This window comes from Pseudoliparis swirei, chromosome 9, assembly GCF_029220125.1.
Source record: "Pseudoliparis swirei isolate HS2019 ecotype Mariana Trench chromosome 9, NWPU_hadal_v1, whole genome shotgun sequence".
Taxonomy (NCBI): domain Eukaryota; kingdom Metazoa; phylum Chordata; class Actinopteri; order Perciformes; family Liparidae; genus Pseudoliparis; species Pseudoliparis swirei.
Window position 1 is genome coordinate 17,475,158 of NC_079396.1, and position 71,516 is coordinate 17,546,673.

At 40.9% G+C, this 71,516-nt stretch overlaps 4 protein-coding genes across 9 annotated transcripts; 2 read left to right on the forward strand and 2 right to left on the reverse strand.

Annotated features, from left to right (window-relative positions):
* The first annotated feature begins 303 nt into the window (after nucleotides 1-303).
* On the forward strand, nucleotides 304-3,488 carry slc48a1a (solute carrier family 48 member 1a). Its single transcript, XM_056423052.1, has 3 exons — nucleotides 304-1,019; nucleotides 1,615-1,782; nucleotides 2,222-3,488. The coding sequence occupies exons 1-3, from the start codon at nucleotides 890-892 to the stop codon at nucleotides 2,356-2,358; spliced, it is 435 nt and encodes a 144-aa protein (XP_056279027.1). The 5' UTR covers nucleotides 304-889; the 3' UTR covers nucleotides 2,359-3,488.
* A 1,863-nt stretch (nucleotides 3,489-5,351) lies between these two features.
* Nucleotides 5,352-15,175, reverse strand: LOC130199985 (uncharacterized). 5 transcript variants are annotated; one of them, XM_056423879.1, is made up of 2 exons: nucleotides 14,520-15,175; nucleotides 5,352-8,427 (listed from the first exon to the last, which is right to left on the reverse strand). In XM_056423879.1, exon 2 carries the CDS (start codon nucleotides 7,964-7,966, stop codon nucleotides 5,498-5,500), a length of 2,469 nt encoding a protein of 822 aa, XP_056279854.1. In that variant the 5' UTR covers nucleotides 7,967-8,427; nucleotides 14,520-15,175; the 3' UTR covers nucleotides 5,352-5,497. The 5 variants fall into 5 exon arrangements, with proteins under 5 accessions (XP_056279854.1, XP_056279856.1, XP_056279857.1 ...); XM_056423881.1 differs by lacking the exon at nucleotides 14,520-15,175 and adding an exon at nucleotides 12,278-12,357; XM_056423882.1 differs by lacking the exon at nucleotides 14,520-15,175 and adding an exon at nucleotides 12,027-12,086.
* Nucleotides 15,176-15,308: 133 nt separating this feature from the next.
* Nucleotides 15,309-22,430, forward strand: LOC130199984 (solute carrier family 26 member 9-like). Of its 2 annotated transcripts, XM_056423878.1 has the most exons (21): nucleotides 15,309-15,395; nucleotides 16,236-16,362; nucleotides 16,478-16,617; nucleotides 16,749-16,859; nucleotides 16,995-17,170; nucleotides 17,272-17,436; nucleotides 17,528-17,680; nucleotides 17,822-17,904; nucleotides 18,021-18,168; nucleotides 18,252-18,365; nucleotides 18,892-18,969; nucleotides 19,081-19,176; nucleotides 19,273-19,379; nucleotides 19,460-19,529; nucleotides 19,650-19,742; nucleotides 19,845-19,985; nucleotides 20,087-20,329; nucleotides 20,690-20,744; nucleotides 21,103-21,239; nucleotides 22,111-22,170; nucleotides 22,280-22,430. In XM_056423878.1, the coding sequence occupies exons 2-21, from the start codon at nucleotides 16,238-16,240 to the stop codon at nucleotides 22,289-22,291; spliced, it is 2,307 nt and encodes a 768-aa protein (XP_056279853.1). In that variant the 5' UTR covers nucleotides 15,309-15,395; nucleotides 16,236-16,237; the 3' UTR covers nucleotides 22,292-22,430. The 2 variants fall into 2 exon arrangements, with proteins under 2 accessions (XP_056279853.1, XP_056279852.1); XM_056423877.1 differs by lacking the exon at nucleotides 15,309-15,395 and having other exon boundaries at nucleotides 15,404-16,362.
* A 10,699-nt stretch (nucleotides 22,431-33,129) lies between these two features.
* Nucleotides 33,130-39,459, reverse strand: LOC130199726 (transmembrane and death domain protein 1-like). The gene is made up of 5 exons (XM_056423451.1): nucleotides 38,290-39,459; nucleotides 37,731-37,922; nucleotides 35,634-35,753; nucleotides 34,644-34,793; nucleotides 33,130-33,503 (listed from the first exon to the last, which is right to left on the reverse strand). Exons 1-5 carry the CDS (start codon nucleotides 38,354-38,356, stop codon nucleotides 33,310-33,312), a joined length of 723 nt encoding a protein of 240 aa, XP_056279426.1. The 5' UTR covers nucleotides 38,357-39,459; the 3' UTR covers nucleotides 33,130-33,309.
* Between the last annotated feature and the right edge of the window lie 32,057 nt (nucleotides 39,460-71,516).

Consider the following 71,516-nt stretch of genomic DNA (forward strand, 5'->3'; position numbering starts at 1 on the left):
GTTGAGTCACGGAATGTAATGTTAGGATGTTTTGTTTATTTTACTGTAAAAAATAATTTACAGTGAATAATTAGAGTAAACTCAGGAGCAAGAACAGCTGATGTGGTGACGTCATCAAGTCAGCTGCTGTCCCAATCGCAGAAAGACCGTCCTCCGGAGTCTGGACTCCCAAGACCAGACTCCCAAGTCCAGACTCCAAAAGGACACAAGTCTGTACTCGTGTACTTTGAATTGAGAAACGCCGCAAGTCGCTAAATGATCATAACAGTTTGACGTCAGAGGTCTAAACTGCTGTTCTGGTTTTCTCCACTAGGGGCGGGCTCGCGAGTTGGGGGTTTCCTCAGTGCAAAGATATTTTAATGTTCAGGTGATAGACGACTTTTCGGTAAATTGCCGACAAGGCACCGAAACAAACTGGATTTTTTCCCACAAATCAACACCAACATTAGTGTATTTCGAGTGTTTAACAGTGACGTTTACGTACAAACCAGTCAAACCGAGGACATTAATCCCGTATCGATATCTTGCGCTGTATCGACTGAAGACGAGGATCTACGGCGTGCTTACTTTCAGTCACAGTTTGTCATCTTTGATATGTACCTCAGATAAACACTTGTGTTGCTACTTTTTTTCCTGCCTGTTAGCTCGAAAGCAAATGTGTGTAATTGGAGTTCGTGTGTCGCGCAATGCACACAAACCGACTGGTATTTAATGTTAGCTTTTCCTGACGCCTGAAGCTAAGCATCGATAGGCGTCGTGCTGTTGCCGTTTACCAACGCTATTAGTTACATGATGTGGCTGTGGTAAGCTGTGGCGTAACACCCGTCTATTGAGATAAAACAGGCCTGTAACTAATACAATATTTGGGTGGCGATAGTTTGATTTTAAAATGGGAGTGAGCAAGATTTACATTAGCATCGGATATGCTACCTTTGGTACCCTGGTGGGACTTTCGGCTTTCTTCGTCTGGAACATAGCGTACCGACAGCCATGGACGGCGGCTATGGGAGGCCTGTCGGGTATGTAACTACACGCCGAAGTTATTGTCGTGTCGAATCTCTCCGTCATCTCCTTATTCACAGAACATTGGAGCGTTTAACTCTGGCTGCCTAACCCTCTCCCGGAAGGCCCGAGCAGCCGCGCATCACACCGCCACCATGTTGTAACAGTGTCTGTTGTATTGACTTAAACTGACATGTTGATGCATCGTTTTCTGTCTGTTTGTTGACGTGAATATTTGCTTGTTTGTTAGCCAGCTCAATGTCTTTTAAAAAGAAGTACATCACACTTGTGCATATGACCATATTCGTCGCTTATCCTCAGCCTCATCACTGTTGACCTTTCTCTGGCATAAACAATACCAGTTCTAGTGAATGTCTCTTTCAGCAGGCGCACCTCCAATAAACTGACCTGATGTTGGCTTTTTCTTTTTTAAGGCTTTTGACATTTGGTGTTTAAACATTTCACAATGTTTGAAAAAGAAAATGCACGATTAACACCAGTCTGGACGTTGATACAGTTCCCTCAGATACTTTTTTGTGTTCATGTCATGGGGATTATCTAATATCTTCTAACAATAACAAATAACAGATGTTTCAACTTGTCTTCCAACAGGAGTGTTGGCGCTCTGGTCTCTTGTCACACACATCATGTACCTGCAGGACTTCTGGCGCACTTGGCTCAAAGGCCTCAAGTTCTTCATCACTGTCGGTGTGCTTTTCTCCGTCTTGGCAGTGGCTGCCTTCATCACCTTCCTAACACTCGCCATCACACAGAAGCAATGTAATGCTCTCTCTACGGTTCCTAGTTTCTAATGAGAATTTGAAGAACACATTTATTATGAAGTTTCATATGATTATAGGTGTGATTACCTTCGCATTGAAAATGCGGAAGGTTATGTTTTGATCGCAGTGTGTTTATTTATTTGTATGCGTGTTACTCGCATAACCAAAAAAGTATTAAACCGAATCGCATGAAATTTGGTGGAATGATTGGTTATTATCCGGGGACCATTTGATTAGATTTTTGGATCGATCGGGTCAAGGTCAAAATCTTCTTTTTACCATAGCACGGTACATTTTTATCCAATTGGCATTTAACTAATGCCAAAATGTTCATAATTCAATGCCCAATCTTGTGATATGCGAAGGTATGCGCTCTACCGAGTGCCCATTCTAGTTTCCTAATGCAATTCATTCTGTGATCTTTTTCTGTCCCACAGCTCCTACTGACCCGAGGAGTCTTTACCTCTCCTGTGTGTGGAGCTTCCTGACGCTCAAATGGTCCTTCCTCCTGGCTTTATACTCCCACAGATATCGCCAGGAGTTTGCAGACATCAGCATTCTCAGCGACTTCTAGTCGGCACCGATTTTAAAGACTGCGATGGACTTCGAGAGGTTTTACGCAGCCGGCAGGAGCTGGCCAAAGAGCGTTTGTAACAAAGGAGGAAGAGCAGACATGGCTAGATTAAGAAGTCACCTGACTTTTACCATAAGGAGTTGCACTTGTTGTACTTTCTCTGTATTTGTATCGTCACCTGATCTCCTACTTTTGTTGACCCACATATATTCCTGTAAGTAGTCATACATCTGACCTTCAGAAGATTGAAGCTGCTTTTTAATGAATTGCTTGAGGCTTTGTATGGAGTGACATGCTGTGTTTGTAAGATTTTATCTTGTGGTGGTTCAATCTTAAAACCGCTAATACGTATAAGGAAATCTCCACGGCAACATGCTTTTAATCTCATGATAAATGATGAAAGCTAAAATCCTCATAACCAAAACTAAAGCTCCTACCTGAAGCTGCTCTGCTAATTGCTCGTTGACTGTTTGTGTCCAAATGAGCTTTTTCATAGTTAACAGCTGAGAACAACAGAATGCTCCCATCATTACAGTCCCTCTTAGTGTCTGCAAAGTCAGTCTCTCTGCTCCCTTCAATGTCCCAATTTAAGAACATTTTTCTTTAACATGAAATGTAATCACTGATATGAATAGTTTCTATTTTTTAAATTGTTTTGAAGAGGGTAGTTAATGTACTTTATTTATCCCTTCTTACTCCAAAGTTACGTTTAGATGAACTGAAAAAAAGACTTTCCTGTGGAATGTGTTCTTTGTTTCTAAGAGCCCCTAGAACATCATGACATTCCTCTGAAGAGAAAACAAATTGGTTTGATGAATAATTGCACTTTAGTCTTTGATATTGATGCCATTGTTTTGCACACAGATCCTAATACGATGGAAATAATTATGTTTTACGAAGTCATCTCTCACCATTTCAAATGTTTAAATACACTTTGTATGTAATTATTTTACAGTGTCTTGTGCAAGTCAAACTAGGCGTTGTGTGTGGATTATTTCCAGATGTTGCTCATGTTGTTACCTTCTACCATCAAAACACATTACATGTATTTTTGTTTGTGAAAGAATGATTGTGAGGATGCTACATGTAAATATTTACTGAACCCATTAAAGTTGCATTTGTTAATTATATTATGTTGTTTCTGTGGTCAAAGTCAAAAGTCAAAGTCAGTTTTATTTGTCAATTTTCCATATGTGCAAACATAAAGTGAATTGTGCAACATAGTGCAAAAATAGTAAAAAACATGTGAACATATAGACAACATAAAGTGCATAGACAACATAAAGTGCAAAAATAGTAAGAAACATGTAAACATATAGACAACATAAATTGTGCTAGCAGCATTCAGACATGTGAGTCTGAAAGAGGACGGAGTGGGAGGATGGGGAGAGAGTTCAGCTTCCTGACCGCCTGGTGGATGAAGCTGTTGGACAGCCTGGCGGTGTGAGCCCGGAGGCTCGCTATCTCCTCCCAGAGGGCAGGAGGCTGAAGAGACCGTGTGAGGGTGGCAGGGTCACTCACAATCGAGGTCGCTTTGCGGGTGAGGCGGGTGTTGTATATGTCCTGCAAGGATGGGAGGGGGGGGAGTGAGGCACCCATGATCCTTCCAGCTGCCTTCACTATGCGCTGCAGGGCGTTCCTGCTGTGGTCTGTGCAGCTTCCGCCGCACACAGTGATGCAGTTGGTCAGGATGCTCTCGATGGTGCCGCGGTAGAAGGTGCACATGATGGATGGGGGGCTCCCTGCTTTCCTCAGTTTCCGGAGGAAGTAGAGGCGCCTCTGTGCTTTCTTTGCCAGCGATGTAGTGTTGGCTGTCCACGAGAGGTCCTCACTGATTTCCACCCCCAGGAATTTGGTGCTGCTGACCTGCTCAATGTCCGCACCGTTGATGGTCAGTGGTGGGTGATGGGTGTGGCCTTTCCGGAAGTCAACAACGATCTCTTTGGTCTTGCTGTTGTTGAGCAGGAGGTTGTTGGCTCTGCACCACGTGGTCAGAAGGTTGACCTCCCTCCTGTAGAGGGTCTCGTCATCCTTGGTGATGAGACCTATCAATGTTGTGTCGTCTGCAAACTTGACCATGTGATTGGTGCTGTAGCTGGTTTTGCAGTCGTGAGTCAGCAAGGTGAAGAGCAGGGGACTGAGCACACAGCCCTGAGGGGCCCCTGTGCTGAGTGTGATGCTGCTCGAGGTGTTGTTGCCAACACGTACTGCTTGTGGCCTCTCACTCAGGAAGTCCAGCAGCCAGTTACACAGCGAGGTGTTGAGCCCCAGCTGGTCAAGTTTGCAGATTAGTTGTTGTGGGATGATTGTGTTGAATGCTGAGCTAAAGTCTATGAACAGCATTCTTACATAGGAGTCTTTTTTGTCCAGGTGGGTGAGGGCTGGGTGGAGAGCAGAGCAGATTGCATCCTCCGTGGACCGTTTGGCCCGGTATGCAAACTGTGGTGGAATAAATGTTCCGATGCCTTGTGAGAAATCAAAAGTATTCTAAGCACGGTGGTCTTATCACACTTTATTATATAGTAACGAGTTCACAAATGATCAGAATGTGAGCCAGGTACAAACAAGTGGACAAGTGATTCAACTAGACAAATAAGTCATGGAACAAATAAGTAATCACATCAAACAAGTCATGGAAACACCCAGCTGAGTGGAGCAAAGTCTGAACCCTCCTTATGAGAAGTCTCTGACTTAATGCTGCCTTCTTCGTCGACTCGTCTCTTCTTATACACATCGCCGAGACGTGCACATTCCAGAGGACTCTGTTCCCCCTCGATAAGTAATAGGAGACCCCTGAAGGTTTGTTTATTCTGCCTAGTTCAAGCTCGGAAAAGTCATTACCTCAAGACCTCTTGGTTGTGACCTTTTCCCATGACCCCTATGAATGATTTAGCTTTCTCCCTCATAGACCTTTGGGAGAGATAATTGTTAACACATTTTCTACTCCAACAATCCCCTCTTTTTGTCATTTTTGACAATTTAAACTGAAAAATAGTAACAAAATGTTAAAACATTCTTAGAGCATACATCCGTGGTGTAGATTCACAAAGATTTCAAAACATCACATCATCAACCTCAAAGAAGTACATACAAAATTGATTATAGTTTGCTAAATCTACTGTGTAAATACATTGCTTGCTTAAACATTGTCCTCAAGCTCATTATCACTATCAGAGCTGTCAAGATACTGTGGAATCCTTTTTCGGACTGGGAGTTCTACCGGTGTGGTCATGTGCTGACCTGATGCGTGAGTTGTAACTATCTTCCGGACACAAATCTTAGAAGCGGTTGTGATTAGGGTGATAGTAATTATAACAAGAATGATGACTGCTATTATCCATACCAATCCCTTGAGAAGAGAAGCTCCCCATGATCCTAACCATGCCTGCATCCCCCCAAAGGGATTCCAGCCATGGTCTTTATGCAACTCCTCAATTCCTTGTTCCGTGTCTGTTATCACATCGTGAACCGCAGAACTTGCATCTGAAATGTAAGTGCAACATTCAGTATTAATGACTTTACATACTCCTCCCTGTGCGGCCAGAACAAGATCTAGAGCCATTCTATTTTGGAGTGCCATGTGTTTGATCTCATCTATTTCTTTTTGCATGGCAGTGAGTGCTATTGATGTTTTGTTCATGTGCCTCTCTAATATTGTTGAGAGTGTTGCAATTTCCTCTTGACTCCTATAGGTGCCATATGCTGGTAATATCACGCTTAATATCCTTGAACCTAAGGAAATTGCTCGTTTCTGACGTACGTGAGATGGAGCGAGTTCCTTGGAGTCAGCTCGTCTAATCAAAGGTATAAGATAGGCTAAGTAGCATTTCCCCTCCAGCGACCTCTTATGGACGTCTCCTATTACTGGGACACAGCTATAGGCGATGTTTCCACACACTAGATAAGCTTGTTCAGGTAATGACAACTCTTTATTTTCACTAACGTATCTAACCGAATCGTTAGTGCAGTCACTTGCTCCCAAGAAATAGCCCCCAAATGCATAGAAATTAATGCAGCGGCTGACCTTGGTCAGGGGATGTACTGGAATGGGTGGTTGTAGGTTAGTGCAATTTCTATTCCTAGGTCTAATCGGAATTAGAGGTTGAGTACAATTATGTCTTGTCCAAGACATATGTGTGACTTTTAGTGTATTAGCCCAAGGTATGCTCTGTACACCTATTTCTAATCGAATAGATGCTGTGTTTGGCTGAAGAGTACACATTGAACTTATCTCCTTACTTCCTACTGTGCAATTAGTTTCAGCAAGAGTCATTTGCATTTGATATCTTAGCCCTTGTTGGACGTATCTTTTGTAATAGCTTAGTCTAAACAATGCTACTTGATTAGTACCTTCAGTTCTATTTTTATCATTAAATGTTTTCACTGCAAATTGTATAACTTTTCCTTTTTCACCATTATTTCTAACAATGTTCTCTGTGTTAGTGGAAGTGTCTATTGTCGGAGTGTAACAGTGTTCATCATTGCTCACGAATTGACGAGCTATGTCAGGCCATCCCATAACGCTCCAGTCGGCTTCCGTGAAGGGAACTGGAATCAGCATAGGAGACCTGGATGAAATGGGCATATGCTGACATATCCAACAATTAGAGACATTACTTTCACCAGCAAACTCTGTCATGATAGTTAGTGCAACGTTGCCATGTTCCTGAGGTGGTGTGCGTGTTGGAAGTTTCTTCAACTCTAAACCTATTTCGCAAGCATATCTCCAATCGATTCGGGTGTAGCTGGCTGGTTCTGTGACGCAGTTGGTAGGTTGACGGCACCAGTATGGTATTTCCCACGTATCATCGTATTCAGCACTTAACTTAACTGAACATGTGTCCTTTGTTTTACACTGAGTCCTAACGTGTTTTGTGCTCAGGGCTGACCAGTAACCTGCAAATGGCCTTTTGAGCTGTAGTATGTATACTGTGCAACTTCCATCTACACATTCCTCTCTTGGACATTTGAAGGTGATTGTCCCTGGCCTCCATGTTCCCTGGTCGGGAAGCGGGGTCGGCTTGACTGAAATCAAGGGTTGTGGTTTAATTGTATCGTACAGGTGTTCAACTGGTGCTGTATTTGGCTGTGCTTTACTGACCTGCTGGTTAGCCCCTTCACACAACTCCCTCCAGTCACTCGTGCCCCTGTAGGCCGGTTTCTCCTGACACGACCTTGGTTTACTGCACCACAACGGAAAAACTGTGGAATCATACTCTTTATGCATCCATACAGTACAGACTCTGTCTCTTCGTACCCTCCCATCACATACTATTAGGCGAAGTTGATTCTCTACATTAACCCAAGTATCATTCTCTATTGAGGAGAGTGAACAATTGTTCGCATCACATTGTTCAGCTGGGCAGTGGAAAACTTTTTTCCCTTCCTGCCACTTCCTGGAGAGATGGAAAGGGCTAGTATCTTTGCCGTCTATGTTATGTGATTGCAATTTATAGATAAGGAACAAGATAATTGCTATTGTGGTTAGAAAGAGTAGTGAGTGGATGCTTTTGCTCTGGCTGCACCCATGCTTCTTAAAGGGGGGCCGTGATGCTGGAGATCTTTCTTCCATCGCTGCTGCTTCTTGGGTGGCTACACCTTCGCACATGATTTCGCCTCCTACCACACTGATTTATATATGACAGCTTTGCGGTTTGAGAAACTATGGGCTTGCTCCCCTCCTCTCTCTTCCCAGCCACATAAAATGAGTGAGGTGCTTGGTTACGTCACTGCTAATGGTGCGCTTGTCGGTAGCTTGGCACACTACTTGATGGAGGAAGGCGCTCGCTTTTCTCACCCTTCCCCTTTAGTCCGGACCCGTAGCAGCTGCTCCTTCTCCTTCTGGGTTTGGGATGCGTTTGCAGTGGCTAGCGTGGACCCACGTTGCTTTTCCTTCCACTTTCACCGCCGTCTCTGTGGTCAGGAGTACTTGGAAGGGACCCGTGTAGCGTCTCTGCTTCCAATGCTTTCTCCTGTGATCCTTGATGAGCACCCAGTCTCCTGGTTTCAGGTGATGCTGGATCGCAGTGGCTGGTGAGGGAAGTGCAGCTTTCACCTGTGTGTGAAGTGCTGAGAGTGAGGATGAGAGATTAGCACAATATCTTAGCATGCTGTCTTCATTATGATCAGTCGTCAAAGCGTGTCTTACTGGACCCAGTCCAGTGCAAGGGGGTCTCCCGAGCACTATCTCAAAAGGGCTGAGGCCATGTTTGTTCCTGATTCGCATGCGCATGTGAAAAAGCACCAGCGGAAGTGCTTTCACCCAAGATAGGCCTGTCTCTTCACAACACTTCGCCAGTTTAGATTTAATGGTACCATTTTCTCGTTCAACCGCACCAGCTGACTGAGGATGATAAGAACAATGATGTCTGATGTTAAAACCTAAATACTGTGAGATTTCCTGCAGGGCCTGGTTAGCAAATCCAGGACCATTGTCACTACTAATGACTTGAGGTATTCCCCACCGGGGAATGATCTCTCTCAGTAGGATCTTTGCCACTGTCCCTGCGTCTTGTTTTGATGTGGGGAAAACTTCAACCCACTTGCTGAACATGCATACTATCACAAGACAGTATTTCTTTCCCTCCGATGGAGTTAACTCAATAAAATCCATCATTAAATGTTCAAAGGTTGTGTATGCAGGAGGGTGACCTTGCTGTGGTATTTTTATTGCCCCAGAGGCATTATTTGCTGCACAGATGACACATTTCCTGCAAAAATCTGCCGCAAAGGTTGAAAACCCTCTGGTGTACCAACTTGCATTTAACGCACTGCACATCCCTCCTTTGCCCACGTGGTCTTTTCCGTGAGACAATTTAGCATAACTGTGGAAGAGAGCGCGTGGCAAACAAGGTTTGCTGTCTGGCCCTGTCCAAACTCCGCCCTTTTGGGTGGCACCAGAGCGTTTCCACAGGGAGCGCTCCTGGGCACTGGCGAGATTGAAGTGTGGGAAGATCGGCATAAGGACTGGAATCAGTCTGCGTGGAGAGCAGTTGAGTCGCGGGAAAAGGCGCCTGATGATGCTGCCGCCGCTGTCAGATCTGCTGCTCTGTTTCCTACGGACACAGGGTCAAGAGAAGAGGTGTGAGCTTCACACTTAATCACTGAAACAGCTTTGGGTAACAAAATCGCATCCAGAAGAGCTGCAACAAGGGTGTGGTGTGCAATAGGTTTGCCTGCTGATGTTAAAAACCCCCGATGTCTCCACAGGGATCCAAAATCATGTACCACTCCAAAAGCATAACGTGAATCGGTGTAGATGTTAACCGTTTTACCTTCAGCCAACTTACAAGCTTCTGTGAGTGCAATCAACTCTGCTGCTTGTGCTGAGAGGTGTGAAGGAAGCTTTCCACAAACCAGTGTCTTGTGTGATGACACTACAGAAAATCCAACCTGCCCGCTACCTGTTGTGGGTGAGCGAGAAGCAGAGCCGTCTACAAATAGCTCAAGATCAGCATTGGAAAGTGGTGTGTCCGTTAGATCAGGTCTCGGCGTACACGTATGTTGCAAGACTTCGACGCAGTCATGAGGCTCTCCATCCTCTGCAGTTGGAAGAAGTGTAGCAGGGTTAAGGACGTTACAATGTTTCACCGTAATGTTAGGTAATTCCAACAATGTTGTGTGATATCTGAGCCATCTCTGAGCAGAGAGGTGAGAAGTCTTCTGAGCATGTAAGATGTGGGAAACTGCATGCGGGACCATAAGTGTGACATCAGAATAGCCCACAATGTCACGTGAGGCTAGGATAGCTTTTTCAGCTGCTGCTACTGCCCGCAAACAAAGAGGGAGACCTGCAGCGACAGGGTCAAGTTTTGAGGAGAAATAGGCCACAGGCCTGAGTTTTCCTCCATGCGGCTGACACAAAACAGATGTCATATAACAGTCTTTTTGGTCTATGAATTGAGTATAAGGTAAGTCAGGTCTTGGCAAGCCCAAAGTCGGGGCCTGCGATAAGGAAGTCTTTAAATCCTCAAATGCCTTCTCGGCTTCCTCAGTCCAAGTCAGTTTGTCACGTGCACTAAGGTTTCTACCATGGACCATGAATGAGAGGGATGCCTCTCTTTCTGAGTAATTTGGAATCCACTGTCTGCAATAAGAAGTTGTTCCCAAAAAACTCATCATTTGTTTCTTAGTGTTTGGTTTTGGTAACGATTGAATTGCTGCAATGCGTTTGGGAGAGAGGGATTTGCCCTCCGCTGTGATCACATGTCCCAGATAAGTCACCTTTTTTAGTGCAAATTGAAGCTTCTGCAGACTGGCTTTGTGTCCATTATCTGCCAAATGTTTAAGTAGCGCTACTGTATCAATTTTACAAGCTTCTTCTGATGTGCTGCAAATCATCATGTCATCAACATAATTCAAAAGGGCCGACCCAAGGAGTTGCAAATTTTGAAGATTTTCGCTAAGCGCTCTGTGGAACACGCCTGGGCTTTCATGATACCCCATAGGACATCTGGTCCAGGTGTATCCACGTCCATTAAACGAGAAGCCAAACCAGTGTTGACTTTCTGGGTGAACCGGGACAGAGAAAAATGCATTAGCCAAGTCAATAACCGAAAAATGCGTGGCACCAGGTGGCACCAGTGACAAAATTGTGTGTGGATTTGCCACTTCTGGTGCTCGTTGATAGGTTGCCGCATTCACTGCTTGTACATCTTGCACAAATCTCCATTCCGTCGGCTGATCTTTGTCGCGAATCTTCTTTACTGGGAAAATTGGTGTGCGCACCGGGGAATCTTGACAAGGAATAATGACGCCTACTTTCAAAAGGGATTCAAATACTGGTCTTATACCATCGATGGCTTCTTTTTTAAGTGGATACTGTTTTAGGCATGGCCTATAATCTGACTTAGGACTCATTACCAACGGTGCTGCGCCTTTTATGAGCCCCACATCGTATTTGTGTGCAGCCCACAGTGAAGGTGGCACTTTTGCCAACTCAGGAATTTGACCTGTTGTCATAATGAGTGGATACAAGCTTGTATGTTCAATGTGTTCTTCTGTGAGCTCTAACGTTCTCCGTACATGTACTGTGTCGGTCAATGCAATACGAAATACATCACCAATCGCGCTAAATTCGATCCTCGAATCTTCTGCAGCCGGTCTAAAGTCCAAGAGGTTGATACGTTGTTGTAGCCACGGACCCAGATCCTGCCATTTCCAGTGTGACGGCTTAGCCAATGATACGTGAGGAGTGGTTCCAAGGAACAGTTTCCCCTGGGATGGAGAGAGAGACACAGACACCGCAGCAGCCTTCTCTGACCAGTAAACATGCTTCAGGTCTAAACTCTCTGTTTCTACCTGTTGATCATACCATGCTTCCTCGTATATTCTATCTGGCCCTACGCTCACATGGGATGTACAATGTAATGGCTGCATATAATTTCCTGCTGCAGTACTGTGTGTGCGTGCAAATGAAATAAGATCATGGGTTTTCGGAGCTCCATGGTCTAACATTAGCTCCCACTCGTATGCATACAGAAGTGGATTTGGATTATAGTTCATCATCTGAAATAAAGGAAGTTCAGCTCTTTTTAACACTTTGATGCCTTCTTCTGTTGAAACTAACCTAATGCCAAAAAAGCACATTAGATCTCGCCCCATCAGATTTACTGGGCAGTTTTCCGACACTAGAAAAGAATGTTTTGTTATTTGGTCATCTAACTCACATTTCAATGGAACTGAGCAACTTTCCAAGACTGGTACGCCGCTCGCTCCCACTGTAAAACTCTTCCTGCCACTCTTTTTTGGGGGCACTTGGCAAGGAATCTGTTCTTAACACGGAGTTTGTAGCTCCTGAATCAACTAAGAATGTTACAGGGTGGTTAGAAATCATCAATGTTAATTGTGGGAATTTCTTAAAGCCTGGGTTGTTGGCATACATTGTGAAATTTTGTGCATGTGAAGTGTTGTGTGCTACCTGCTTTCCTGTGGAGAGGCTGTCCATCTCTGGGGTCCGCCCCTCCTTCCCCTCCTTTCAGTCAGACGTGCGGAATGCAGATCCTGTTTGTTTCTCTGGACAATCAGCTTGCCAGTGTCCACGCTTCCCGCAGCAATGGCAGACGTCTGGGTCGTTATTTCTACTTCTGCGCTTGCCCCCACCTCTTTGTCTTTCCTGACCTCTGGTATGACCTCTTGTCTGGCCCCTTCCTCCCCCAACCCTGCCACGGGCGGTTTCCTGGGCTGGCTCTGCTCGGGTGTTAAACATTGCCAGCTGTGCCTCTTCCAGTTTCCTTTGTCTGCCCTCTTTCTTCTGATCATCTCTTCTTTGTGCCCCGTCTTCTGCATGTTCTGCGTGCTGAAGGATGTCGGCAAGTGGGCATGTTTTCCAAGTTACACATGCATTTCTTACCATGTGTACGAGTTCTGGTCTCATTCTGCTCAGAAAATGTTCTTTCAGATGGACCTCATATGGTGGCAGGGGCTGTGCTCCCATTGGATTGGGTCGGTTGAGGCCACTATGAGTGTCAAAGGCTCCTGTCAGACGTGCCAGGAAGGAACTGCAAGTCTCTTGTGGCCCTTGTGACAAAGAGGTGATATAGGACAAGTTTAGTGTTAAAGGGAACTGTTCTTTTACGGTGTTTGTTGCGACCGTGCTCCAAAGGCCACAACAAAAATGGAGTCACAACATGTATAACGGTTTAACAGACGATGTTTATTTTCCCAACCCAATCAAAGTCAACTCAATTTAAGTAAAGGAGGATATACCCAGCAGGTCCGGCGTGCCTGCAGGACAAAGAAAAGAGAGACCCAGCACAGACAGAAGCAGAGGCTTTAAATACCTGCAGAGCACCAGACACAGGTGCCCTGAGTTACTGTAATTAGTCCAATCAACTGCACCCACACTCTCTGCTGATGAACCCACAGGGGCATCACAGTGTTAATGAGGACATCAACGGCATCTCGAAAGTTCACATTTTTGGCATCCTCGTAGAGTGGCTCACTCAGGCGGAAAGTCATTCTTGCATTGTTGAAAACATGCTGAATTCTGTGATAATCATTTGTCAGCACCTTGGCCATCAAACGCCGTAACTCTGACATAGTGGGACGATATTCTCTGACAAATTGCCTAAGATCAGTCTCCCATCTCGTGAGATTGCTTTTAGGATTGCAGACATGAATCATTGCTTCACTTATATCTGCATCTGACCAGGGTCTGAAAACCAGCATCGGGCCTTCTGCTCCCGCCACTTCTATCATTGGCATGAGAGCTGTAGCCTCCCTCTTCCTGCAACATGGCCCCCCTTTGTTGAGACTGTAGGCGGGTCACGGCCGGTGAGGAGGTCGTCTCGGTGCTTGAGTCTGGCTGCTGTCCTCTTCCCATGTCTGCTGAAACGTGTGCTGCATTTGACTGGGAGGGCTGCTGCACGTAGGCTGGAGGAGCAGGGGGGGGGGCGGAGTCCAGTCCTGGATCCAATGATTTCCTCAGTACCTCAGAAAGACAAGGGTACACAGTATTTTGGTGAATAGTGGAAAGTATGTTAGCATCCTTTACAGGATCGATGTTTTCCAGTGCATTGAATGCTTTCAATCTCTTTCTCTCCCTTCTCCTCTCCCTTCTCTCAGACTCAAATTTCCACTTATTAAATGCTTCCCAGTCAGCCTCAAATTTTACATTCTTCTTCTGCTTTTTCTTTGATAAGGCTGCATGCTGAGCTGTTGCGTTCCTCTCCATTTCCCCCAGTGATACCTCCAACTGTTTTAATTGATTTTCACTCAAACTTCCGTTTGATGGAAAACCAACCTCTATCCACTTTTGCATTTGATCCAAGCTTCCAGGATATCGATCAGACATAAACCTACACAGAGGCGGAAGGATGGGGACCACATGGCTCTCAACGGTCTCACTCTTACTCTGAGCACTACCCATCTCTAATCATTCGTGTATTACGTCGCAGTTTGCGTCAATAAATTTTCTATACAAAATTTTAAACAATACACATGGATGACTAAAGCAAGCAAGCGACCGCTGCTATCTCTAAAAACTGCTAACTGTTTTCCCTGAGAAGTGTGCGCCAAACTGGTGCATACAAACCACTAGAGAACCCAACAGTTTTCAAAACACGTCTGTTAACAACACTGATTGTGAGATTTTTCTTTTAAAAATTTCCAATTTCCATTTTCATGACTTGATTGATCTCAAAATAATCTTAATCTCTCACCGCGTGTTTTTCGTTGTTACTTCAACTGGGTTGGATCGGCAGTCCTGGTCTCCGCAGAACGGCAGCTTCTCACCCTCGGGAGGAATCATCTATCTTATGGCCTTCTGACCGTCCGTCGGAGTCCAGCGCTGCGCGTCCATCCAAATCCTCGTCGCCAATTTGTGGTGGAATAAATGTTCCGATGCCTTGTGAGAAATCAAAAGTATTCTAAGCACGGTGGTCTTATCACACTTTATTATATAGTAACAAGTTCACAAATGATCAGAATGTGAGCCAGGTACAAACAAGTGGACAAGTGATTCAACTAGACAAATAAGTCATGGAACAAATAAGTAATCACATCAAACAAGTCATGGAAACACCCAGCTGAGTGGAGCAAAGTCTGAACCCTCCTTATGAGAAGTCTCTGACTTAATGCTGCCTTCTTCGTCGACTCGTCTCTTCTTATACACATCGCCGAGACGTGCACATTCCAGAGGACTCTGTTCCCCCTCGATAAGTAATAGGAGACCCCTGAAGGTTTGTTTATTCTGCCTAGTTCAAGCTCGGAAAAGTCATTACCTCAAGACCTCTTGGTTGTGACCTTTTCCCATGACCCCTATGAATGATTTAGCTTTCTCCCTCATAGACCTTTGGGAGAGATAATTGTTAACACATTTTCTACTCCAACAGTTTCCTTGCTCTACACCACCCAGATACAGCAGCACCTAACGAATCAACAGTTTTAAAGCTGTATGTGCTGCAGCGGTTCTTTATTCTCTAAGCTCCACCCAGAATGTGCACAGGCTCTTAAGCATAGCTTGATAAGTTATCAATCAAGTCGGTAATACTCACTTCTGAGCCAAATGCTTTCAGACGTTGTTCTTCAGCAATAAGGTACAGTACTGGTTTTGTTTTTTTACCAGCTCTTCACTTGCTGCTCTCATTTTGATTCATTTATCAGTGAGTTCATCATAAGAAGCTGCACATATTTTAAAAAATGAGGACATTAGAGATTAAACAGAAATAAACCTTTTCCCAAATCTATTTGATAATAGAGTAATTAAAGATAATGTGCACTGTATTTCTCCACAGGTGTCTTTTTTTGTTAAATGGTCTCAAATTTGTTGCAGTCAATTAATTCTTCTTGCGCTTTAACCCTCATTAAACTGTTTGACCACGTAACCAGCACGTTTGAACAAAAAGCATGTTTCATTTAATGCAAAGATAGTTGTTACTTTTGGACCAAAATGGTGAAATGCTTGAATGTTATGAATTGCAGATATTATTTTTAAACTGTAGTTTTTCTCAAAACATGGAATGTGGAAGATTTACCCATTTTATTTCTACAGCAGGCAGACTGTCAGGCTCATAGAGGGATCTTGTGCGTGTGCTCTTATTTACCGAGCGTTGAGCTAATATTTTAGCAGTCCACCTACCTGTGGGCTAATCCTTCACCCTTCAAGGTTAGATTAAGGCCTCGGACATGCAATTTGCCACCTAAATGTTAAACAGCAGAATGGCAATGTGTCCACGACTCATATCTTGTTTTTGTTTACGTGATAAAAATCAACTGTGGGAAGATGTTAAATTATATTGATGATGTTGCTACTTTTACTTGATCAACAGCACATTTTAGAAAAATATAAATCCTCATGTCATTCCTTTAATTGCATCTTGAGGACATCGTATAAGAAAAGGTTTTCCACTGTCTTAATACTTTTCGATATGCTGTAGCCATGCACCGGGACCGCCCACGTTATGTGATTGACAGGCCGGCATATAACCTGCCAGACTTTGACGTAGAGTTTGACAAAAAAAGTCGACAATTCCCTGTTGGAGAGAAAGTGAGGAAACTCTTCAGGTACAGAACTGCAATATTTCCAACATAAACTTCATTTCTTTTCATCACACTTTTTCAAAGTAGTGACCAGACGACCTGAGCTCTTCAGAAAGTTTCCTTTGTTTGTGTCTGTTAGATGCTCTGTGCTGAGACTGAAAGGCCTGTTGTTCAGACATCTGCCTATACTGAGCTGGCTTCCCAAGTATAAAGTCAAAGAAAACCTGCTGTGTGATGTCGTCAGTGGGGTCAGCGCTGGCACCATTCAGGTTCCCCAGGGTCAGTCGAGACCCTCCTCTCTCCGATGCCTCTGTACCCCCGACTGGAGCTCCTTCCAGCAGCGTTGGCTCTGTTATACAACACAGCATTTGTCTTTTCTATATGTTGCATGATTTATGTGTTCTTTCCAGGTATGGCATTTGCCCTCCTGGCCAACCTCCCTCCTGTCAACGGTCTCTATTCCTCTTTCTTTCCCCTCATCCCGTATTTCTTCATGGGCACTGCTCACCAGATGGTCCCAGGTAAACCAAAGTGATTTATCTCCAGTGATTTCCTATGATGACAGTGATAAGTTGCCAGGGCTGCACTGCACTCAGCCCAACTTCCCAGTTTGCAGTATAGCAAATAAAATAGAAGTGACGCACTTCTTTCCATAGGTACGTTTGCTGTCCTCAGCATCATGGTGGGGATGGTGTGTCTGAGGCTGGCCCCAGAGTCGGACTTCAGTCATTTCAATGCCACTCTTAATGCGACAGTAGTGGACACAGACCTGATGAATGAGGTTCGCCTGGGAATATCTGGAACCCTGGCCTGTCTCACTGCAGTCATACAGGTACTCTAAAAGCTAAAAGCAATAGTCTTTCAAAGTGAAGCTTGAAAGACACGTGAATTGCAGTTTAATCTAAACGTTACACATTGAACATGTCTGTGCAGATTGGCCTTGGCTTCATGCAGTTTGGATTTGTAGCCATCTATCTGTCAGAATCCTTCATCAGAGGCTTCATGACGGCTGCTGGATTGCAAATCCTCATCTCAGTGCTCAAGTACATCTTTGGCATCCAAGTGCCCCCTTATAGCGGTCCGCTGGCTGTTGTATATGTAAGTGATTCCCCATATTTTGGCCAAAAAACATCTGAAGACTTTATCAGTTTGATTGTCATTGAAATATGTCATTTTCTTTATTTCTCAGACTCTTGTAGATATTATACGTGCCCTTGGAGATACCAACATCGCATCGCTAGTATTCGCTCTGGTCAGCAGCGTAGTTCTTATTGTGGTGAAGGAGCTGAGTGCACACTACCGCCACAAGCTGCCCTTCCCCATTCCTATAGAGATCGTAATTGTAAGCAGCTTATAGTTTGTCATTTCTCTGAGGACACAAAAGTGCACTTTATGTTTTGTTTGCTGTTATTTTCTAGCTTTGTGGCAAATATACTATATATGGACAATAGTGGTGAGTGATCCCTATCCCTGTTCTTCACAGGTCGTGGTGGCCACAGCCATCTCCGGCCCGCTGCATCTTCCTGAGATCTATCACATGGACATAGTGGGAGAAATTCCTTTGGGGTAAAGCGCACATCAGCATACTCAGAATCAATGGTTGCTTCATCATTTAAAATGGCTCATGCGACAATTATTTTTTACTGTTCAATTTAGATTGATATCTTCTCTCTATTTTCCAGTTTCCCAGCACCAATCCTGCCAACAGTGAGTCAGTGGGAAGACATGTTGAGCACAGCTTTCTCCCTGGCCATCGTGGGCTATGTGATCAACCTGGCTATGGCCAGGACACTGGCAGCCAAGCACGGCTACGACGTGGATCCCAACCAGGTACAAACACAGCATCTTTTTTAATAGGTCAAAATGTGCAATTGATTTGATTTTGTTAACACAACATGCATATTGGTGTACAGGAAATGTTGGCTCTAGGCTGCAGCAATTTCCTGGGGTCCTTCTTTAAGATCCATGTGATCTGCTGTGCCCTGTCTGTTACCCTGGCTGTGGACAACGCTGGAGGGACATCACAGGTGAGTGATGCTTCCCCACTTCTATAGCTGCAGGGGGGAAGAAGTGCTCTGATCTTTTTTTTAAGTAAAAACAGTCACACTACAGAGGAGAAATACTCTTTACATGAACAAGTCGTGCATTCAAAATCTGGCTTAAGTACACATGCAGAATGGTCCATTTCAGAATATTGTTTATTTCTGCAATAATATCTACATTTCTTTAGTGTTAAAGCTGTCAAATATGGGGCTTATTTTTATGTTCACCTGGGTAGCAGCCAAATCTTTATCTATAAACATAAATCAACATATTTGTTAATCCTATTTAGTACTATTAGTCTGATGCGGACAATGTGACTAGTATTTCAAGTTGTCAATGTAGTAATATTTGCGTCCAAAATGTATTGCAGTACCATATAATTAACTTAAGTATGGTTGTTGAGTAAATGTACTTTCCACTACGGTTTCACTGTAATTGAAGTCAAGTAAAAATAGTATGGACTGCAATAACTAATATCTCTGCTAACCCTCTGTTGCTGCCCTCTCATAGTTTGCCAGTTTTTGTGTGATGCTGGTTGTAATGGTTACCATGCTTGCACTGGGAGCCTTCCTGAAACCACTTCCAAATGTAGGTGGACATAGGACTATGATACTTGAAGAATTCGTCAAAACATTTAAGTCAAAGTAAGAGAAAAACCTCGGCATAATTGAATGACCGATGCAATCTTGGCTTCCCCAGTCAGTGCTCGGAGCCTTGATTGCAGTGAACCTGAAGAACACTCTCCTCCAGCTCTCTGATCCCTACTACTTATGGAAGAAGAGCAAACTGGACTGCGTAAGCCAAAGCCTCGGATGCTATATCGCAGCACAATGTGATGTCTTTTTTCCCCTCCATATTTTGTTATCTTAATCTGCTGTTCTTTATTCCCAGTGTGTGTGGGTTGTGTCATTCTTGGCCACATTCTTTCTCAGCTTGCCTTATGGAGTTGCTATAGGAGTGGGCTTTTCCATTCTGGTTGTGATATTCAAGACACAGTTGTGAGTAAATGCAAAAAAAAAGAAAAGACAATGGAGTGTCTATTAATGGATTACTCATTTTAATAATGTGTTCCCCATAGTCGTAATGGTTCAGCAATGGTTCAGATTATGGATACGGATATCTACAAAAACCCAAAGGTGTACAGTAAGGTATGAAGACTTAATGTTTGTGTCTATTTATTGTTGTCACACATAATAATAATAATAATAATAATAATAATTAGAGTAATAAGAGTAATTGCATCAAATCTTTTTGTAATAACTCCACAGGTCATTCCAATCACAGGTGTGAAAATAGTGAACTATTGCTCACCACTCTATTTTGCAAATGCTGAAATATTCCGCCAGAGGGTCATCAAAAAGGTAGAGTTTATAAAACATGACCTCTTCTGCTCTATACAAGGCTAGGCAGGCTTGAGTGAACTTGTTAATATCAGGTGTTTATACAGGCATGTTTGTGTCTAGACCGGGCTGGACCCTGACAAACTGATCCTGGCCAGGCGGAAGTTCTTAGAGAAAGAACAGAAGGAGAAAGTGAAAGAAGAGAAGAAGGACAAGGAGACCAGAAGGAGGAAATCCAGATCTCTGGTTAACATGAAGGCTCAGGTGGGATTAACCGAGCAGCTCGCATTTCCATAGATTCATCTGAAACTGAATCCTGTGACCTCTTCTGTACACCTTTCTATATGTATTTCCTCTAAATCTAGACCATATCTCAGCTTGAACTTCAAAATGACTTTGATATGAACGACGGCACTGCCAACAAACCGGAGCCGTCCACCAGCTATGTCAACTTCCGCTGTAATGACATTGAGCCGGGCGAGCAGGCGCCGGACCAAGAGCCACCCAGTCCCACGCTGGAGTCCCACCCCATGCCCTTCCACACCCTCATCCTCGACTTGGCAGGGGTCTGCTTCATAGACCTAATGGGCATCAAAGTATTGATGAAGGTTGTATGCTTGTTTTCAATATAACATTCACTGAAAACAATTGTTTCCAAATTGAACCTTTTTGAGTAATATTTCTGTATATGCACTGTGCAGTATGACACCGCTGAAATGTTCAATAAGCATTTTACAGCGTTTCTTCAAAATAACCTTTGTGGTTCTGTATAGCCATGAAAAGATTCTTTAGAACAAGTTTCCATTTTAAGAGGTTTACATGGCCGATATTGAATCTTTTTGACACAAAAAGTTCTTTGAATTGTGAGATTGAGCCCTGACCTTCCTTACTGAACTCATTAACTGTGTATATAATAGTATATTACATTATGCCCATTAACAGTCTCCTTTCCTCTATTTATCACACAGATGAACTTGAGCTACGCGATGCTCGGCATTAAATTATACCTGGCTAATGTTCAAGGTAACATCTTTAATATCTTCAGTGCATTTCACACCCGTTGGCATGGAAACAGAGACCCATTGAGCAACAAGTCTGTTAGGTCTGTGAAGGACACTGGTAGAAATGAGTAAGTCAGAGATTTACTGTCTAAACACTTGTTATAGGAAGCAAGAGTCTTCCACTTCCTAGTGAGATAAAGATATAGCCTTAATTTGTCGTGATTTACCATATTAAAGGATCAATCAGTGATCTTATCTTAGCAAATAAAGCAGCTATTTCATTTTCTCTTGAAATACAACTTGAGTGTTGAGTTCAAATCTCTTGTTTCATTCTACTTTGATTGAGCCTTGTGTGATGTTTGCTGTATTGCCGCCTGCAGTCCAGGTGTATGAAGAGCTGGAGGTTGGAGGAGCTTTCGATGACGGCAATATTGACCGCAGTAATCTCTTCCTTTCCGTCCACGATGCTGTTGTGTTTGCTAAGCAGACCGATGGAGAGAGGCAAGTCTCCTCAAAGGTATAGGACCCCTCTGTCTAAAATAACCTAATCGTACAAATCCTCTTCATAACATCAGATACATCACCTGATGGTCAAAAGGTTAGGTATCGAGGGAGGGATTAAGAAGAGAAGAATAGCAAGATTTAAATTGTCTTTTTAGCACCGCTTTTGTCACCTTATCTGGTTCAACAAGGGTAAACAGAAATATCACACAGGTTTTGTGATACAGCAAACAAAGTTGTAAGTCTCACCAAGGTCACGCTGAATATTGAATGCTGTGTGCCTCATTTTGTCTGCTCTTACTTCCTGATGTGCATCGACAACGTTTTTAGGATCCGACTGGACATACGTTGTCTTCAGCAGGATTTTGTGTTGTGTTGCCACTCTCAACTATCAAAAAACACATGGAATAAAGTGCCTCCTAAAAAAATAAAAGGGTGTATCCCGAGAATGAATACATTTCAATACAAACAGTCATGTAACCTGAAGATTGAGAGATTGCCTCGACGCGGGCGTCAACATGGCGACTTCTGAACAACAAGCCAGCTAGTTGGGCACACACACAGGGACTCACGTGCACTAAGATGTATTAGCATACACACATGGCCAGACATCTTCTGAAACAAAGCACAGAGAAACTCAGGCGACACACAGTGGGAGCGTAACTTCATTGTTTGCTTAGCCGGACATTACTCCTCCATCTTTACATTGTAAATAGTTGTTTGCTGCTATATTAATGCTCTGTATTTTTAATTCATCACTTCATCACTGAAAAGGGATGCCTTGAACATCTGTAATTATTCTATTACCACTGGAATTATTGCATAATTAGTGTTTGCATTCCTGCCTGTTTGACTTTAAATATGTACTTTGACTTTGTTTTCTGCAGGCAGAGACAGCGAGACAGAAACTTGCCATGACCGTTAATGAGGAGAAGGATCTGGAGCAGGTATTAACTGGTTTGCCCATAATAGCTAAACAAATGAAAGTTTTGCCAACCTGCTTTTATTTCCCATCAATCCATTACTGTACATCTAAGAGTAGTTTTACTTTTACAGGAACTGTTTTGAGCACTGATTGCTGCAGTGAAGATGAGCAGAAGAAACATGCAGAAGATGCTATCAGTTTAACTTGTTGTTGCCAAAAAATACTCCCCGTGCTCATCTCTTTGCAGACTATCGATTATCTGAATAAAATGTTTTACTCGTGGTTGGGCACAGTCAGTACTTGACTCCACTGACAGGGGGTGGTACATACCAGCACAAGAGACGGCAATAACAAATAACAAAGGAAGCACTGAGCAGATAATGAAGCTCAGCCCCCCACACACACACAATAACTGTGGAGTGAACCTGCTGACTATAGAAGTGGTCCTGTAATTACCTGTAAGTGTGCATGACCACAGCTGGGTGGTATAGCCAGCTGAGCAGTCTGGCTAAGTCCCCATGGAGGCAAAACACCAAGAAAGGCTAAATGAAAGGAGGGATGCATCAGCAGTTTGATGACTTATGTCTCTCTAAAGTGTCCATCATTCAACATCAAGCATAATAAAGCCCCAACAACCCAACACACATGTATTTGATGTCAGTTGCATTGCTAAACTGGCTGTAACAAAGAGAAGCGGGCCAACTACCTTGTGTTTGTGTAGCAGGTGCTTAAAGGCATGCAGTGTCTTGCCTCGCAGCGGGCTGACAGCAGTGTTGGTATGCTGGTGATGCACGAATAGATTTATGAAGCTATTAAGAAATCATCCTAAGGTATTCTGGCACACATCTGCTCCTCTGCTTTCCTTCTTCTCAGCAGCAAATTGGCACCACAAGTGATTACGAGGTTTCTATGGCCATCAGCTTTAATTTGGAGCTCTGGGGAAGTCTCTCATCACTTAATGTGTGTGTGTGTGTAATGTATATGTGTTTAATTTCATCAACTGCAGCTTCTCTTTTTACTTCTTGTCTCCCTCATGCTTTGAGACTGTCTGTCGAAGCCCTTTGCTGCTTGGGCCTGAATTAATTCATTATAATTAGGGAAATATTGAGATTGAAACAGTTTGTTCGACCATGGTTTGTCACATGGTTATGAGCCATTATGCCACTCTGCCCTTCTTGTCAAGTGTGACTCTCACATAATATGTCCCAGTTATACATAAACATAAGCTACATATATGAATTGCATACTTCATACTCATTCTAAAAGCATTTTCTTTTCATTATTCAAAACTGTCAACGCATGGTAGAAAACTCCTGATTGAGTGTATTGTTGATGTACATTATATAGTCCAACAATGTAATGCACAGAAGAAATAGAGGAGTTGCCCACAGCAACAGGAGGTAGTTGTCGAACAACGACAGAATAATCTTAGAAAAAGTATTAAATCTTCCAAAATGTAAATATTGCACATATATTAAGGCACACGCATCATGTGCCATTAAGCATTTCATAGTGAATTAACTGCAAAAAAAGTATACCAAGATATGTAGTATATACATACTGTACACAATGAGGAGGTCCATGCAGTAGAGAAGTGGGCCATTGCCTGTTCTTTCAGAGCTTACAGTGCTGCATGAGTCAGGGTAAAGCCCCAATTTGCAGTTAAAGGGTTGCGGTGCCTTGCTGAACGGCCACTTTGTTTAATTACCACCCTTTAGTTCAGCTGTAGAGATGAAGCATTTTTCTCGGCCAACCCAGAAGTTAGAATCGTTGGTTTCCTCAACAATAAGCCAATAGGATTTATCCATTGGCTTTTGGATTATTGAGGAAAATAAGTTATGTGGCAAACACTTATTTTGTATCGTGAATTTCTTTGCAACAACCTTTTTCTACGACACGTTATTTACTTATTTACTGTCATTTTCCATCGTAGAACAGAACGACGGTTAACAACAGACAATATTTCCAGAGTAATGTCGGGCCACCCTTTATTACTGCTTTTTTTCCCTTTTACCACCATTACATACACATTTGTGGTGTATTGCTTTTATTTGTTTCTTTTATCTAAATGTAGGCAACTAAAGGCCTTTTAATTTGATCTTCCTGATATTGTTCCATTTAATAACCCCTTATCAGAAAAGCTATAGGCAAAAGAAACACACTCTCTCCTTTCTGCAGATCAAATTATGAATACACTGAATTATGAAATGCTTCTAGCTAAAACCTTCTTCAGATGAGATACTATTATAATAGACTAGCTTCTCAATTCCAGTAATTGCAAGTTCACATAAACATAAATGTTACACCTCTTTCATTGACCATGATGGTTTAATTAACAAGCTCCCTTTTTAGAAATTTGAGTCGTAGAGATTTATGTATTCAATTTGTTTACACGCCCAGTGGTTTCATACTATTGAGACTAATTGAATGGTGTCAGAGGGTATCTCCTTGTTGAGTCATGGGACCTTGTCATTCAGAGCTTGCCTACTTTTATGAAGAGCTGTGCCTGAGAAGAATGTTTAGCTCTGACCTCACACAATCAAGGTCACTGCCAGGAAGGAATTTCTTATCAAACGATTGTTGCATAAATGAGCTGTGGGCTTGTACGGGAGAGAAAATGAGGATGACCGAGCAACCAAAAGCATTTCTGCTGATTGAAATAATGTCCGTTTGACATTGATCAAGCGGTAGCAGTTGGTGCTTTGCATATGCATTTTCTAGACTTATGTTTGGGGATCTATTTTGCTTAATTAACAAGTCCGTTTTCAGCCAGGGAATCATACATCTTGATTGTGCAATGTCAGCAAATTGTCTTTGGACAGGGTTTGTTCACAAAGTTGCAGAGGGCAATTCTGAGCACTGATAGCTAGAATTAATTAATATATGCATTGTCTCATTCCAGTAGTTCAACAGCAATTAAATGCACCAACATTCTCTGGTGATTAATTAAGGCATACCATGATAGAGTCTGCGTCTCCGACTCCATGCATAATTATTTATAGTTAAATAAAGCCACAACCCCATGTCTGATTGAAAATACTGCGCAACCTGATTTGCCAATTTTAGTTTTTCTTTTTTGCAACCTTTAGATGTAATGAGTTCTTTCATGCCCCGGTAATATTAAAATTAAGTAACTGCGTTGATTATTTCTAAAGATATTGCCCTTTATGGAATGATTACAACTACAAACAAAATCTGAAATTGCTGCTGCAGCAAAATGCCAAGATGTAGTTCTATATTTTTACTATGTTTGTTTCGTGGGAAAGGAAGAAATCATTTAATTTGAATTTAATTAACAGTATCATAAAAAACAAAGCTGGCTTATGAAGACAGTGCTTTAGAAAGATAAACACATTTGACCATCCTTCTGAACGTCAAGACAAAGAGAGATTTGAATCTCTGGTGTTGGACAGACGGTGTCATCAGTGAGGTGTTCTGTCAACTCATTAAACCGAGCGGCAGGTACTGTTTGCTCTCCTGTCTTCATATTTGATAAAAACCGCAGTGTGATGACTACAGATAGGAGCTCCTTACTGAGCCGTTCAGCATCAGCGGGGAAATTAGACAAGACAATGCAAAAACAACGCAGTGTGGTGCAACGCTAAGGGAACTCATTAGAACACTGCAGCATAAGAGGAAGCCGCATGATGCTTTGCAACATGTTATCAGGGGTGGTGTGAGTGTTATTACACAATCAGGATTTGATAGCTTGTGCACAATTACTTCATTAATTTTAAGAATCTTGCCTGATAAACTCAGGAGCCAAGCAGGACATTAAGGAGGGAACGATTCGATGCAATACAGTGAACCAGAGCTCATGATCTGCTGTCGTACATTCCTGTATAGAACGATCCGTCTTTACAGTGTTTAACAAGATCTTCTTCGACATTGACAGGATGCCAATATAGTTGTGAATGTATGGTTATAGCCTTTATGTTAACATGTATGTGTAGGAGACAGGGTTGTTTGAAGAGATGGACACATTGGACGCATGCACAGTAAGAGTAAACGGCTGCTTTGAAAGTCGATTAGGAGTATCAGATTACTACAAGTCTACAAGTCAGCTTTGAAGAATTGGACTGTCAGGAGGGTGGCTCTGCTGATACTTGAAGCAGACTTCAGAGACGAAGACCGGCCGTGTCCGAGTGTCAGCAAATGTCTGTCGGGCAGAGCAGGCCGAGACAATTAACCATGCAAGCGTTAGTGAAATTGCTCCCAGCTTAAACTGCTTAAATATTTCAGAATCATTAACACAAACATTTGCAAATTAGCTTTCCAGTGAGATCTACATGAAAACTCTCCTCGCGGGTCTCCAAATGATACTCATTCATTTCAAAAGACAAAGCTTAAAAATGGAAAACACCGTGGGCTCCTCTTACAGTGATCACTTCTTTCCAGGTGAAATTGAACATTAACGTTTTTTTTCTTCTCCATTATTTCTTCATGCAAATAACCATCTAATTCACATACACAATTATATTTACTGAATGTTAATAATACAATACAATTGTTTCAACACAGCGTCGACTTACAGTACACATTAAAATCATGTATTCTGTATAATTACTATTACTATTATACTCTATAATAGAATACAGTATATACAAATACATTCATTTGCATGCTGTGCATTTATAAAATATCAACAGGGCTGAACATGAACTGGAGGGCATCAATGTTTTAATATAAAAATATGTTTACCCATGTCATGGTTGAAAATACCCAAAATGAACACTGTAAGCAACCTAATTGAAGAGTCTATGCAAATTATTCAAACAGGTTTTTGGGAAGAATGATTCTGTCCAAAGCTTTTTGATCCATATAAGTGATAGATCATGATCACTATCAGCCATTTCCACTGTGAGGGAAACAAAGGTGGGTTTGAATTGCAGTGTTTCGCACAGAAATTGTGGTTCAGAGCAGTTTTATTTGCTCTCTTGCTGTCGAGTGTCCCATGGGTGCTTCTGTCTGCAGCAGCTGTCTGAAGCTCACAAGGGGTAACTTCTGCTCTTATCTCAATAAACAGGCAATCCAGGCTGCCATTATCCAAAGCCCTTTGCTGCTTTTGTTTGCCTCTCATATGACATAACTTTCAGTGGACACATTCAGCTGTGATGGTGATCTATTAACTATTAAATTCGAGTTAAATCAAACTCGTCCATTGTTGCACGAAGATTGACACAAAGCATATTCTGACCTTTAAACAGTGTGTGATAATCAAAGTAACGCGTTACTGTAATTCCACTACTTTTAGCGGTAACGAGCATGTAACGAAGTATTTTTTTAAATCAACTAACGCAGTTACAATTACTGAAATTTAAATGAGTTCGTTACTCGCGTTACTCTCTTTTGTGAAAAATGAACACTTGCAGACAAGAAGACAAGCTAGGCCGACTTTAGCTGCTTCTGATCTGACATCGCAGGACCTTGGTGGCGCAATGATATTGTAACGTCTCGGACGTTATGGCACTGATGACACGGAGACGGGACAACGTTATTATTCCTCACTTTATTGGGCATCCACCAACACAGACAGTGTGCTCCTCTCGGCTCAGCAGCTCGAACGTCAACAACAACGGTTCCCGTCAACCAACCTTCACTCCCGTTTTCCGGCAGGTTAACCCCGCCTCCCCTCTACTCCGCCAATCACAGGCACGCCCCCTCGACCAGCACGCACGGTGCCACACTGTGATTGACAGCCACTTCCAGTGTTGCCAGGTCCGCGGTTTTCCCTCGGAATTGGGCTACTTTTGAAGTGTTGCCGCGGGTTGAATTTTTTGTCCGCTGGTTCGGGTAGACCTATTTTGCATGCAAATTACATGAATATCTTTAAATAAAAATCCATATTTTAAATGAAATAATTTATTTATACCCAAATCCTACCAAACTGACTCCAGATCAGCATACGCCGACACATCCGCACACAGGTGAGCGCCTCACTAGCACCCCCCCCTCAATTATATGCAGCACCTCAAGGCACCTTTGTTTTCTCTTTTAATTAGTGTTAATACTGTAGGCCAATCACTTTTATTTCATTGGGCCTAATGTGGTAAAAAAAACACTGTTAAATGACTGAGACAGTTATTTTGTATTAAGTTAAGTATTAAAAGGGACTTTTGTACTACTGCTTGATTTGAAGGCCTGTTGCCCTGTTGATTGCAATAAATAGGTCTACAAAATATGTTTATTGTGTTTGACTGTTCAGTACTGTTCATTACATTAAAAAAGCAGACATAAAAGTAACTTATAAGTTACTTTCCCTAGTAACTAATTACTTTTGATATACAGTAACGAGTAAAGTAATTAAATTACTTTTAAAAGAAGTAACTAGTAACTGTAACTAATTCCTAATTTTCAGTAACTTGCCCAACACTGGTGATAATATTATAAAATATAAATATATTTCAGTCTTTAAATGCTTAAACATTTCCAAACAATGTGCTTTATGCCATGCGGCAGAAACCAAAACGTTTTTTTTCGAGAGGGACATTTGCATTTAAAATGTATTTTTGTTGCACATCTAAATGCACACAAGTACCCGAGACTTTCCATTCAGAGTTTTGGCCTTTAAACATGTTTAGGCTGATGAAGCATTTCCCTGTTATTGTGACAGCAGCGCTGCACGGTGATTCATTGTGCCTTGCTCTTTTTAAGCAGCTGTCTAACTGCTCCGCGTTATGACCATCTACTCACCTCTCTCTTGTATTTAACATCTACAAATCTTCATGCTTTAACCGTCCACAGCTGCTCTTATAGGTAAAGCAATACAAACAATATCTAGTATATGTCAGTTTGGAAAATATGTTTGTGTTTGAGTAAACAATGTTACGACGTGAATATATTCCAGTAGTTGGGATTTTACTGTAGAACTTATCTTCTCATACACAATGCTCAGTGGGCCAACATTTTGTGGAGGGACAAATGGTCAAATAGTCAAATATCATTGCACAAATGTCTAGTGATCCACAAACAAATGGAGTTCGATCCACAAAAAATTCATATAAATCCACAAACAAATAGACAAATCCACATAGAAAAGCATAAATATATTTGTGATTTTTCTTTTCCATTTATATAAATCATAATTTATTTACGTGTGCATTGGAATGTATTTGTGAATCTTTCTGCGTGCATTTGTAAAGTGAATATGTTTGTGAATTGTTCTGTGCGCATTTTTGAATCTTTGTGTTTACATTTGTGAGTCTCTCTGTGTGCATTTGCAATAATTGAGACTGATCTGACCCCATAATAATAGTCTCCATCGTAACCATTTAACATATTTAGAGCTTTTTTTAAACTCAATGTCATTGTATAACATTACCGGTTTTGAGGATAATCATAGCCACGTCCATCTTTCAAACCACAAATACAAACCCAGGGCAATCAGATGAATGGCTTTCCGAGGTTTATTGACAATACGGGGGTTTCTGAGCAGTTTCAAGAACAGAAGTTTTCACCATTTAATCGTCGAAAAAATATCTAATCTCCAAATGTCAAACATTTTTGATACCAAATAACAGTCAAATGTTTGCTATGGTGTGCTCCTCAATGTCTTCGTAACTAAATGTTGTATTTGAGGGAGTTTTGACAATTTTTTCTTAAAATTAGTTTTGGGTCAAAAATAGTTAATAATTGCATTAAATATGTGTAACAAATGGTATCATACATATGTGCAGCAACAACTTATGACAATGGCCATCGAAAACACATTTCATAATGTTCTAAGCCCTTAAATCTTCAGCAATTGAATTAACAACAGACCAAAGCAATGTTGATTAGAGAGGGTATCACGGGTTTTCACGGGTAAACCTCAGGTGGAGAAAAACAGGCTGGACTCCAGGTTCGAGTGAAACAAAAAAAATACATTTTATTGAAAAGAAGGACTGGTCGTAGGCGAATTGGCACACGGGACAAAACACACAACAATCTGGCAGGAGACAAGACAAAGACTGAGGTGAAGGGAATGAACCAATCAGGAGGGGCTGGGGCAGGTGAAGGGAATGAACCAATCAGGAGGGGCTGAGGCAGGTGAAGGGAATGAACAATCACTGGGGAGACAGACACACAATTAACAGGGTGTTACTATACAAGTTTTAGGCACAGTGCTGAACAAATTAATCTTCAGGTTCCCAGATGATATATACCATTTCTTTGTGGCACCCCCCTAAAAATGACACAAATGTTTCTTTGGTGAAGAAAAGTGAAGAAGAAGAGATTATAACTGCTCATAAATGGAGTTAAAATACAAGTCATGATTGCCTGTTGTAATATCCCTTTACGACCACAGGATGGCACTGTGGTTTTATCTGTAAATCCACAAAGCCGCTCGCCTCTGATCCGCAGTGAAAACTTTGAAGAAGACTCAAATCTCCTACAAGGAAATCATGAAATACAAAGTTGTGAGAGCTGGAGCGGAGGCAATAAAAAAGAAAGACAGAAAGAAGAAAGTATGACTGTAAAAGAGCTGGTTTTGTGATCTTGTTTCCTGTGATCCATATATATTGAGCAAAAGGGAGAGTGATGGCTGAGCGGGGACTGCAGCACCTCAGTGACCCTGCAGATGAATGAAGATGCAAATGGAGGGAGGGAGAACTTAAAGCCTTCAGTGACACTAAGCACACCCCAGAGGCCCTGGTGGAGAACGCTCAGCCTCAGCACATCAAGGACACAGCACGCATCGCATCCGTCCATCTACGTTTTCATCCAGATAAACACTTGACTCCTTATGCTGAGCTGAGCCAACGACAAGAGACAGATGTGCCCCCCTCAGACAATTTAGTGTGATAAGCTGCTGTGCTGCTCTGCAAAAAGCCCAAAGAAACCATCTGAATTAAAAAGGGAAAAAAAAATATTTTACATGAGAATGGATATGCATGCCTGGAAACCGTACCTTGGCTGTAAATGTCAATTTCATGTCAGATTCTTTCTCCATTCATCCATGACGCCTGTGATTGCTTCATCCCTTTGCATGAGAATGGATTGAAATGAACGTTGGCCGATTCCGGTGCTCATTTTCAGCGCGCTGTGAATGAAATCCTTCGTAAAAGGCCAGGAAGCAGACAATCGCTTGATCAGGCTCCACTATTGGAAATTAAATTGTGCACTGTACTGAATTTTTCTAAAGTTATTCAGTGCGCCTCAACAGTCTCACAGTGTTTTATACTTTTATTTATTCGCTAAGAGCAGATCCCCAGTGGGACCTTTGGCTATGCTAAGGAGTGCCACAACCATGATGTAGGCCCCAAGTGGCATGCTGTTTCTGTGAGTCATTCAGGCATACAGTGCTCTGACTTTCCTCTCCACTGGTTACAGAAATACAGGTGAGCCCACAGCAGGTGAATCTGTCATTGTCGGCACCTGCAGGATCCTAACAGCCAGCAGGGAGAAACTGAAGGACAGAGGAAGTTTCGTTGTAAAGAGTTCTGCACCGCCACCTGGGAAACTTAGCGATGAAGGTGAAGCTCATTGTTGTTCTGAAGCAGGCGTGGACAAACATTTTAGATTGTGGATCATATACAGAAATCCCCACGTGTCTGTCATTATAACTACCCAACAATACTTAACAGTTTACTGTTTGACATTACACTAGTTTTAATGTGTGCCTAGATATTAAAAACGTAACTGCTGGTCTTAAATTTAATTTGAATAAATTAAATGCTTTAAAACTATAATATAGTGCATGGCCTCAGTGTTCACTTGTGTGGTTATGAGGGCAATTTAAATATGTAATAAAGCTATATTCAATCTTATTTCTAACAATTCTTTAATTTCTTTGGCTAGCCCAGACCTAAAGACACACGGTGAGATAAATAAACTGTCACAACATATCATTACGATGTGTTGCAGTTTTTTTCTTTACATGCCAAATATCACAAATACATTGGTTTATGCATTAGATTATGAATCAAAAAGATCAGTATGAATATTGAAGAAGAACATGCATTACTTTATTGGTCATTATTTCGGTATTCAAAATCCATGATGCCATTTTGGCCTTTCAGATCGTTGCTCATACACTTCTCTTTGGCACTATAATTTGTTTAAATGTTGATTTATGAACTAATTGTCTGTAATTGCTGCTTAGTGCCACTGTTAATCCAAGCTGTCTGCCTCCTGAAGCACATTAGGCCAGATTTGTATAATGAAGTAATTAGTTTAATTACGAAGAAGAAAGTAGGGATAGCGTAAGAAACTGGGAGCAAGAAGCAAGAAAGTACCCCAGTGCCATGAGCGGGTTTTCTGTCGAGCTATTATGAAACATACTCAGCAGAGTATATGAAAATGTGAGCAAATCATTTTCCTAATTAAAGCCCACACATGCTCATAAAGTTAATTTGAATCTCTTAATGTGGGCATTTTTATTTAGTTTGTTGTCCGAGGCCAGTTTCTGGACCTACTTTGCTGCAGTATCTCACATATCGATTTATTTTAGATTTCTAACAACCCTTTGCCTCTTCACACGTTCAACAAATCTAGCTCTGTTTTTTCTATTTGGCTTCTAGCTGTCGCCCGCCAGAAGCTGCCATCACGAGCAAGACTGCTCCATTGTCTGCAAGCATTATTAGTCTTTTGGATTGCCTGTGGAGGTATCGGCAGGCTCCGGGGGAAGCAGGCGCCAAGCTGGATAATCAGTTGTTCTTCGATGCCAGACGGGCACATTGCCGTCACTTGGAGGGGAAATGGAAAGTGGCATCACTATCACAGTAACACCGGAACAACCTTTGGTGTGAGGGCTGGGTTCCAGCGCATCTGTCACACCACTAGTCATCTAGCCACTGGCAAGACAATAATATTTTCCAGCGTAGCGATACACAGCATGGATAATTACTTTATGTGAAATGGCATTATTATTGTCATGTTGGTCATAATTAGTTGTGGTGTGGTGTAATCGATATCGAGTGTCTGTGTTGGCTTGATTATTGTCGACCAAGAGATTAGATTTTGGCATTTTTCCATAAAAGAGACATCTGAAAAACAAATATAAAGTCTTTTTTTGGCCTTTATTTATGCATGCAGCTGTACATATATTAGGACATAATGCTGAGTATAAGTTTTTTAAGGCTTCCTATTCCGTTTAACCCGAAGCTGCGTACTTTTCAGCCTCTGACCTCCCAGGTCCTGCATTTTTAAATCTGAGCTTGCTGCTGGCGACCCTGGGGTGTCAGTTCTTCTGGTTTCTATTGGCGATGTGTAGGACGACGAGAAGTATCAAGATGCCTGCCAGCAAGGTGCCTCCGAAGCCCAGCAGGATGCCAAATAAGAAGGGCAGAGCTACATCCATAGGCCCCTTCAGGTAAGGAGTGACAGGAGCCCGCTCCACGATCAGATCCAGGTCACGGTATGTCAGATCCCTTACTAACACACACACACACACACACACACACACACACACACAAACAAACACACAGGACAGATACATTTACAAGGTTCCCATGCGACATGGACAACCTTAATTTTCCAAACATTGAAAACACATAAAATGAGAAAAAGTGGTATTGCCCTGGAAGATTATTTTATTTTAACATGTTCCTGTTTTCCTTTTGCTGAGTATGACCTACTAGGCTATCCATCAGAACTCTAAGTTACATTTAAGATCATATTAACACTCAAATGGTAGTTAAGGGATGAGAGTATTTCAGTTATGTTGTGGAAACACTGTAAACCCACAAGTCACATCACATGCTGGTTGGATGACATTACATAACGTTATTTTCTTCCTAACTTTTTAAATAGCTCAATAATGTTAAATTGGTGAGTGGGTTTGGTTGCTAAAGACCATAACATGACATTACATGTTGTAGCGGTAGCTCACAATGGATTTGCTTCATTAAGACCTCACTTAATATTACTAGTAAATAGGCCACAGTAGGATGTGATAGACTGATAAGACTCAGCCACAGTTAACTCGATTACAACTTTGAATCAATTTTTCATAATTTCTAAGCATGGAAAGGGATTGATTTCATTGATGAGTTATAGCCATAGACTGCAGGTCGTTTAAATCAGACTTCCAAAGGGATGGACTTCTAGTGTACAACTTTATTCCTGCATGTTTTTTAGAAAAGAGTGGCAACCTCACTATCTCAAAGGACTTCAGGATAATTTTTGTCAAGATTTAGCTTGAATAAAGAACCCGGGAGAGTTTACAAAAATAGACAGGTGATAATTACATTTTGGATTTTGTAAGTATCCTGGGAAATACTCCTCATATAGTGAGAGTGTTGATGTGAAGACGTAATGAGCTGGAAGCACGCCTACGGCCACCAGATCTAATCTGGCATCTCATCTAAACACTTAATAGAATCAGGGTTCAGTGGAACATTATATCATTTGTCATTCAGGCAGTCTCCAGAGGGATAACCCAAAAATCTCCTCTTGACATCAATAGCCAGAGATATTTGGGCGTTGACATGTTAAGAATCGGTTCACCATCACTAATTCTATTTAATAATGTGACGAACTAATGTGACTCTTTCCAGCTTTAAGATGAATTACCTCTTCTTTTTTTGACCTCATGGTTCTGCTGTTGGTCTTTTGAGTCTGATTGTTTCGGTGGGAAGTTCAAAGATTCGACATATTTGTGGTAATCTTCAACGTAGCGTTTAAGGTTCAAGATTTTGTCCTGGTTGATGTTCTTCCCCACTTCTGTAAAAACATAAGCACATTGCACATCTAAAAGTACATATATCTCTCACTTCCCATGATAAACCTGCATGCATGTCATTAAAAAACACTGAACATTTTAATCTAATTGTGGTTTTCTTACCCTGAACATAATCAGTTCTGGTTGGAGAGCAACTGTCGTCCTTTAGTTCAGAATAATACAGAATGAGCCCCTCAAGTTTCTACGTTTGCTGAGATCCCTTCACAACGGCAATCAAGTGTACGATAAATGCTGCATTCTGCATCTACACAGTCGTTTTCCTCAAAGCCACCACTGCCCCCCACCCACATATGTCTTATAACTCATCTATTCCCATCCTCTCCTTGTCTTTTTTCTTTTTTTCTCGAAAGTTGCTGTTGAAAGGAACAGATGGTTTGTTCTGTGGCTGATGTCAGCTCCACTGAGTCCTCTGTCAGATCATTTACACCTCCTTCTATCCCACGCCACTCGGCTGTGGTGTTGTGTGCACACTGGACTGAAACGCATGCCAGAAACTGGCAGTGTGCAAAATATGCCACTTTTGAAGTTCCAATTAAAACAAATCTCAAACTAATGAAGCAAATTACAAACTGTTGTTAAAGTCTTGAGGAGGCTTTCTTGACCAAAATAAACCAATTTTGAAAATACACAGACGTGTTCCCAAATAAGCCTTTGTTCCAATTTCTTTTTCTCAAGGGACAAGCTGAGACAACACTGTCATGAATAGTGAACTATTTTAATGTAAAACCCATTATCTTTGTGGCACCGCACGGATTTATTCTCTTTCAAAAGATATAATCCAGAAGGCACAAGTGTTCTTTCCGTCTCCATTTGTTTCTCACCAATTGCAATGTCGGTTCTGCCGATGTGCTGCAAGGCGCGGGAAAGCCTGTCGAAGTAGGTCTGCTCGCCGTGCCTCTGCATCCAGTCCGTCAGTGCCGCCCGGCACTGAGCCTCGCTATCTGGTGAACACAAAACATATGGCCCTCAGACATGTAGGTCCATGACAGTCAGCTTGCTGCCAGGAACTCCCCGAGCTGAGCTGGACGTGTGAGAAACAGACTCTGGGAGGACCTCATTTCTACCTTATGGCTGCCAATAGCATACGACTCGCAAAGGATAGGTTCATTTCGCCATGTCTATCTCAAAACACGATTCACATGTTCGTATGTGTGTGGAATTCACTGTAATAATACTGACCCTGAAGGAATCCCTCCCTCATGCAATTTAAATGTAAGTGATGGACACATTGCACAGTCCGCTTCCTGTGCCAGAAATGCTTGCCAGTGTTCAACTGAAGCAAATATAAGGCTTCAGTTATCCGTGTTACATTCTGGCTCTGTGTCCAGAGGCTTTTTGTTTCGACTGGACATTTAAGAGAATCTTAGTTATAAGACTATCTGGATTTTTTTCTTTTTAGTTGTATGTGTTCCTCCGGGTTTTCCCTTGTTTCATTCATTCATGTTGAGGGTTAACTGTTTTATTTTGTAGGTTCACTTCTCACGGGTGATGGTTTATTTTACTTCCTGCCTTTGTGAGTGTCTGCCTCGTCTGGATTTTTCCCATGTCTAATCACACAGCTCTCGCTGTGTGTTTAGTCTGTGTGATATCCTTCATTTAGGTTCAGGTTGTGTTCCTCATTCTGTCCTGGTTTGTTCTCAGTTAGTTTAGAGTCTTAGTCTTAGCCTGCACTCTCAGTTTTCTGGAAGAACTTTGCACCGTTAAAACCTGATCTGTGTTCAGTTCAACCTGCTTGGTGTCCTGTATTTGTTTCCGAGTTAGACAAATCAAAAATAGTTTCTTCTCAAAAAGTAATGCAGCAATGTTTTATCAGTATATTTCAACCGACCAATACAAATATAAAAAATTTATTTGTTACTAAATTTCAAATTATAAAAGAGGTCACATCTATTTCTATATCAAACATGCTAATTGACCCAAATCCAATGCCCCTACAATGTCAAGTAAACAACAGGTTCATGATGGGTCAAGGTACAAAAATAAATACTAATATGTTCATGATGGATCCGCCAACGGTGACTTTTGTTTTAGAACTTCTGCCCTCACTGAGGCGTGTGAGGCCTTTCTGCTATTTGTGCTATAGAGGAGCAGAGAGCAGAGAGGAAGTGAAGTGAACCGGTTACATCAGGCGTGATGAGCTAAAAGGTTGAACCCGGAGCAATCTGTGAAGGACTTTGCGGGAAGTCAGACTGGTGAGTAAGACAACAAGCGCATTGATCTGTTTTTGTTTTAATCTGAGTGTTTGTGGGCTGCTTGTGAGTTTATTCTGCTGAAATGTTTCTCTGTTTGCTGTCTTAGCGATGTTTTCTGGAGGCAGGATCAACAATTAATGTCGTCAAATAATGCTTGTTGCATCCTCCGTGGTGTACGTATAGCTCTTTTTCAATGTATTGTTTATTTCTATCCAACTATGTGAGTTTTGTACTCTTTTCATATTAATTCTCAGTTTTACTAAAGAAAGTGGTTGTTTATTTGTAATTGATGCACAGACTGCACATGTTTGTCTATAGAAAAGGAATTTAATAAAGGGATTAAGTGCTTGTTGGTGCTGTTCAGACCTTGAGACGACGTAATTTTGTTCCACTCGTGTGAAGTAGCCTTTATATTTTATAAGAATAATCACATTTACCAATTTTTTTCTTTTTCAATTTTAGACATATTCTATTCTATCATAAATAACATACTCATCATTACACATAATAATTCAGTACATTTAGATATATGTATTTAGTTGTACATTTCTGTTTGAGAAAGTTAAGAAAGTACATCTTAAGTCAAGCCTGATGTTGCATCCCCTGAAAAAATTTCTCTTTAGTAAAAGTACTTTTACTTGAGAAAAGTATTATGCGCACATCAACAAGCGATCTCTAATTGATCTGAAGTGCCAACGGTGTGTTTCAGATGACGAGTGCACTGACCTGCAGCAGGAGAGGCGTCTCTCTTGGCTCGAGGCTTAAGATCTAGTGGATTTTGTTCTGGTGAGAGACGCTTAAGGCGCTTGAAGATGTTTTCCTCTGGGTGAGAGAGGGCGAATAGAAGGTCCTTGCACTCCTTAGACGTCAACATCTCCACTAAACGCTCCATCTGATGGACGCCAATGTCCTCTGCAACTAAACAGTCATAAAACACACTCATTATAAGTGCTGCATTATAGGAAAAATACCAGTTTCACCAATAGGACCAAGGCTTGTTGTATTCAACCGCCACATGACAGCAGGACCATACAGTACAATGTAAACTCCAGTTAATGAAGCGTAATGCTGACATCTAACAACTTTTCTGCAGCATGGTTTTGCTTTCAATTAGCGAGTGCTGCTTGTGTGGCGTGAAGCTGTCAGAGTTTCTCATCTGCTTAGAATAGAAACGGAATAATCAACATCAGCAATTTCAGTCTCACTGTCAGTTTCTTCAGCTGAATTCTTCTAACAGGCTGGCTGCTGATGTAACTGCATCTGCTGTGGGAACATTTGCTCTCACCTGTGTCCTCTCCGAGGGTTGAAGTCAGAAGTAGGAAGAAGAAGAGACAGAAACTCTGGACTTTCATGTCAGCTGAAGTAGTAGAGACTAAAATGAAGTTAAGTATGTGTAACAAAAATAACTAACTGTTCATCCAGTTTATTTTCAAAATGTACACATGTTCTAGAATGTGTTGAATACAAGTAGCATTCAGTCTTTTTTTAAACAAGTGGTGTGTATATTCAATTTACTAATATATGAAACAGTGAAAAGAAACATTTTACATTACATGTTTTAGTAAGGTGATATTGCCAATGAATATATAATATAGATATAGATTAATATATATACACATATATATATTTATATATATAGATATGTGATATGTAATGCAAATAATTATTATACATGTGTGACAATTGTTTTAAGTGATACAGCTGTTAACCAGACCACACACAACTTATGAAGGGCAACTTATTGGCATCCCAACTTGCACATTGTCTCTACTTCTAAATTATATTGCACTTTGATGCTTCATCCAGACCAGATATTGTTGTCGGCTTTACAATAACTACGAAGCCGGGTCTACATATGTAAACTGTATAACTCGCATAGCAAGAGTGTAATGAACATTATATATACAATGGATCACTGAGGTATGCACAAGTAAAGCAGCACGATTATGTTTGTGTTTCCTTTTGATGAGCACCGCTGGTGAGAGGTGTGCTGGGAGTTCTTGAGATACAGTGATAAACCTGTTAAATGGCATTATTGTGTGGGCTACAGTGAGGGCATGTTTCACATTGTTAATAAGCACCATTTGTCAAACAGTGAGGCTTGTTTATGTGGGCTGAGTCTCACATTCTAAATCATGGCTAATGAAGAAAAAAAATCATGCTCTTGGGCTGACAGCTGCATAAAGTTTAGTGTGGGCGGGAAAACGGATCCGTAATGATTTGAGATGTTGGAAGAAAGACAAAGTGAACAAAAGGTTAAGATATTTATTCATATCCGTGAGTTGCTCAGTAAAGTATCTTATGAATTAAAATGCATGCAAAACATATCTTATACGAAATAGCAGTGGAGATACATTCACATATATGGTACCATACATCAGAACAGCATCATCTTGTAAAAAAACACATTCAAAATGGATCAAATGCAGTTACTTTTTTATGTTTCAATGGGATGCCTTCCAGTATTGTGAGGGTTAGCTTGTGAAGCAGTATCCCCATGTCTCTTACACTTCACACCACTGAAATCTGGTTTAGTACTGATACAGACTCCGGTGGAATGAAGGATAGAACACATGGGATATTCTTGTAGAAAGTGTCTGAAATAAAAGACACAAATATACACAACACAGCCTTGTTCATTTCCAATCTAAATTTCAGTGTGATTCTGACTCATTACAGTTTTGTGGTGATTTTTAATCTTAAACTAGAGACTGGTGGAGGCCGACCCTGGCACCAGGTGCATAGCAGTCATTTGGGACTGTATGATTTATGAGGAAGCCTCCGAGGTGGAGGAGGTGGTGGCGATGAGTGCAACAGGAATTGAGTGTTGGCCTCTCCCTTTTCTTGAGTTGAAGTTTGAGCCTGCGCGAGACCAGGCCTGCCCTGCTCCGAGGCTCCAGGGTTTCAGGCTGCTGTTGAAATACCGAGCTCTGGCACGTTATCACAGGTCTGAGCTGAATGACGGTTTAGTCATCAGTGATGCAACCCCACCACAGCCCTCCTCAAGCCCACCACTGCCACCAGACACCATGGCCAGCCCCGCTATCTGTGGGCCTCAGAGTCCCCGCTCCTGGGGTAAGACGATACCTTGCTCCCTTCCCACACCTGGAGCTTTCCGAAAGTCATACTTCTCCCTCTTTTATGCACACAACTGCTCCCCTCCTACACCCAAACCTCTTTGTTGGTCCTACTGAATCTCAATACAAAGGCATGTGATTCCTCCAGTTGATCTGATCCTCCTACATAATTCCACACTAAAAGGGTATACATTATAGTTGTAGCTATAGACATATCTACTGTCTGAAGTATTTGCAAGATTAGACTTTTAGCTTTTTCTGTGCATAGACAAAGGCCTTACTTTGCTTAAAATGCATTACTCACCTTAGTTGCTCCTTTAGTTCCACAGTGACTCTGTGAATGCAATGCAATGAAAATCAAACAACGAATTAGCTTGAAGTGGTCTTCATGAGGGACTGAAGCTCCAGCTGACGACGTGCTATCTGTCTTCTCTCTGTCTTTTCTCTCTACCTGATTCAGGTAGTGGTGTTTTAGAGGCCTGCGCCGACCAATAAGACACAAGCACCTGAGCAGGGCCAACCATTTTCCTTCAATAAAAAGCTGCCACACCCTGCCATGTGGCGTGATTTCATTGCAACAGATTAGGAAAAAAGCTCAAAATCACAGAAACTGAGGTGGTATTCCCAAAAAGGGCTGCAACAGTTTTAGTAAAATCATCCGTAAAAAAAAAAGAAGTTATTCACACAACAAACACATATTATCCACTTCAAAGGCTTTGAAAGAAGACCCCAAGGAAGGCATACACGAACAAATGAATTAATGGTGTTTCATGTAATATTCATCTAATAACGGCCTTGTGTTCATTGTTTGATGAGACTTTGCTGTAATTTGCTCATTTTCTTGTCTCTCTCTCTCTGTAGAGTAACACCCAGACTTCATTAGGCCAGAGCATCTTTAAGCATTTCAGAAGCCCTTCCAACCCATTGTCATTATAAAATATTTATATCATAATTTGCAACTATGGCCAGAAAAAAAAGTTGCATTGTGCAGTTGCCCTCCTTTCTAGCTCCTGAAGATCATTCAGCCCAAAAATTACAATAATCCACATTGATATCAAAATAAAAATAAAAACTCAGTTAACTGAGCTGCTATAGGTAGGGCACTTTGTTTTCTGGCACATGCATACATACATTTTAACAAGACGCTTTGCAGCTCTATTCTCCTCTTTTCAGCCTTTAATGAAAAATGGGGCGACACCCGACATCCCTCAATGTGAAAGGACCGACTTCTTGAAAAGCATTCCTTCCCCTCACAATGGCAGGGTTAGGGTGGGGTGGGGAGGAGGGGGTTTCGGGGGAAGAACAGAACCCACACATTCCTTAGGTAGCGAGCAGCACCAAGCCTCACCTGACAAGATATTTCTTGGGTGAGCACATTAATTTGAGCCCAATCTCTTTTATATGTGATTGTACTGACAAGGACACCAATAACTTTGAGTTATGAGCTGTTGTTCCCAGCAGACAGACAGTGCTTTACCTCTGTGTTCTGTGTGGGCCAGATAGCTCTGGACAGTGTGACTTGTTCGAGGTAATCTTTTGGACCTCTGGAAGGTGACAGCTGAAAAACGAGCCTCTGAAAACACTCTGCTCGGAGGCAGCTCTGTGTCTGGCCGACTCACAACACCGGGGAAAAGCTTCTTTTTTAAGATTCTGGCCATGTTGCTTTTCAATGCGGACTGCCTCAAACAATACTGTTACTCAATTTCAAAACATATACACGAATAAATACATAAAATAATCCTCTTGTCACAGCCAGACATTACCATACCGTGTGTATCAACGACATCAACTGCCAGAGGTGTGCTGTTACTGGGGATCTGACTCAGGTGAGATGAAAAGCCCTCGTGTTAAACAGCAGTGCCTTATTCCCAAACATACTTATGTTTACAACATTTTCTATTCATATTACAAGAACAATATTGCTGAGTTTATGTTTGATTACTGTCGAGGCTTCAGATCAGATATGGTCTCACATAATCGCAGTTTTATACAAGTTATATCCACCAAGGTTTCTAGAAAATAATCTCTTTCGTGTCTCTTTGTTTGCTTTAAAGATTGTTAGCCTAGAGGACTGTCGCTCAGAAAAAAACATGTAAAACTGTTGTTCTTTGAGTTTAAACATGTCTTTTTGTCCTAGAAGCAGACATTACTCAAAGTTGACAGATTGGCCAACGGTGCATTCAGCCCTTGGGTTTTTAACTATCTAAATATTGAAATATATTAACCAAGCCAGATTACTAGTTCAGACACAGTGGTTCAGATGTGTTTTGGTGTGAGCGCTGACCCTCAGACAGATGTGTTGAAAGAAGAGGTGCTGTATTTCATCTCTTCACTCCCTGGAGGCGGCACACACAGAGCGAAGGCTCCGTTGAGACACGTCACAAATGTGAGGAATGTGAGCTTCGACGCACTTTCATGCTCAATTAACACTTTGTACTTGGCATTCGATGGCATTCGGTACATTGATCCAAAATAAAAGTAACTTTTACAAAGAAACCAGATTCTTTTTATGAAAAATGTAATCTCCAAGATGATGCTGTGTGATGTAGGATTGTACCATGAATGCAGAAATGTGCATTTATCTCTATATACATGAACATGTATATTACCGTATTTTGGGCTATAACACTATTTCAGAAGTGAGTTTACTAATGACACACATCACAGCTGTTATGCTCATTGTTTATTTATGCATAAAGCATGACACACGCTGCATTATGAGCACATGTTATTGCACAAGCTATCGTTGCTTAATATGTATGTTCTGCATCTTGTACTCCCATGCTTCAGTGTAGTGAAGATGTGACTTAGAACAAACACCTATATTAGTCCCTACTTTGAATGGAGAAACCAAAGTGCTTTTTATTTTTAAATGATGGTATTTGCTTCAGAGGCTTTTGACATTTATTGCAATTTGAATGTTTTTGAGAGAGATTCTATAGCTTGAGGCCTCCCAGAGGTTGTCTTACTACTTCATACCCCTCCTCTCTCTCTATCTCTCTCTCTCTCTGTGATGCCTTATTGGCTGATTCGGTTCTGACTTGCCTGAACAGGAATGCACCTCCCTTCTAATGCACTTTTATGTTCAATCAAATTGACCATGAGGAGTGCCATCATTTTGCAGCATAAATATTTCATTCTCCATTTGGATGCAGATTTGAGATGTCACACCCAGAATACAAATGGGCTGCCACTCCTGCTGAAAATAACGGAGACCCTGTGTGAATATGATTTGTGTGAGCTCAAGACAAATATGGTGCAACGAGATTAGGTCTTATTGAGAACCACTGTCCTTGTAAGAAAACAACAAAATGATAAATAATACAGTCTGAATCGTAATCAAATTCCCCAATTTAAACTTTATGCACCAGCTGGGAGATGCAATTACACAAATTACCAACATTTCCGCAAGCCGTATTGAAGTTATTCTTTTCACTTCCATTTAATCAGAATTGATCAAACTGCACCGAGTAAAGACAGCTTGAGAGTTAACAATTTCAGTGAACACTCAATGTGTAAAGCTGTAGTTAGTTAATGGAGCGACATGTATTTACATGCAACATGTAAAAGTTTCGCCCCTCAATGAATGTGTTGGGGCAGAGGGGAGCTGGATAATTCTCGCATTCAAGCGTGACACGGGGGGTCCATCAGTACCCTGTGTTTATGCACTTCTCTCACTGACATGGAGTACTGGAACGTGCAGTAATAACAGTAGTGAGATGGCGTCGCAGTGGGAATCATTGGAAACGCTTAGTTCCCTGCAACATTGTACCCTATTTGAATATTAGTGGAGTGTGAATGGCTATTCAGTGCCATAACCGCAGACACCAGATCAGTTTTTTTCTTTTGTCCAAACCATGAAGAAATCCCTGCCCACTGTTGCCATGGGCATCAAACGCATTACAATGTAATAGGAGGCATTGTTTTGTTATGTTTGGCTCCACATTTTGCAGAATTTGCAATACGTTTTGTGCCAAGACTGCTCTTTAAGTGAGACCACAGAACACAAAAGCTCCCAAAATACTCCCATGTTTTTTTTCTCCTGTTTAAAAAAAAATAATGGTGCCTGCAGCCTCATCAGTGACTGTGTCTGGACATGTTTTCTGTTCAGAGTACCTGTCTGGTTTTTCACTAAGCCTATACTTCTATAGAAACGGGGGACATTCCAGCTGACTAGAGGTGGTGATTAGACTCGGTTTGTTTTGAATGAGAGTGTATAGGGCTTCTGTGTCTGAGTTGTGGGAGGGGACCGGGGGCAGGCGTCGTTGAGAGGTCAACACTTATATATTGACAAAGGCGAGACGGACATGACCAACACCCTTTGATTAGCTAGTCCATTAGTTAACCTGGTCACACAACAAAACAGACATGGAGCACTTGGGTCAAATATCGCTCTGCCGGAATGTCGTCTTCCAAAAGGTCTGATGGTTGATGAGGGCGAGGATTCAGGCTTCGATGTGTTTGCGAGAGCATTTCTGCTTGTTTGTGCCGTGCAAACAGCTGCAACTCGAGACCTGAATTTGAGGATTTAAGGGTTATTCAAGGTACACTTCCTGAATTATTTTCAAAATGCATGGATTCACAGATGGATTGATTTTATCTTTTTCATTTATTGCTAACCTTAGAGCACAGTGTTTGGGTTCTTTGATGCTAAAGTCAATATATTGTCTAAGGGAAGAGTAAAGAGGTCACTGAAAGCCAATCGAGATTCTTAAACCTGGACAGTCAAAAATTAATCCAGAGACAAAACAAGCAGCAGGAACAAGTGTGCAGGTGGGATTGGGTGCTCAGTGCACCGGGTTGTCTCTTCGTGAAGGTTGTTTGGTCAAATTCTGCATGTGAGGAATGTCGGTAATCTTTTCTAGCTACCCCTGCATTCAAGCTGTAAACGGTCTTTTAACCAACGCACCAGCTCTAAATTAGATTAAGAATGCAGTTGACATGTAATTAAAGAAAAGCAATTTTAAAGGAATGGTTTGACATTCTGGGAAAAAACACAAATGCTTTCTTGGAGAGAGTTGATCGAAAAGACAGACACCCCTCTCATTACTGTCTCTTAGATATATAGCTTCAGCCAGTTAGCATTTATTCTTCATTCGGATGGAGCTGTTTCACCCCGTTTCATTATTTTTGCTTAGTTAAGCAACTAGTTGAGGCTGGACATGAACCTGGGTGACACATCAACACACTACGAGTCATTTTCAATGGAGGCCGAGGACATGAAGCTACAAAATTACGCTCAACACTTGTCGCAGCGTAACATGCTACAAATCAAAGTGGAGCTGGCCGATCATAGGTTTGTTTCAACCTGTTAATTCTAAAACAAGTCTTTTTATACCAGTGATTAGCATTAGCGATAGCTATGTGTAGCCTATGAAGCGTGAATCAATCAGCGGTAGTAAAATGATAAAAACGAACTCTAAACTACAGCAGTATACACAACGAGGCTGTACAGGCAGACTAGTCGGCATTATGGTGCTTTGTAGTGTAATTTAGATTTTTTTGCAACCGCCTCTTTGTAGTGACGTACAAGTTTAAAAAGTCAAAAGAGGAGTATTTACTGGCACATTTGATGTTGTTTAACTAAACGTTAAAATATTTTAACCTTGTGTTAACTACATACCTAATTGAACGCATCAAACCCAAAACCTATTCAAAAGACTCATTAACTTCAAGACAATGGAATCGCAAGAAAACCAAAGTAGTTTGTGTGTTTCAGGACTCTTTGGCCAATGTTTTAACCAGTAGAGAAACGTTGGTATACATATTTATTACACATAATGTAGAATTAAAATACTTTGCACTGAAATGTCAACATTTTGACCTGAATCCATCAACAACACTATTGAATACTTGTATTCATTGTTTTTCAGCTGTATAAAAGTGGTTTGAGAGATTATTTTTTCTTTGGAGAGGGATACTGATAAGTGATAAATGCAGTGATACATTCCTTAATTGAATCAACATTCACCATTTGTGTGAAAAGTGTAGGAGGTGCGATTGTGTAGCCATACTAAACAACAAATAAGCAGATTTTCTTTCGCAACTAGCAAGTAAATGGTGATACACATACTGATCTGAAACACACACTATCATCTGGTCATATTTAAAGCTTGATCATAAAGCAGCAGGAAACATATCATGTGAGATAGCGTTATTATGGGTCGATCACATAGGCATGGGTGTGAAAACAACACCAGTATAAGAACTCTTGTAGTATACACAGTAACACAATATGCTTGATTTATAAACATCCTCAACAACAACTGCCTTGTAAATATTCATTTGAATTAAAAACAATGTTTACAACTAAGTTCATAACTTTTCTTGCTGATTCTATTTAAAGCAAGAACCTTGTAGAGGGATCTTAAAAAAGCAAATGATGGCATAACAGACGTGGTGTAATGTAATGCTAAAATATTGAGACTAAAACTAAATTTATTTGATAGTGTCAATATCTGTAGAGACCGCCCTCTGCATTTGTTTTCCTCTGATTTGATTATTAAGGACGTTTCTGGACGTCAGCCCTCACACATGCACAAGCAGTTTTCGTGTACTCACTAAAACTAAGAAAAGAGATCACATCACTCCTGCACTAGCTGCTCTGCACTGGCTTCCTGTAAAATCAAGAATCGCTTTTGAAATTTTCTCTTAACCCTTGTGTTGCCTTAGGGTCATTTTGACCCGAATCAATATTTAACCCTCCCCCCGCCTTTGGGTCATTTTGACCCGATTCAATGTTTCACCCTCCTGTTACCTTTATATTTACTAACATATTTTACCCTTTGGGTTCAATTTGACGCCAGCAATTAAAACCTCCAGAAAATTATTAGAATTAATATTGTTTTCCAAGTTTAAGTGTGAGGCACTTTATGTTTGTTTGTTGACTACCGAAAGAACACCGACATTAAACATTGAATGGGGTCAAATTAATCCTAAGGCGGGGGGAGGGTGTAATATTGATTCGGGTCAAAATGACCGTAAGGCAACACAAGGGTTAACCTACAAAGCCTTGATTGGTGATGCACCATCATATCTTAAGGAGCTTGTAGTACCATATTGCCCCACTAGAGAGCTACGCTCACTAAATTCTGGGCTACTTGTAGTTCCTAGGCTCTAGGACCTAGAGCCTTAAAAAGTAGGTTGGGTAGTAGGACATCTCATAGGGTCATCGGACCCTATGAGACGTCATAGATCCCATCTGCCTGATGGATCATCGAGGTCTGGATGGTGGAATATGACTACCAACTATTCATACACTCTGTCATATTCATTGATTGTGTTGTTACTGTGTTTTAATTTGTGTATAATGATTCCTTCTGTACACATTACATCTATTGCACCTGTCCATCCTGGAGAGGGATCCTCCTCTGTTGCTCTCCTGAAGGTTTCTTCACTTTTTTCCCCTGAAGGGTTGTTTTGGGAGTTTTTCCTGATCTGATGTGAGGTTTTGGGACTGGGATGTCTATGTGTACAGATTGTAAAGCACTCTGAGACAAATTTGTAATTTGTGGAAATGGGCTATACAAATAAACTGAATTGAATTGAATGTAACCAAGCAGAAGCTTCGAAAATGGTGGACACAGCGCCAGAAAACCCCAAATATAGGGTGTTAAAAAGCCAATAATACAGAGCTTTTCCAAAATAAGAGGGCATCTGGGGTTGGGTTACACGTCCGCTGCCGTACCTGATGCTGCAGGTGATACAATGTTCTGGCAGCCGCGGTCAGGAGGCGTGTGCTTTTGGTGTCTTTGATGGGGGGGGGACTAGCTTTGAATGTTGTGTAAAGTAAGCACTAATTCCCGCCTGATGTGCCTTTACTGAATACAGTGCATTTAGAGAAATCCAAGCGTTGACAGGTGTGTTTGAACATTAGAATTACAATAAAAGTGACTTGTAATAGTTTAAGGTATATTATAAAAGGCTTTCCTAAAAACAATCTATATGAATAAATTCTCAAAAATCACTTGTGACCAAATTAAAATGAGTGGTGTCTGTATCTACAGCCCTCTGCCTGTGTTTTCCACAGCAAGAGGAAGCATACCTTTTGTTTGCATTTCTAAAATATCCAGCACCTTCCTACATGGTAACGCAGTTTACAATTTACAACGTAACTCCCATACAACAAGAATGAAATAACACATTCTTCTTCTGATTCATTGATGTTTGCTTCGCAGCTCCCTCCCTTCATTCAGTCTATAGATCGCTCAACAAAATATGAAGAGGAGGAGTCTGCTTTGGTGACTTTGTGTTTACCAACAGCAACAATGCAACCGCGTATATCTTGAAGAAAAGATACCTTTATATTTACTAAGGTTGTTGAAAACCTGAGGAAGACGTTTTTGCAAAGGTCACAAAAACCTCCCTGCTATGACTCTGAAGCTCATGTCTTAAAGGTTTGGTGGTGAACCTGGGCTACGTTTAGGATGCTGAGGCAGAAATCAAAGCCGCAGAGAGCTGTTTTCCTTTTTGTGAAATGTTCCCATTTCAGTTTTATCTAGATTTACAGGATTAACCGAGTTAAGCCAGAAAGAGCACATTAATTGGCGACACCACATTTTTCGTGCGAAAAAGGAACACTGATACACTGAGGATGCCCCTTAACGACCTAAGAAAAGTGGGAAAAATATATTTGGGATTTTGTCTCTACTCTCTATGTGATCTGACACCATTATTAATCCAATCTTCTGTATTGTAACAGGAGTTTTCATGTTTTGTTCAGCTTGTGTTTGTCTATTGTTATTTTTATGTAATCTGTTCTTTGAAGACATGCAATCATTTCTTTTGTTGTCAAAACTTAATTTTATATTTGATTTTAGAAGAACATTAGCATTGACACTACTTTAAACATCCATCGACTAATTAATATACATAAAAGTCTGTGTGTGGTTGTTACGCCCGGCCTAGGGGTGCCAGAGCGTAGCACCAGGTCGGTCTCCCCACCTCCCAAATTAGGACCAATGCTGCAGAGTCAGTAGTGACTATTTTTTTGCTCCATCCCAATGCGCGCAGACCGGCGTCGGAGCTCTGCAGCGGAACAATCGATCGGCGTATTGAGCACCCCTGCATTCAAGCATTAAATAGCCGAGAGGTTTTTTCAGCGTGAGGAATTCGATGTGTGGCGGGAGTGCGTGAGATAAGACCGAAATGCGTGAGTCTCACGCTCAATGCGTGAGACTTGAGAGCCCCACCACCCACAATCAGAGCTGTGCAGCATGGCATGGTTGGAAGCTGGAGAGAGAGAGATCCGGCGGCCACAGGTTCCCTCTTATGTGCTCCGTCCAATCACCTGTAAGGGGAAGAGAAAAGCAAAACATCATAGCACCCCCTCAGGCAGGGAGGTGAACAACATTAAGTGGAGGATTTACTCTCAGCCATAACAGTGGCATGAGTTGCAGTTTTATTTCCTCCCCACACACTGCAAAGGCATTGTGGGCCAACACGGCGGTGATGTCATGGAAAAACACAGGACTTGTACTATTGAACATATTGATATCCCAGTAACAACCTGCCATTTTGAAGCTGATACAATCAATATGTTAATATGAGTAATGTGATTAAGGGATCACTTGTGGTGACAGAGAATTATCCTCTTTCTAATAGTGAAATGTGTTGTTTGCATTTGTTCTATCTTTAGTTCATTGTTTTGGTATAATAGCTGTAACTTCTAGCTGTTCCCTAGTAAATGTTAGTTTCAGCTGTTTTTAGTGAAATTGTTCTAAATTACAATTGTGAAATTAGGCATCCCTTCAAAAGTTGGACTAAAACAGGGGTAAAATAAAAGTATATATGGACTTACATTATTCAGGTGGACAAAAAACGACTCTCAATGAATGCTTATGTCTGCTTGATGTCTAAATAAGCCATTGCCTGCTATCTTGTCCAGCATATCATCTTTAGTCTACACGGTGATTTTATGTCAATGTATTTACAGCTTGGCAAAATGCCCTCAAGTGGCCAATAAATCAATAGTAGGAAAAGCACGGGTGGACCGAATGGAATGAAAGATGGCCTTTTAGCTGATTCTGTTTCACGGGCCTGGTTCTGTGCACTGTCACACTGTCACTGCAAGAATTGAGCCACGGTTAGTGTGATAAGTTGCACCATGTGCTTTTCCTACTATTACACGTAAAAAATGTTGCTCTGAAAAGTGGAAAGGGCATGTTTAAGATCAGAATTCTCTCAGGAAAGAACATAGTCCTGGATTTTCAAATACTTCCTCCTCCAGCGCTTTCACAGGATTCATATTCTCATCCTCATCAAGGCCATGATCCATTATGCGACGGGATGCCTCACTCACTTTTGCTTATCTTTACCACAGAATGACTTGAAAAGCCTTATTTGTTGACCCAAGCTACGAAAACTAATAAGGTGATGGATATATGCTCTGTTCATACTTTACAAAACAGGCATATTGTTTTCAAAGTTGTGATTGATTATTTCATGGATGTGAATATCGTTATGCTTCGAAAAGAACAGAACTGAAAGGATACGTTGGAAATGTACAAAGTAACTTTTCTGATTCTTAGAAGGATATTAAAACCTGTGAAATAAAAAAAAAGTCTGTTTGCAACATCAATTTGTCCTGAATGACAAATAAAGGCAGCAGGTGGTTGATATTTAGCCCAGAGACTTTTCCCACATCAGTCTATTTCTAGAAGTCATTCACATAAAATATAGTTTGTAATCTGCCGTTGGTTATTTTGTAGCCTCTGCTTATCTAAATAGCACATAAGACGCAGAATGAGTTTCTAACTTTTGAAAATAATAGCCGCAGCCACTGGCTTTACATATTTATTTTGTAGCAAAGGTTGAATAACATAGTTGGGAAACTAAATGATGTATCAACATCTAATGTTTATTCGTCTTCATGGACCAAGCTCTCGAGAGGAGAAGAGGGCAACATGTGTATCTCTGCCAGTGAATATTTATCCTGCTAAAGTTCGCAAAGCAGGAATAAATTCTTCCTTCTCTAATCGTGGATAAGAAAAGGGTTCTATGCTCGGGATTTGATTGAAAGCACTGCTCTATACTCTGTGATAAATATTCATCCCATGACCTTTTTTATTCAGTTGTTGTGGCGCACAGAATTAATGGGGATTTATCTGGTCAGCTCGAAGATGCGCTGTAGATCAATGACATTTGGATTCCTCTTGTGTGGAGAAGCCTTCGTTGCCGGGGAGGTTTTTGCATCTTATTGTGACCCTAAGGAAGTAAAGACAATGCAGTTTTCATCTGAGTAAAGCTGATCTTGTTTATAATTATCCAATAATAAAAAGATTGCTTATTTCTGCCATCTCTCGGGTCGGAATTTTCCACCAGTGTTTTTGAAATACTGTGGAATGCTGACAGGATGGAGCATGTCTCCAGTTCTCACACTACTGCACAATATGTTTCCTCCAAAGTCTGTGAAAACCTGCTCAGACAAAAAAGACAACTTGGAAGTTCAAGTTGTATTCAGCAAACTTCATCGGTTTAGGGTTTGAAGGTGCGTGTGTTGTTTTTAACCACATTATTGGAGAATAGAGGGCCATGGTTTGACCATTCATAATACTTGTACTTGACACAACTAATGCAATAATTAAGTCACGGCAGATGTGCATATTATAGAGAGGAATTTACTCTTTTTAACTTTATTTACACAATGCAACTCACCATTAGCAAACTTTACCATTCCAACAACAAGAAGGCAATGTAAGTTTGAGGTGGTGCACAGAGAAAAAAACACATACAAAGATCAAGAAATGAAAAACTAACTTTGCAGGCGTGTATAGTATATTCAATTTAGCTAATAAGACAATAAGATTTTCTTGACAGGCAAAAAACGAAATAAATGGATACATAAATCCATTTTAAGTTGGAGCTGAGTGTTTACTGTTTAAAAATAGAGAAAGGTCACAGCAAAAAGTCTCACTATAAAAGTATCGTCCCCAAAATGTGTTCTCATTTCATCTGTAGGAACAACTCTGCATTTCTTCACCTGAAACTTCAATCTTCAACATGATCGGCTGCTGTACTAATTAGTTACCTTCAGTGCCTGATTCATGTCTCAGGACAAATGACAGACAGGCTTCTTGCCATGCCAAAATGAAAGAGTAAAAAGAAGTCGCAAGCTGAGGTTTTACCCCATACATCAGTCAAAGCTCCACATGTGCTTTAGGCTGACTCTCAAATGCATGTTTTGCTTCCTCCTCCTGCACCTCTTTTCCTCACACACTGAAGTATCCTACTGGGGTTACTGCAGGAATTTGACAGAGAGGATGATGCCTTGATTTTCTCCCGAATGATGCTGACACAGGGCAACATGAGCTGCAGCTTTGTAAAGCTCCTCGTGCTCTGTGATCAGCTCTGGTTAAGTCATTGGACCCACATGCCTGTGGTACCTGATCCAGCAGAGAGATTTTCTTTGAAATGGAAAGGCAATACAGTTTGCCTGCCTCGAGCGTAGATAACAGTTTGGCGCTTCTTTACTCTCTCTATTATGTGGGAGTACCATCAAAATACATCAGTGCAACACATTTCTATGGAGGTAATGGGATCTGAGTTCCTGATAATGGTGTACAAATTTGAAACCTCATTTTGCAGGGTAGTTAAGCCTGAGCACCAGCAATGCTTGACCATTATCTGCTTCGGTGCTGATAAAGATTAGGAGAGATCCCTGAATTAGACAAACACGACCTCAATGTCCTTTAATAAGAAAGATACCTAGTAAAGAGTTAACCCTTCAGTTACCTAATTTATTCCTCTGGTAAATGAAACAAAGGACAATACCTTTCTGAGCAGAAGGACTACACTGATGACCTGCAGGAGGATCAGGTATTGGTTTTTCTGGGCCAAATGGGAGACTGAAAAGCACTTACGCCATCTACTGAAGCAGAGAGGGAACTAGATGTAGCAACAGCTTGAATGCTCAAGAAGCCATTGTGTTGTTAGGCAAGTAAGAACATCCCGATAAATGTAATGCAAACATTCTGCAGTTCTTCTCCCCCCAAAGTAAAATGACTGGGGACATTTTCTTCGACGCCCATGTCCATAATGCGCTAGAAACATATGATGCATTTTAGCTTGCCTATAGTGCTGTTTACTTATAGTTGTGATAACTCATAGCATAATTAACTCGTAAACATAACTCAAACATAAATACTCAAAAGGCTTTATAACAATAATCCTTTTTTTGCCAAAGCAGATCACCTATTTCCATGTGGTTGGCAGAAATCTGATTTTATAATCTGCATTTTAATGAATTATAGTGTAACTCACTGCAAACTCCGTACATTAACTCTTATGGATATAGTTATATATTATATATCTCCGATATTTAGCCAAACAGCACTGTGTTTAACCACAGATGTGCAGCACATGTGCAGTGTCGATCGGGCAGGATTTGCATATTGGGAAGCAAGTGACACGTGTTGTTGGTGTGTAGCGAAAATGAGCGTAAAAAAAATAATCAAATAACATAATATTGGATCAGTGCATAGACTGACGTACTCGTTCATACCCGATTCAGCATTTAGATTGTATCGGAGGCATTTACGTTACTGGTTTCAATATCAGAAACACTCTAAAATGTGCTTGCTTTGCCTCGCTGGAGAGAGCCCCTGGAATAACTGATTTGAAACTTAACATTCTGTGGAATTTGCCTCCATATTCTCAGATTTAATGTGTGAAACTCTCTTACCTCAACTGTCTGAGGCCTCACTTGAACTTTTATTATATTACCATAGAAATCCATGGTGGGTCCACGGTGTGTGTCTGGAGAAATGAGCGGCCTATTCTGCCCGAGATTAATAGGTTCCAACATTTCTTCCTCTTTTGACAGCTAATTTAATACCTAACTTTAACTTTAACTTAACCTTATACAGACTTGACACAGAGTGTGAACCAGCACTGTGATTTCATGCCACAGCCTGACAGAGGTTTCCTCGTTAATATCAAACAAGCGATATTGCAGTCTTGGGTCTGTCCATTCAGAGGAAGTGTATTGAATAAACAATCATGCATCAGCCTCAAACACTATCAATATGACAATATGAAATATCTACTATTTGTTTATTGTAAATGTGTAGAGAGATCAAACTAATAGTACACTAGTTAGTATAATAATAGTTAGTATATTAGTAAGCATAATAGCTCAGAAAGGTCCTTCACAAAACAAGATAATGAATTTTTGTAGTAATTATTTAGGGTCAGGGAACTGTTGATGACTCTTCTCAGTATTTTCTCATACATTCGAAGCCATATATGAGACTATTCCCAAATCTGCCTCTCTCTGCGTGGGGACTATTTTCACTCCTGAAATCATTATTTTGCCTTTGGAACTCAGATATAGATTTTGGAAAAATGTGCGGAAATGAGATTCTTGCAACTTTTGAAAGCTACAAATGTTCTGTGCAATCTCTTTTCTCCATGTGAAAGTAGGCGAGTCACACGGAGGTATTTTCTCCTGCCGGGGGAGAAACATAAAAAAGAATGTTGCCGATATTATTTCTGAAACCGAGTTGACGTTATTGCAGTTTTATGTGTCATGGGAAATCATTGTGTCCTGGGCTGCAGCAATGATTATTGAGAGCTAATAGTGTGTGATGTTTAATATAAGGGGAAGAACAGACAAAATCACTCATAGCACCTCAGGGAATAAATTAAGGGTGAGGGAGAGTAAGGGTACGTGGCATCTCTGCAGAAAGAGAATCTTTATTACCACCTGCCTGGCTTTGTGTGCTGTCATTACTGAGACACAACAAATGTCATACTATACAGCTGGATGATAACTCTATTCCCAGAGTCTGCTGGGATGAGCACTGTGTGTGGACTGCAATGTTTTCTGAAGCCAATACATCGAGCAAATATTGACCTGCGAACTGTAGTGGGGAGCCATCGAGGCTGCAAACCCCTGAGGCAATCTGCAGTATTACTTCAATTTATTTTGCCATATGTTTGACTCAACAAGTCCCCTCTCCTCTCATGTTCTCAAGTGTTGAAGACAAACAAAGATACATGTGCTGTCCATAAACAAGATCATACATCATTTACCTTCTTTACCTCATTGCACTGGCACAGCCCGTCTCCTCCACATCCTGGTCCCCAGGCAGGCAGAGGCAGATTTCTCTCTCATTGACCTTCTACAGGGCAGACGGACGCTCGTGTGTTGTGGGGAAAAGCAGTGTGGTCTCAGGAGGCCTGCCTGCGCCCGGGTGTGCTTATCAGCAAGTGGAAGAGAGAAGCTATTTTCTCTTATCCTTCAGGGAAGGGCGCCAGGAGAGGCTTCAGCACAGGTGGGACTAACTACAGTATGAATACGTGGTTACAGATAAATAGACGTGAGTTAGAAGCAATTAATTTATGCAAAATCAAAGAGAGACAAAGCATCTTTTTTTTCAACTCAAGCCATAGCCACGGTGTGTTGAGGATTTTATTTGTTTTGATTATATGCTAAGAATATCAGCTAGATAGCCAGCTCCTACAAACAAGAGTCTTGTACGTGTAAAATAAACCCGAAGCTGAGAATTATCATCACATTACGGTTACCATGTCAAGCGTGTCGTTTGACATCGTAACCGCGGGCCATGAGAACAGTGGTGTCTCATCCCTTGCTGCCCACAAAGGCTGATTATCACCCTGCCTTGACCTCTGCGCCTTGTTTGACCACAGACACAACTGTATTAAGATCCTTCTGGCTGAGTAAACCTCAGAACACGTTGTAAGATAAATACCATTTCTCTCAGCCCAGTGGTCTCTCGTCTTTGTAGAATCACTTTTCCATAATCAAAGAGATTATTGTTTGACTTGCAAAACAACACACTGGTAGAATAAGTGAGGATTGACTAATAATAGAAGATAAAGAATATAGATAAGAATAAAATAGTGAATAAACTGAGGTACATTAAAATAACAGCATTGAGGTGATATGATAGGTAAACTTGTTGGATGAAAACTTTACCTTGAAAAAGACTGTTTAAATAGTGTCCATGTAACAGTATCCATACCATATTTCTTTCAGCTGCCTCATCGCGACACCTCTTTCTGCAAGTGCTGTATACAGTACAGAGAAAAAGCATCTCTGTGATTACAAAAAAAACACATCACATGTGGTAATAAACAAATATCAATACTGTACATACCACCTGGGTGTTTTATGAACACGACTTTATGAAATCACTCAGAAAATCCCTCAGAAATGCTCAGAAAGGTCTGTTCACTGTAATGAGAGGAACCACAGGATAATTCCACATTTATTATTGTATTTCTCTACCTCATTTATTAGACTATATGATATACCCTTTAAAAGCAATCAGCTTGCCTAGTTCTGAGATTCATTCCTGGAATAATGGGCCTTCTCCAGCTTTCAACTCTCTCATTATCTTCTCTCTACACTCAAAGAAATGACTCATTGGATGAACTCAATTAAATTTTTGGCAGGTTTTCCATCCAATAATTATATGCAACTCCAACTCAAATTTAGCACATCAGTGCAATAAAATGTAATTAAGTTAGTCCAACTCATTTGTATCAAATACATCCAAAATAAAATCACGATATTCATTACATTAAATAAATTTGTGTTTGTCCAACTCAAAATATAAACTAACTAACTAAAAAAATATGCAAACTCCACACAGAAGGAACACCCTGACTGGGAATTGAACCCACAGACCTCTGGCTTTGAGGCGACAGTGCGAGCCACTACACCATCGTACAGCCCTGGAAAAGTATTCACCTCATGTAAACAACTGATTTTCAGAAGGCGCATGCGCAAAGGGTAGTCCCCAATAAAACACATTTATTTTGAGTTGATATGCACACCATCTAACCTAAATAAATCTAATAAATGAAAGTATTCATACATTTTGTGTTACACCCATTAAATATAAATATCTATTTTTGTAATTGATTTATTTATATGTATCAAACAATATTTAAATGTGTCACCTCGAAGAAGGGCTTGAATCGTTTTTGTGAGTGTAACCTAAATAAATCTAATAAATGAAAGTATTCATACATTTTGTGTTACACCCATTCAAAATAAATATCTTCGTTTTGTAATTGATTTATTTAAATGTATCAAACAATATTTAAATGTGTCACCTCTAAGAAGGGCTTGAATCGTTTTTTTGAGTGTACCAATCCTAATACTTCTGAGTCTGAGTAACCTATAAAACAAGAATTAAAGGGCCAGTGCATAGCCCTTTTGGGAATCTGTTATCGTAGAATCGTTGTGTTTTCGTTAGCTTGGAATGAGCCCTTCATATCTTCAAAGGGAGTACGTTTGTGAAATTGAGAGTCACAGATTACAAAGGACGACTCTCAATTTAAATGTCTCCCAGATAGACTCATGGAGACCGGATCCCGCAAGAGTCTGGACCTTGACGTGGAGAAATGCCAGCAGGTGGATAATGGGACCTTGGGGTTCAGTCTTCTGGGGTGAACTAACGACCCTAATGGTGGAGGCGGAGGCTCACACAACGGTCAAAGAGAAGAGCTCAGGAAGAATATTACTTCATCAGATGTGGTGATGTATGGAAGTTGTGAATATGAGGAGCGTAGAAAGCGTTGCAAAATTGAATGTATTAGGAGGATGAAAAAAACTAATCTTCATGGTTTGTCTTCTTTGTATATGTTTTTACACTGGATAAGCATTGTGTTCTTCACAGTTCTATTTCCATACCATTATTATCATATTTTTTTCCTTCAAATGGTCTGAGGAATACGGTATATGAATATACTCATGCCTGACTCTTAATGTCATGTTTCTTATTTAATAATTAAATCGATAAATTCACTTGTGCATTTAATAATTTCTCCCCAGGCAATGAACAGTGGGGGAATGCATACTGCAAGCTTGCACTTTACAGGTTATATAAACATAAATATTTTTAAAGTTGCATTTAAACAAATAAAAACAGTTAGTGAAATCGGTTTGGGGGATTTATTGGACATTGCTCTTAAAGTAATCAAAAAATGCTTACTTTAGCTTTCTCCAGTGACTTGTGACCCACTGCAGGCCTTGCCCTCTGCATCGTCTCACAGTGCTGGAGGTCTCAGCAGAGCGCCACTGGAGCGAGCGGTGATTAAGTTGGAAGGTCAGGTGGAATTGATCATTTTCCCCTCGGTACATCCTTGCAGCATAACTGGCAATTTGTTTTGGGAGCATGGGATTATTTTAGAGATGTTCTTTTTCCTTCTTTCCCTCATTTCCCTTTGTCTCTCTCGGGGGTTTTCGTCAGCTCTTATTGGACCTCTGGTGCTGCCTGACGGGACGACTTCCGCTGCTGGCTGGAGGTCAGACAGACAGTGGTCAGACGGAGGGAGAACAAGTCCAGCCCGACAGAGATTGGCTTAATTGAGCTCAATTACTTTATGAGAAGGCATAATCTAAACCTAAATGAACACTTCTAATGCTTCATTAGTGCATTAATCACCCATTTAGCTAATGGGAATAACCCTCTCTGTTTAAATAGCTGCTACTAACAAATATCATTTGCCCTATGTGTGTGCAAGGCTTTCCAGTGATAAGACCACCTCACAACTTTTGAATAACTGGATCACGAAATATAGCTATACAGCTTCCATTCCATCAACACAATTGTTGATTAAGTTGTACCACAAAATGCTTGCTTCTTTTGTTATTTGTGTATCAAGATGTGTGGTCTGCACACTGCTTTATGGGGGAAGCAAAGGCAGGCGTCATGTATTTCATGTGATGTCGACAATATCGGAGCAGCGTTCGCTTCAATCTGACAACTTGTTCTGTTGTCTTCATGCCTCATCGAGCGCTGACGGCAAGCTGTAATTGTCGGGCGAGCTTTGATAGAGCTGACTGACATAAAGCTGACAGCACACACACAGCCGCCCGCCATCAGTTATGAAAGCCCCCAACATTGTCTACATGTTTATTGGGCTGAGCTGATTCAAAGGCACCTGCAGTGTATCAAACAAAAGCACAGAAAAGTAGGCGGGCGGTTGCTTAAAAAAATGTGTGAAAGCCATAAAAAAACTGGCAAAAAATTATATGGTATAAGAAAACTGGAAACTACATACAGGTATAACCTTAAAGTCTGACATTTAGCAACCGTATAGACGAACTAGGCAACTGCACTTGGCTAGTAACCAACAGCGGTTAGTGCCGTGTAAATCGGTTATGCCAGAAACAGCTCAGAGCAGAGACGTCCAACTGGGAGTCGGCTTCCTGTATCTGTGTCACTCCTGGCAGGTCCTGATTCTATTAACCCTAATTGGAGAAGTGAACTTGAACACAGATTATGACAATTTTTTTTTGCCTCACAGTCACCACATTAAATATATTGTATACCCACTTTTTAAAACATTTTCCAATTTTCTGAGACTGAAAAGGCATTTGTTAGACAGACAAATCTGGATAAAATGTACTTTGACCTTTCACTAACTATAACTTCCAAAAACTATTATTCAAAATGCTAAATATGGCTGTTAACTATGTTAATATTTAATGTTAGAAAAAGAAAGTATGAATACATAATGCAAATATGACCAAATATGCTTTCAGTTATCCACACGTGGGTGGGATGCACTACCAACAGGGTAGAGAGCACCAAACTTAGCTTTTAAAAACTGAAGATACAGAGAATAAAACACGAGGCATCAGCAGGAAGAATGGGGAACGTGGGGGATCCGGACACCCAGTATGACTAATGTTACAGGTTATTGGTGTTATTGGGCAGACCTGGTGCGTTATGGATTAGCCCAATGGTCTCATACTTTAATATTGTGAGGAGCATTGCATGGACTATTGGCATTTGTGCTGTTGCAGCAAGGGCACCTTGCAAATAGAGGGGCCGCATAATTGTTTATTCCATAGAGCGGCAGAAATGCATGCGCAGTCCTGGATAAGTAGTTTTAAAAAAGCCTCACAAAGCTTGAGTCCATGCATTATTTGTCTTTGCACCCCTCTGTATGTTCCTGATATGTGAGTGTACCTGATACCTGTGCTTGTGTAAGAGAGAGCTGTCCACAACGCATCGTGTTTTTATTTTATTTTTTACAATTCATTCTTTTCCCCAACAGATTGCTGCGCTTTGGCTTCAGGTCAGCCATCTGTACACACACCTACACACACACCTACACACACACGCACACCTAATGGGTGGTAGATGAGGCACTCTGCCTGTGGAGAACTGGTGTAAAACGTGCTGCTGCTAAACGCTTCTCCACAGATCCCAAAGGAAATGCACTTTCCCTCACCTTCCTTGGTTACATCCGTAGGAAATGGGGGTAGTGGTGGCGTGGTGTGGTGCTGCGTGGGTGGGTGCGATTGTTGGTTGGGTGGCGGGCTGGCAGAGCAACAAATGCAATCATGACGCAGGTAGTCGGTGCGTGGAATAGTAATGCTATTATAATGATTTTGAGGGAATGTCTTCATAAATGTCTGCTCTCTGGGGAAGCAGAGGGGAGACGCGAGGCCCTTTGCGTGGATGGGCTCTTTTCAGCATGAATAAATTCATGTCCACTCCTGTGTGCTGCTCTGTTTGCTCATCTCGTATGCAGCTGATTCTGTGGCCCGTCCCAAGAGATGAAAGTTTGTCAACATGAATAATGATTAGGAACAGGTCGACGGGCAGGTAATCTGCATGTGGGTTCCAGAGGCATACTCGCCCAGTTTGCGTCAATATAGGTGGCCTTCTATTAGCATTTAGTTTGCACCGATACACAGTTAATGTTGGATCGCTTATCAACGCAAACACAATAGATTTACATTCTCATTGCGTTTAAAAGAGATTATACCTCATACTAGGACTTTGTTTAACATTTTTGTTAGGGCTTTAACTTGCATGTGAATAAAAAGAAGAAGATTTACCCAGGCAGTATACCAGCTATCTAGATCCTATGACCCAGAGCAGTGAACACTGTTGCATATATAGCCTAAGCTATTGTGAGCTATTTTAGTAGCTACTGTATATGTAACGGGATTTTATTATGAAAAGGTAAGATATGCACTGCCTTTGTCAAGTTTAAAAGGAGTCATCTTGGTTTGGACCACGGAGCCTTGTTGTACATAATGGTGTATGTTTGAATATGTCCGTTCCTGCACAACCTGATTGGTTGGTGCCTTTAGTTGCTGTGTAGAAGGAAAAAAAGATTGACCTCGCTTCAGAATAATAAATGATGTCTTTTTTTTGCCTTATGACAAAAAGACAATGGTTTGGAAAAATACATTGTTGAGGAAATTAAAACGTTCCCCAGTGTTATAAGGCCTTTAGTCACCACACATTTCAGTTTAAATAGGAGGCAAACACTGAGTCTATTCTTTGGGGGCATATACTCCGTTAGTCTACGCGGAGTAGTTTGTGCAGAAACGCTCACGCTGTCTGCGTAAGAGCACACAGAGTAGCCATGGCGAACATCCGGCTGGCGACTAAATCAGATCTCATGAGTTTTATAGATGTGATCGAGGGCCTCTGGTGTCACCAGGTTCCTGACTTGTTAATATAATGACAGGATGCTAACGATTAATTAAGAGCCTGATTTTCATTATTACGCTGTCAAGAGAGAGGTCTGATCTTGAAGTGACTTTGGAGCAGGAAGACAAATCAAGGCTTTTGCTATTCTGCAGCCCGACCTTCTCCTGGCACTAACCAGCTCCTGACAGCAAACCCATCTTTGACAAGTACCCCTCATTGCCCAACCCCCTTTTATAGATAGTCTTAAGACTTTAATCTGGATCCAGTGACAGGCTCATCCTCAGTCAATAGGGTAAAGGGAGGTTCATGGGAGGGTTGTGTGCACTTGTCCAAAGGCTGGTTCAAGCGGACATGCCCCGAATGTTAAACTGGAGCTCACCTTAAATGAAGGGTGTTGAAGGAGGGATTGACATGTGTTTTGTAAATAAGACCCTGCTCAGATTTGCATTTTTTTCATTTAAAGATATGCTTTTCCCAGTCATTACATGTTTTTTCCTTCTAAGGGTTGAATTGAGGTTTGATAATGACAATATGTATGAGAGTAACTTGCTGTTTTCAACCCTTCAACCTTTCTCTGTAATCCTTCTGGCCTTTTTGGAGATATATATTTCCTCTCGTCTTTCCCCTGTGTATATGTATGTGGTATCTCGATCTTGTCAGCAATGATCCATGCACAGTCACATTTCAGAGCTTTAAGCTGGAGTGTGTGAGAGGATCTGCTGGTTATTGCTATGTGCCCTGCAGGTCCAAATCTGTCTTTGTTAAGCCTGCTGTGCAGCCTATCGCACCTGCCTTGGCTAAGACTGATCACCACCATCCTGTGCAGCTGCAGCTAATATAACAATTCGCATCTACTCTGTATTTGTCACAAGTGGCACTCTGTCGCTTGTGTATAGTGACATCCCTACCTTCACAAAACATGCTGCATTGAAATAATGAGGCAGGCTTTTAGATGCTCGCTTATTATCTGTGTTATATTTATATATATATATATATATATATATATATTATACGGTTGAGTAATAAGTGCATTTATTTAAGAGCTCCAGCTCAGTGGAAGTCATTCATCATTCATTTTATTATTTAGAACTGTGCTTTTTCTGATGTGATGGTACAAGTATAACGTCTTTTAGATGAATGGTTTAGTTTACCAGATTTGTTTGCAGAACTGTGTTTCAAAGGCAGACGGACAAAGTGAACAACTATCTGGTGAGCGGTGGGGAGCATTTAGCAGTTGAAGAGCAATACTTCGGTGGAGACAAAGTAGAGCTAAAAGGGTTTTTAGTCTTCTGTTTATCAGGTGGAATGAAACATGACTTGAGTATTTTCTGATCAAAAGTTTAAAAATCATATGTTCTGTATGTAATCCCTGCTGTTCTACTGTTGGCAGAACAAACAACTTTGAGGAAAAGCATTTAAACTTTTAGCTCATACTAAATTCAGATGTTTCAGATTAAACTTTATGGTCATTACACAGAATGCAGGTACTGAGCCAACATCATGTTGGTAGCATCTGATCAGAGCAGTGCAAAGAAAGCAGTATATATATATATTTACCTTCGCATTGAAAATGCGGAAGGTTATGTTTTGATCGCCGTGTATTTATTTATTTGTATGTTCCTTGCATAACAAAAACAGTTTAAAACCAAATCACATGAAATTTGGTGGGATGATTGGTTATTATCCGGGGACCATTTGATTAGATTTTGGGATCAATCGGGTCAAAGGTCAAGGTCATGGAAAGGTCACAATCTTCTTTTTACCATAGCGCAGTCAATTTTTATCCAATTGGCATGCAACTAATGCCAAAATGTTCATAATCCAATGCCCAATCTTGTGATATGAGAAGGTATGCGCTCTACCGAGTGCCCATTCTAGTTTTAAAGTGCAATGCAGATGTAATATGCAGCGGATATGTATATAAACAGTATGTATAAACAGTTACAATGTAAACATTAAAGCGAAGGTGCAGGTGTGTATATGTAAACATTAAGGTGCAAGTGTGAATGGGTGAAGGTGTGGGAAGAGGTTGGCGATGATGGCGATGATGGCGATGATGGAGGGGGAATGGTGGGGAGTATTGGGCAGGATAGGGTCTGCCAACATGTGCAGAGTTGAGGGTGTTGACCGCTGAGGGGAAGAAACTGTTCCTGAGCCTGCTGGTCCTGGAACGGAGGTTCCTCTAGCGCCTCCCAGAGGGAGGGAGGACAAACAGTCTGTGGCTGGGGTGTGTGGGGTCCTTGATGCTGCGAGCCCTCCGCAGGCAGCGCTGGAGGCGGATGGACTCAATGTCAGGCAGTGAAGTACCGGTGATGCGTTGGGCTGTATTCACCACCCTCTGCAGTAGTTTGCAGTCTGAAACAGTTCCAATACCAAACTGTGATGCAGTCCGTAAGGATGCTCTCGATGGTCCAGCGGTAGAAGTTCACCAGGATCTGAGGAGACCAGGCACTAATACCAGGTTTTTGTGAAGCAAAACATATTTAATACACTTTTAGTTCAACAATACGAGTTCCTACTTTTTCACATAAAAGCAGTCCTATGTCTTAGACTCTGCTATTTATTATTCTGAAAGGATGTACATTGAACGGAACAATTACATCTTGATGAATCATACACCAGCAGCCCCTCATTGTTTGAACATAAAGCACCTCTTTATTGACTGGCTGTTAACTTTATCAGGATGTCAATAGTCATTATTGCTTATCTTGTCTTGATTATCCTCTGGGCTGTAAAATCAATTAAGCATAATCCTATTCCATTCTGCAGGTTCAAATGTTCAAACTGTATGATTCACTGTATGTCAACCGCCAATGCATTTAGGTCATACATTTCTGCCTGGTACATCTTTATTTGGTTTTCTGAGCACCCCTCAAAAATAAAACTAATTCACTAAAAAATGTCATCCTTTCATCTGTTTCTCGGCACAGGTCACACAATAATCACAATCACAATAATGTTGGATGCAGTTGTAAGCAGGTGCTACACAGAATGGCAAGGATCAATACAGAAGAGACGGTGTGAGCAGGTTAATGCCAAATACTCAGTGCAGAGCGTACAGGTTGAAGGTAGACATCATGACCGAGCCTGTTTTTGCAGCTCACTTGGGATATTTGTGAATTTCCATACTCAAGGGCATACTTCCCTATGGTCCACACACATGGAGCCATATTACTCTGCAAAGCTCTGCGAATGACTCCATCTTTACTTGCCTGATTTCATGATCAACTACAAGGGTGACAAAACGCAGGGTACAGAAACACTGAAGTAGTAATAATCCCCTTACTTCCCCCAGAAAATCCAATTTCCACAGCATATTGTGTCTGGACAGGTGTTCATCCTTGACTGAATTTGATGGAAGCCCGCAGTAACATGTGGGCATGCCTGAGCTAATGCAAAGTGACATTGCCACGAGTGGCTTTGTTTTTCACATTTCCCTCCTGATCTAATTTAATGAGCCATTGCAGGTTTGGAAATCAATGTGATGAAGAGAAAAAACAGAGTCTAACAGGTCGTGGTAATTATGTGGATACATCTCTAAATCAATAACAAACTGTTTTGAGATATATATATATATATAAATATATATATATATATATATATATTTAAAAAAAGAATGCATGTCGCCTATTTGAATAATCAACACCCAGTAGCTGTCTTGGGGTGATGACAAGCTGCTGGTCGTTGATGAATTGTCCCTGCTGATGCCCTGGCCCAAGCCCTCCATGTCTCTGGATCAGAGGACACTCATTTTCCGTTGAAGATGCATTAATCTTTCCCAGACCATCGCATGCCCCTGAGCAGCTGGAGAAAGAGGTCGAGTGAGACACAGAGAGGGAAGTGGGGTCGAAGCAACGTGCCTCCCATGCTAACAATGTTCTCCTCCCAACAGAAGCGCATCCCTCCACGCAGGCCGTGTAAACAGTGCACGCCTTCTCTTCATCACATTCCCACCTCTGGAGACTTTCTCGGCTCTCCGTCCCGCTCCATACCTCCTCCTGATGCCCTGACCCGCCGTCTCACCACTGAGTGGGGCCGCTGTTTTTTTAATAGCTTGTTGATTTTGTTACATACTTTGTTTATTCATTTGTTTACTTTGCAAACTGGTTGTGCTTTTACTTAACCCTTGTGTTGCCTTAGGGTCATTTTGACCCGAATCAATATTACACCCTCCCCCCGCCTTTGGGTCATTTTGACCCGATTCAATGTTTCACCCTCCTGTTACCTTTATATTTACTAACATATTTTACCTTTTGGGTTCAATTTGACGCCAGCAAGTAAAACTTCCAGAAAATTATTAGAATTAATATTGTTTTCCAAGTTTAAGTGTGAGGCACTTTATGTTTGTTTGTTGACTACCGAAAGAACACCGACATTAAACATTGAATGGGGTCAAATTAATCCTAAAGCGGGGGGAGGGTGTAATATTGATTCAGGTCAAAATGACCCTAAGGCAACACAAGGGTTAAGTGCGTTCATTTAATTTTAGGGAGGGCGGGAGGGAGGCGTGAGTAATAAACAAAACGAAAATCTGCAATACTCATCTGAAGAATATTTCTCAAAACTGTTGTGTGTGAAAGTACTGCTGAAAAAATTAGAAAGAAAAATATTGACATTCAAATAAATCACAAGCACAAAAAAGACGCCCCAGGTTAAACACTTTAATCGGAATGGAAATATTGGAAAAAAGTCACAATTTAAAAATCGCTCCATCTTTTTGGTCAACCTTTCAAAAAAATAGGATTTGTATTATTTGGTACAAACAGTGACTGTAGATAACATTAGTATTCCAGCTCTCCAGTTCCCATATTCAAAGTCTGGACCCTATAGGTTGGCCCCGAGACAACGGTGTGTTGTGTTAACTTCTGTCACATAATCAAAGCTAATCCAGAGCTGTGAGGCTACTTCTCATATCTTACTTTCGAGCAAAGTGATAATAAAAAAGATCTATCAATGACAAAATGTCCCCAAGTCGATTTTGGTCTACAGTAATCAAAGCGGGAGAAGAAGAAGAGGGAGAGGAGATAAAGGGGGACCACCACAGGTTCTTTCTTGCTGTTAACCCCCGCCCACCTCCTGTCCCATTGGCCTACCCAACTGTCATCTCACTCTGGGGTACAGCACAGCTAAGCCAACATCTTTCTTGTCTCTTCCCATTGATCCATTTTAACACACAGTGGTGAACACATCAAACACTGCGTGCCTTGCAGGATCCATACCCCCCTCCCTTCACGGTTTTCAAAAGAAATGATGAAGGCATGAAAATATGAAAATGCTCTTCACAGGGGTCTGTGAAGGAGGCAATTTTTATCATGCCCGTGTCTATTTCCTATGTAGAGGAAAATAAAACATTTCTCTGATGTTCTTCCACATGGAGCAGCAATGACTCTACTTCTGCCGAAGCTTACAGAGCAGGGAGAACAGAGTATTAAATTACTGAGGAGGCTGACATTTTTTAAAACTCTTTATTTGGTTTACACCCCTGGGGTATGTAATCATAGCCACGGCAAATCCTTGGATTGGCTTATTAGCATATTCATACATCCAGGAGTTATTTGTTCACATAAAACTTTGTTGTTGTCCTTGATAAGCATTTTAAACGGGTTGTTTGATTGCAAAACTGTAATATATACAGTATAGAGAGCGAAGGCAACACTATGGAGGCAGCAGAAGTAGTGAAAACTGCAGGCCGGACAAATGGGAAAATGAAAAGGATGTTTATAAATGAAATGCAACCTACGCTTTACAGATGATGCGTACATACTGAGAATTGTGTGTGTGTTTGTGTGTGTCTGTGTTTTAATATTCTGTGTGTGTTTTATCAATATTTAACTAGTGGTGTTGCTATATATACTGGGATTGATGATTACTCTGAGATTTAAAAATGAAATATTGCTATTTTATCAATAATACACATATGATAAAATTGTGTAAATAACAATACGCCTCTTAAATCATGGTTTTATATATTTTTGTTTCACATATTTATTGACAGAGCATACCGTCAAATATACCGTATTTGGTACGATTATGGTACATTGTCTCACTCTCCCCATGATTAGTGTTTTGAGTGTATTCTTTTTTTTAAAAGACACACAATGTGCACTGAACTGAGTTTCCTGCTTTGCTAATGTTGTTTTTATGGATGTCAGGCTTGAAAAAATGCAAATCCCTTCCATACTCATCCATGTTGATTAGCTCTTTTAAATAAACATCGGGCCAAAGAGGGATCGTGGTATCATGCGGTGAAGTGGGTTTTCATGGAGGAGACGTGCACGTATCAAACTTTGATGAGCTGCACTTGCTTGGTAAATAAATTAATTAATCCCATCTATTGTCCTTGAGATTTATTCAGCTGGTGTCCTCACAGGAGAGTAGAAGTTAATTAGGATCATCGTGAGGGACGTGGTTCTGTCAAGCTACTCATAAAGATATTGTGCTTGAGTGGAGTAGCGGTCCTTGGGCTGACTGCAGTGTTCACAACTTTGTATTCAACTTGAAGATGTTTTTACAGTTTATATGAGTTTCAGTTGACAACATTTTCTACTTAAAATAAACTCTTGGGAAAGTGTTCTGATTGTGTTGTTAAATTTAATGCCAATGCTTGTGGTATATGGAGGTTTTAAAATGATAATAAAAAGACCTTTGGAGATTATTTTCATTAGTGTCTTTCTGTTTGCTTTTTTTTAACTGTAAAAATAAACATCCTGCCCCTCAAAGTCACCTTTTCAGAATTGACCCATTGAACCTTTTTTACATGCTTTAACCTATTTGGTACATGTTCCAACAGAAGGGCGAGTCTTTAAAGTTACTCATATTACTCATTTTACATTATTCATGTTTTCAGATTGTTTGTCAAAAGTTTGGCATTTTAAAAACACACACTGCTTTGATATTAGACAGTAATTTAGATATGATTTGTTGTAAATGGACTTGACATGCATACCATCCTCTAAATTACCCCTGGACTTTAGACCCGATCTGTCCCTCTGAGTAATTGAATATAAAAGACGTGATGAGCAGTGAAATAGTTCCTCCAGGAGCTGAATATGTCACCTGCATTTTCACACCCAGCAGCACATTCACTCAGCTTCACTCATCTTATTCAATATGGAGGACAGAAGCTGAAAAAGAAAATTTGTAGAGAAAAAAAAAAGGAAATACAGAGATAAATTGTTAGAAATAATACATAAATAAATAAGCCAATTAATATATGAATGTCTCCATTTGATCAATTGGTTACATTTATCTTGTATATAATTTTTGGTATATTCACAGTCATTTATTCATTCATTTTTATTGTTATTTTTGCCCATTATTTTTCCTCATATCACAATCCAACAGTAAATACTTTAACTCAGCAATTATGGTACATATTGTTTTCCCAAGTGAACCACATACATATTGATTAACACAGACCACTTTTGTCTTTGTCTTAAGTCTTTAAGCCTTTCGTTTGCAATGTAATAAGAAGGACAGGTTTTTTTTGTTGAACAAATGGAACATATATATGAATCTGAGGTTTTACACAGAATTCATTTGAGGCTATACTTTATAATTGCTGACATGCAATACACTCACCGTTGGCATTTTACCATCTCAACACTGTGGACAGGTGTGACAATGCCGTCTTGAAATAGATTCAATATGACACCATTATCTTATAAAATAATGCATATCATTAGCTTGAGTATATGTAACTGCACAAGCTGTCATTTTTCTTTATGCATGCACCACTTTCCAATGACTTCAAATATATCTGAATATATTGTTTGAATCAACATATTAAAAAAAACAATATTTACATTTTCAACCTGTTGGGATATGTGATGTCACTTGGCCTCTACCACTTTGAGATTGTTTTTAACACTATAGGTTTAATCTGAAACGACGTACTGTTGTGATGTAAGTGAAAGAGCGTTGCATCTGTATTTTTCTCCCTTTTCTTCTGGTATTCCTATAAAAGATTCACATTATAAATGATATTCAATAGCTCAAAGTTAATGATCCCTTAGGTCCTCATTACTGCGCAGATTTTGTAGAAGTCTTGTTTATGGTTTCGCAGAAAATACCAGACCCAATAGATGTGCCCCAGGATGTTTCATAACATTACAGTATATTTAAATCAAAAAATGTTTTCCCATTATAAATCTGTGTTGGGGCCACTGTTGGCTATGGTCCCCCCAGCAGCTATTCTTCTAGCTTAACAGCCAGACACTGTAGCACTATCTAACTTATATTTATTTTCCGTGCGCTTCTAGAGGCTTGCAGTGGAGGCACAGCAGTGATTGAAATGAAGCCCTTAGCGGTGACACTTCCAGCCTTGAAATTAATGGTAGCCCACATAATTGCGCATGCCATTAAGGAAGTGCAGATGCTATCAGGGAGTGCACACATCGTTATTTCACAGTGTAACACCTCATTAATATTAGTTTGTTTTTTTATTTTGTTCACTGCATCCCTCCCATCTCGTGAGGAGGAGGGCTGGACTGGATGTTGTGTAGGATAGAAAAATGACAGAGAGATGAATCTTCCCGACTCCAGGCAGATGTTTCTCGTTCAGCATTTCAATAAGAGATGCACGCATGCTCACAAGAGCCTCAACAGCACGCCCACTGGAACAAGTACAACATTTTTGAAGATCATCAAGTAGATTTAGGCACCTCTGTGGCATGCCGGAAACTTCCTAGAGTATTTAAAGGTCAGATGGCTGAGAGCAAGTTGTGATCTATTCGAGGATGTGGGCAGGAACTGCAGCTTCCCTCTGTAACCTTTCGCCGCTCAGGCCCTTGTTGCGTTTGTTGTGGCCTGCGGTTGTCACAGGCTGTGGAAACATTTTAGACCTGATGTGTTTGACTGGTAAACACTATCATTTCACCAGCTGAGTAACAACCGGCGTGAACGTTTTTACCTGGCAACAGTGACCGTCCTCTCTTCATATAGCTCTGGTTCAGCAAGGGAAAATCGTATTCAGTCACTTCATTGACGTTACAGAACATTGTTATGTTAAGAATTTTAAGCACGGAACCACCAGATGAATTATCACCATAATACATTTGATTTTGAGCACAAAAAAAGCTAAATTGAAATTAAGGAAAAGGTGCAGCACTATGTACTAAGTTGTTTGTGTGTGAAGTGTGTGAGTGAAGGAACTACTCATCCCATAAGATCTTTTGAGCGGCAATTGCTACATCTGGAAATTCTAAAAAAATTATAAACTAACTGTTGTCGACCTAAAATGAAAACAGATTTATTATTATTTTATGTCTCACTTCAAATAATTTCAAAAATACATTTTGGTAAACTTAATTAGTAATATAAGAGAATGTTTCCGAATGAGGTGTTATTTTGGAGCCATGGAACAACACGTACAGGCTCGTACCCTCACGAGCCATTCTTGCTCAGTTTGGCTTTTAGTTTTTCTCACCATACACAATTAAAGGGATGCTTATGATTATCATACTGAGGGGAAAACGGATTTTTCCCTCTCAACATTTACATTTTGAGCTCAGCGGATACGGTTTTACTTATGATTTAGTCACCAAACAAACAAATCTGCTCCCGCCACACGCCAAACAAGGTATATCTTTTCATACTAACTTCAAAATGTGAACCTTTTCATGCAGCTCTCCATACAAGCACAATATAATATATTTAGTTTGACAACCGTCGCAAGTATTAAATCATTTTCTGTAAACTAGCAGCAAAAACAGTAAGTTATGAAGATGAGTATATAATGTATACATTTAATACTTTAATTATCCAGAAGGAAGTTAAGACATCAGTAATTTATAAAACATACATAACTCTGAAATAGACAGGACACTGTCCTCATCCACAGTTTGTAATATTAACAATCAATAACGTGTATTCATGTCATATACACATTATTGTGGACGTCATGCTCCGATTTATTTTTTCTGTTTTTTAGATGTGAGACGGGAGTTGTTCTTCCAGAAAGCCCGTCGGCCCAAAGATGAACGGGACGATTAAAGTCTCCG

Bases quoted from the DNA above. Each gene is read 5' to 3' on its own strand.
- slc48a1a (XM_056423052.1), top strand. From the start codon at position 890: ATGGGAGTGAGCAAGATTTACATTAGCATCGGATATGCTACCTTTGGT. The intron at 1,020-1,614 runs GTATGTAACTAC...GTCTTCCAACAG, and splicing joins GGCTATGGGAGGCCTGTCGG to GAGTGTTGGCGCTCTGGTCT. The intron at 1,783-2,221 runs GTAATGCTCTCT...TCTGTCCCACAG, and splicing joins CGCCATCACACAGAAGCAAT to CTCCTACTGACCCGAGGAGT.
- LOC130199985 (XM_056423879.1), bottom strand. From the start codon at position 7,966: ATGTGCGAAGGTGTAGCCACCCAAGAAGCAGCAGCGATGGAAGAAAGA.
- LOC130199984 (XM_056423878.1), top strand. From the start codon at position 16,238: ATGCACCGGGACCGCCCACGTTATGTGATTGACAGGCCGGCATATAAC. The intron at 19,530-19,649 runs GTATGAAGACTT...ATAACTCCACAG, and splicing joins ACCCAAAGGTGTACAGTAAG to GTCATTCCAATCACAGGTGT. The intron at 20,330-20,689 runs GTTGTATGCTTG...TTTATCACACAG, and splicing joins GCATCAAAGTATTGATGAAG to ATGAACTTGAGCTACGCGAT.
- LOC130199726 (XM_056423451.1), bottom strand. From the start codon at position 38,356: ATGAAAGTCCAGAGTTTCTGTCTCTTCTTCTTCCTACTTCTGACTTCA. The intron at 35,754-37,730 runs GTCAGTGCACTC...TGTGTTCACCAG, and splicing joins AGACGCCTCTCCTGCTGCAG to ATAGCGAGGCTCAGTGCCGG. The intron at 33,504-34,643 runs GTAATTCATCTT...TGTGTGTGTTAG, and splicing joins TGAGGTCAAAAAAAGAAGAG to TAAGGGATCTGACATACCGT.